This window comes from Cibotium barometz, chromosome 13 (assembly GCF_041138505.1).
Source record: "Cibotium barometz isolate CiBa-2024 chromosome 13, ASM4113850v1, whole genome shotgun sequence".
In the NCBI taxonomy this organism is placed as follows: Eukaryota; Viridiplantae; Streptophyta; class Polypodiopsida; order Cyatheales; family Cibotiaceae; genus Cibotium; species Cibotium barometz.
This window is the reverse complement of record NC_141058.1, coordinates 52,596,615-52,666,614: the sequence shown is the minus strand read 5'-3', so window position 1 is coordinate 52,666,614 and position 70,000 is coordinate 52,596,615. Positions and strand designations below refer to the sequence as shown.

The window sequence follows — 70,000 nt, the reverse complement described above, 5'->3', positions numbered from 1 at the left end:
GAAAAATCTATATACATACATACACCACTCCTATTAGTAGGGATTTGCCTAATGCTCCTCTTACTAGAACCATTCAGTAAAGATTTGGACAGTTGTCCAAATCTATATACAATTCATAGCTCACTCATATTAGTAGCTAATGCTCTTCTCACCAGATTTAACTAACCATTTAATACACAGATTTGGACAATTGTCCAAATTTATCTATAGTTCATAGCTCACTCCTAATGGGGATTGTCCTAATGCTAACCCTAACCATGGACATAACTAATGCTCCTCTCACTCCTAACGGCCTAATTATTTGGACAATTATCCAAATCTATCTATAGTTCATAGCTCACTCCTAATGGGGATTAGCCTAATGCTAACCCTAACCATGGACATGACTAATTCTTCTCTCACTAGATTTAGCCAACTGCTCAATGTAGATTTGGACAATTGCCCAAATCTATATTTAATTCATAGTTCACTCCTATTAGGTACTTGCATACCTAATGTTCTTCTCACCACATTTGGCTAAACAATTAAATGTAGATTTGTCCAACCATTAAATTTGTCTTAATCTACCTACAATCCAAACCTTAACCCTATTGGGGGCTTTCATAGTTCTCCTCTTAGTAGACCTCAACCATATTGAACACCTTGCCTAAGGCCAACCCTTAATGCGGATTTGTCTAATTCTCTTCTCATTGGATATAGATTTGGACAAATTTATATACATACATACACCACTCCTATTGGGGATTTGCCTAATGCTCCTCTTACTAGAACCATTTAGTATAGATTTGGACAGTTGTACAAATCTATATACAATTCATAGCTCACTCATATTAGTAGCTAATGCTCTTCTCACAAGATTTGACTAACCATTCAATATATAGATTTGGAAAATTGACCAAATCTATCTATAGTTCATAGAGCTCACTCCTAATGGGTATTGGCCTAATGCTAACCCTAGTCATGGACATGACTAATTCTCCTCTCACTAGATTTGGCTAACTAATCAGTGTAAATTTCGACAATTGCCCAAATCTATATCTAATTCATAGTTCACTCCTATTAGGGACTTGCCTACCTAATTCTCTTCTCACCACATTTGGCTAGCCAATTAAATGTGGATTTGTCCAACCAATTAAATGTAGATTTGTCCAACCATGAAATATAGATTTTGATAATTGTCTTAATCTACCTACAATCCATACCTCAATCCTATTGGGGACTTCCATAATTCTCCTCTCAGTAGACCTCAACCCTATTGGAGACCTTGCCTAAGGCCAACCCTTAATATAGATTTGTCTAATGCTCTTCTCGTTGGATTTAGCCAATTATTCATTGATATAGATTTCGACAAATTTATATACATACATACACCACTCCTATTAGGGATTTGCCTAATGCTCCTCTTACTAGAACCATTCAGTATAGATTTGGATAGTTGTCCAAATCTATATACAATGCATAGCTCACTCATATTAGTAACTAATGCTCTTCTCACAAGATTTGGCTAGCCATTCAATATATGGATTTGGACAATTGTCCAAATCTATCTATAGTTCATAGCTCACTCCTAATGGGTATTGGCCTAATGCTAACCCTAACCATGGACATAACTGTTATATGTACATTATGTGTGCTATGTTATATACACATTATGTGTGCATATACTAGGAGGCTAACCCACATTAGGCTTGTGAGCATGGGAGCATGGGAACAAGCTCTAGTGGAGCATGGGTTAGGACTAACCTTAAGGGTTAAGGGTCAGGCATCCAAGGGTCACACATGAGGAATGGAAAGTCAAGAGTCACTTGAGGGCCCTCCTATATAATAGGGACATGGGGCACACTCAAGGGAGGCTCATGGTCAAGCGAGCTAAAGCATCGGATTTTAAATCTATTTCTTCCAGAGTCATGGGACATAACACTTCTACAATTATACCCCTTGCTAAAGGCAACACTTTAGTAGAGAAAAATTTCACGAATTTCATGAAAGCACTCCAAGAGGGAATGAAGGCCAATAGAGCCCCCAAAAATGTACATATGTACCCAAGGAGAGAGCTTCAATGGTGCTCAATTTTTCAACAAGGACATTTGACCAATGAGTGTCCAGTCCTAAGGGCACGCTATAATGGTAATTTTACTTTTTATGGACGTTATGGTCATGAGGCTTCATAGTGCTGTGCACATTTGTAAACCCTACTTATTCTTCAAGGCCTCAACAGTTGGCTTTATTGATCCCATTAGAGCCACAAGCCATAATGCCTACATCAATATCTCAACCCAATGTTGATCAAATGACACAACAACCTATTGTAAGGGGGATTTACAATACACAGAATGTGGTGTTACCTCCATTAGTTTTGAGACCTCAACCTCCACCCTTGAGGATCACACCATTAAATTCAATAGGTTTCAAGGAAGCTTTTGAGTGTCCAAACTATAAGGTTGACTTGGAGAGTGCTTCACATGTCACTGAGGACTCCACAGAGCTTCATCCAGACTATTATGTAGTGGATGGGAGAGAGAGAGAGAGTCAAGCTAGTTTACCAACTTGCTGCGATGGGCATGGGCCGAGACATTAATGCCACAGCTAGAAGAATGCCTCTTAAAAGGTCCCCATCGAGTTTTGGAATTCCCTTTGAAGTTTCCTCAAACATGCCACTAGCAACTTGTAACCATTGTGGCATAGATCATTGGATTAAGGACTACCCCAACAAGATTGTGGTAACAAGCCCACAAACAAGACCCATCATCACACCCCTAAACATGATTAGGGTAAGTAATCAAACTCAAAGGCAGATCTTAAAAAATCTAGATCACATAACATTGAATGCTATCACCCGATTACAAACCCAAAACCAACATGTTCTTGAGCAACGATATGTCGGTAGAGGAATCTAAGAAGAAGAAGAAAAATAGAAGAAAACAGTCGGTTAAGAATGGGAAAATAAAAGAAACCAAAAAGAAAAATCTTGGGATGCCTCAAGAACCAGTATTCACATTAGGGACCTAGATGAGGACTCGGACTACTTGGACACAAGGGCTAATTCTGAATAGGGTAGGGAAATACCCTCCAAAACCAAGAGCATGGGGAAGGAGACCCCATGGGAACATGCAATTCCTGAAACTAGATCACACATGAAAAAACTTGGCTCTTATCCTGACCCTCAGAAGGAGATTGAGCAACTCCAAGAATTTGGTGATTCAGTTTACAAAAACATAAGAGGAGCTTGAACCAAGACCCAAGCAAGTGAGAGTCTCAGATACTCTACACCCTAATACCTAACACCTACTACTAAGATTTGCAAACCCCTAGATGTGCCAAGTGTCATCATGGAAGAAACTAAGGCCTTCACCTCATCCTAAACTCCTCACAGTCTATCGTATGCTCATGGATATATTGTGGAGTATCTCTAACCTCATATATGTAATAGATGAATACTAAAGATCCTCTAGTCGATCCTCCTCACTATGATCTCTAGAGCAGTAGGTAAACATATCATCATCTATGATACTCGATGTGCTCAATGCCATCCCTGTCCTTGAGATCTTGCCCACATGATCCAACTTACACACAACACTATCACATATATCATCATCACATGCATGTGTAGTATCAATACTATCATGTGCACGTGTATCAATATCATCATATGTGTGTGTGTGCAATACATCATCATGTGTATGTATATGAGATACATCATCATCATCATTTATGTCAATGTTGATGCAGATGTCTGAAAAAAACTGCTAGACAAACTGCCCTGGTAGAACTACAAGAAGAATTTAAGAAAATTGACAAGGCACTAGGTAGGCCAGGCATATGCAAATATGGACAGGCAAAAGGCAAAACTCATACAACTTGAAGAGCAGGTGACATAGAAAAAGATTTCTCCCAAAACAAGGTCCAGGAAGAAAAAGATTTCTCCCAAAACAAGGTCCAGGAAAAAGATTTCTCCCAAAACAAGGTCCAGGAAGAAGACTAACGCAACAGAAGAGCACCAAGAGACCATCACGGCCAAACAGTTATAACAACTGCATAGTCTGAAAGAAGAAAACTCCAAGCTAACCTCCCAGGCTAAAAACTTAATAGGAGTTAAAAACTGTCAAGGAAGAAATCAGCAAACCACAGGAAAAACAAGAGGAGCTGATAGAGGCAATAAAGAAAAACTGAACTCCATATTAAGAAATTCGAAAAAATCCCAATTTCAATTTCATATGTTTAAGACAAATTAGCCAATAAGAGGTCAATAAAATGTATTAACTTTTTTTTCTCCAAAGTGCATATTTGTGTTAGTGAGACTTACAATACTCAAAGTATATTATATTTAAGAACAATCTTATAGGAAATCTTTATTTAAAATGCACATTGTATACCACAAATTTTGTGACCACATTCATCATGTTGCCTCAACAATACATTGAAAAATATAGAAAGTGACTTTTTTGATTAATTCATCAAAGTCATTAATTAATGACAAACCCTTTACAAGGATAACATGTCCTACTCCAAACTCAAAGTTCACAAATATCTTCATTTCCATGAACTCAACATTACATCCACAAGCATTACTCAATCATTGAGTGTGTCAACTTGATGACATCTTTATGTTTATTCATATAGCTATCAATATCCTTAGTTTACAAATATCTTCACTTCCATGAACTCAACATTACATCCACAAACATTACTCATCATTGAGTGTGTCAACTTGATGACATCCTTAAGTCCATTTATATAACTACCAATATGGTATCAATTATCATATTTATATAACTACAAATATAATAATAATGGAGATAGAAAAAATGATGTTTGCAAATCTAGGAAAAATGCAGCTATAGATAGATCGATCATTAAAGATACGGCCTTAACAATGATACTTACAAATTTCCATGACTATAAAGTACCAATGCTCATAAACATACATTTATAGATAGATCAATCATTAAAGATAATGCCTTAACAATGACACTTACAAATTACCATAACTATAAAGGACCAATGCTCATTTTACAAATTACCATAACTATAAAGGACCAATGCTCATTTTACAAAATAGATGAATGAAACATAATGACAAATGATGGAAACTTAATATTGATAACACATTGTAATCAAAACTCATAGTTGGCAAAGAGTTTATCTCCTACCTTGAGGTTATATATAGATTCAACATAAACATATCCATATTCAAGGTTATTGATTGATATGTGAGTTTGTTTATACCAAGGTGGCAAAGATGGAGAAAATACATATCTCACATTTCCTTTCTCATTGAAACACCTACAACTATTTATGTAACCCTCCACATTTCTATCTCGAACATCACTCACTATATAGACTTGATCCTCTTCGATGTCAACTATTGGGTCCTTAAGAATGGAGTGCCTCCTTGATTTGGGGTGCATGGAACACAACAAATTCTAGTCATCTCATGAATAAATTTAGATCCACAATAGTGCAACAAATCTCGGCCAAGAGGAACACTTGATTGGATGAATAGCCCTTGACTAACACCCACAATTGTTGAGTTCTTAACCACCATGAAGCCAATCTCATTAATGTAAAAGACTTCACTATTTTGAACTGGCCAATGAGATGGTTGTAAATGGTCTCCATTGCTATCATAAAGGCAAAGTGGAGAAACTTCAAATATCCTTACCCGTTGAAAACAACAAAAATTCATGATCATTAGTGTTTACACTAGGCTAAACAATATAAAAGAACCCAATTAGTGTTTGCACTTGTTGTATTATTGGAGTTTTGATATGAAACCCTTAGTTGTAGCTCTTGTGGTGAATCTTTTCTTATAACCTAGATGTTCGGCATAGTGCATTGCAACCATTTCATTTAGTTTTGACACTGGTGGTATTTTTTTCAATATCTTTAGTTGTGTAGTACTTAGAGTCGATGGAGGAGAGTGTATTGTTTTTGAAAATGTAACTTCAGAATCACATGTTGCATGTTTAATAACACCTTGGCATGAACTGAATACATCATTTTCATCACATGTTGAGGCTGCATATTCCTTGGATTCATCCTTGTACATCTCCTCCCACTCTGTAATCACACGTCGAAAGTATTCATACAAGGTATGTCCTTGTTAGATTAACAACTATCCAAATCTATCAAAATAAATCATGTAAACCTTTCGGAATAAAGTAGGAAAGCATGGCATTAAAACAGCAGAAACCACGGATTCATCGGCGCCCCGACATACCCACATCTGCATATGGAATAAACGACGTCTCGAGTTACCCATATCAACATAGAGAGTCATCAACGTCTTGATGAGTTACATATGTCCATCCGTAAACAATCAGGTTGACTATATAAATCACCTAAAGTACAGAACTAGAGAAAGAAATGCCAACAAAGGAAGAATCCAAATTTCCTTATCCGAACACAACAAGATAAACTTGTTTGAACTCTAAAGAAAGAGATTTCAACAAGTGAAAATGCTGATGAGATTACCCTCATCAAAACATGTAGGCTATAGATAAAAGATGTTTATCTAGAGAATGCCCACACTATAACTTCTAGTGAATTTAGAAAATAAGATTGTCTTTGAATGTTGAGGTCAACATGCTAAGTGATGTAAGCAAAGCAACAATCTTGAGCCCAAATTATCCCATAAGATAATATATGTGAGGGATCACTAGCGTCCCCATACCACCATGATATCACCCATACATACCTTAACAATTTGAAACTCCCTAGTATGCCGTCTAGGAAAATATGAATAAAATCTTGTATAAAAGGAATAAGATGGCCTTATCCAGACTTTCACATACTAAACGTGTCTCTATATACTTGAGACTACATCAAAGAATAACTCCTTCTGAGTACATCATTAGAAAAGAAATTGAATTATTGGCGCCTTTTTAATGATAACTACCCAAAATACAAGAAAGTTAGGTAGAAAAATAACTCACCTAGATATATAAGCAACTAGGTATCCAAGTTGGAATATATACAAGAGTATAAGAAATATACTCCAAAATTATGTGCAAAAAACGAAGGCAAATGCTACCTTCAAAAGCACATGTAATTATTCAAAAGATCAAAAGATCCTTATAAAACCATGGATAAAAGCATAGAAGCTCCTCGAATCCATAAAGACCATAGTTGATCATAAAAATCAATACATACCATCTAATGGACATTAATCATGCCAAAAGAAGCATTAAAATTGGTGGCCAACTCATCAATTCCCGAAGTATATGAACATTATGTTGTTCAAATAAAACTCCAAAGTAAGAAAGTGAAACACATGTGTGTAGCACTCAATAAGAAAACCCTAGACACAAGTGATCTAGGCAGAACTTGATAAGTCCATAAAAAACTTGGAAAACATCCAATAAAAATCCACCAAAACAAACCGATCAACTAACCCATGACAGAGGCTTAAGAAATTAAGCACAAACCACACTTAAATAAGTGCAAAATAACATATCATGGAAAAGTGTCAAAGGTGAAACACACTTTGAACGTAAATTATAGCCATCAAAAGAAATTAAGGAACATGTCCAAAAAGAATGGCTAAAAATGGTAAAAAATCATGAATACTTCGTTTAGAATTAATCCAAACATAAATATCCATTAATACGAGGTATAATCGTATTAATAATATGCGAATAACCCGCATCTATCTAATGTCAGCACGAGAAAACGTACTTCAACATTAAATAACCCTCGAAAATATTAAATTCTCGAGAAAAAGAGTTATCATGATTTTTTTTTCTAATTTTTTCTAATTTTCTAGGGCCTCAAAATATGATAATTTTGAATTCCACCAAACCTATCTTATGGCATTCCAAAGCTATATTTTTCCAAAAAAAATTTAGCAATCAATTTTGCAAAATATCATTGATATTTTAAAAAATATCAATTTTTAGGATTTCTAAAAATAATATCTAGAATATTCCTAATTTTTCTCGAGAATCCCATCGTTCACGAAATTTCCAATTCTGCCTGACAATTCTCAAATCCAATGAAAATTTTTAATTTTAATGGATTTTTTAATTTTCTGTCAAAAAATATATTTTTAAAGGAATTTGAATGGTCACGGGTGCCCAAATGGACACACCACATGCCAAACACTAACCCCACATTTTTTCGAAATTTAAAATAACCTTTGTCTAATTTTTCACTAATTTTTAAGAATTTTTTAAAAATTTTAAATTACCCGAAACGCATTTAGAATACGAACGGTAAAAAATTTTTGGAATTCCAATGGTTTTCCTGGAATACGGAAAGCCAAAAGTTTTGGGAAAATGACAAGACAGGTCAAAAGTTTTTCCGGAATTCAGAAAGCTAAAAGGTTTGAAGAAAACGGAAAGCCAAAGGTTTTTCGGAAGACGAAAAGCCAAGAAATTTCAAGAAGAAATTTTCAGAGAATTTTTTTTCTCAAATCTCCTATTTTTCAGTATTTTCCAGGCTTTTTTCAAGCTTTTTTCTAAAATATTATCAAAAAGCTTTTTTTAAATTAAAAACTTTTTTTTAAAAAATAAAAAAAATAAATAAAAGCTTTAATAAGCTTTTGAGCCTTTTGATTTTTTCTAAGGGGGGGCGATTTTTTTCGCTCGGCTGAGCGTAGCCCCCCTCCCCTCCCGTCGCCTGCGCATAGAGATGTGAGAGAGAGAGAGATGAGTCTCTTCTCTCCACCCTCTCCATTATCTTTCCTCTCCAATTCATTCTCCTCCCATCTCTTCTCTGTCTCTGTTAATCAGAGAGATTAACTTAATCCATGATTAAGTTTTTAATTAAACTTTTTTAAATCATAATTATCACTAATTATGATTAATGTTTAAAAAAATCATTTTAAAGAGATTTTCTCATGGAAAAAAGAAGAAAATATCAGATTTGAGAGGTGGAGAGAGTCCCACGCACACAAGAGAGCATCTCATGCATCAACACGCTGTCCCCTACTGAATTTCAATAGAAATTGACAGAAATTTGATCGCATTCTCGCGGAAAAAACCCGCAAAAAATGTATAAAAATACATTTTAAATCAAAAAAATGCTCAAAAAATTCCTAAAACATTAGGAAAAATTTCTAAAAACTCTAGAAATTCAGGGAATTCATTCTACAAAAATATCCACCATAAACTTTATGGTATTTTTGTAAAAATTCCATTAATGCTTGATTTTAACCATAAAAAATAGCATTAACTCATGGAATTTCCCCGCAACGTCGATTCGTCCATTGAATTGTAGTAACACACGTTCCAATCACCAAATCGATGATCCACGTGCAATTCATCAACACAAATCAATAAAAAATAACATTTTATTAGTAAATATTAAAATTTACTTTAAAAAATCAACAACAATTAAATAGAGATTGCTCTGATACCACTATTAAAACCCTAAGATCTCTCTAGATAATTGTTATGCATAAACATGTATAAATCAGGCATAAACTCAACCACCCAACCACCCCCGAGCCCAAGGGATGCACACATGAATAATAAATGAAATACATCATACCTCTACCTTGATGTCCCATACCATCAAGAGGTATAACTCCAATCCAATAGCATGTAGCTAAAGTGTGAAATGGTAGATGAGTAGATATGGACCTCTACACAAGAGACTATAGCATAAGCCCTCAAGCCTAGTTGGATGGCATTTGTTGTGACTTCATCCCATGTTGTGATCCCTTTAATGACTAAGCCACTATAGATTGCTTCAAGGTTAAGCCCATGGATGAATCTATCCAACAATTGATTATTCGAAGAGTGTTCATGCGAAAGGCAACGAGAGTTCAAATGCTTGAGATGGCTAATGAAATCTTTGACTGACTCCTCTTCTTCCCTCTTGGCTTTATGTAGTTGTGAAGCTACACCCCATAAGACTCCTTCACGCACAAATTGCTTCAAGAACAATCTCCTAAGAGCGGTGAAGTTCAAGCATTTCTCAACCTTGAGAGTTCTATACCAATCTCCAGCCTTACCATCTAATGTTAGACTAAAGGCTTTGGTCTTGGAAACCTCATTTTGTTCTCCTAGGGCCTCACACACTTAATCAAATACTTCCAAATGTCTCTGGGGATCACCATCCCAAAATGAATTTATGAGTTAGCTTGGCTATTTGGGAAGCCTTTCCATATGGCTCTATCGAGCGACCAACCATCTCTCACAATAGGCAGCACTATGCCTTCTGCTACCACTCTTCCTAGAGGCTATGCAAAAGAAAATGGGTATGTGGGTAGAGCTGGCGTCGACATAAGGGAGAAACGATAGGAGTAGGTGGAGGTGCAACACATGGCACTACATGAGGATGCAATGGTCTAGACCGTAGTGGGGGTAGATGTGCCTTATAAGGTATGTGTCCTATACTGGAGCCCCAATAGGTGCTTTAGTCATATGGGCATTAGGTGCAGCCAGTCTCGCCAGGAGTTGGTAGCACACTCACTCTAGGGAAGGGATGTTTCATGGGGGTGCACTAGAATGAGATGTGGCACCTCTAGGAATGGTAATACTAGATATGCCAGGCACATGAATTTCTGTGAGCTTTCCTTTGGCTTGATGGTTTGAGGGATCTACTCTTGTTTGCAACAAGAGTGGCCACCAATTCTTTTGAAGAGGAAAAGGTCAAACACACCTTGCCCATGCAATTGTGAGCTAGGTCATGGAAGATTGGCTTCTCGGTTGAGCTGTTTTATGCTCTTGAGTGTGGGTGGGTAAAGCCCCATGACATTGGTTTATTCTTGGGGCCCTTCTAGGAATGAGATGTGGCCCCTCTAGGAATGATAATACTAGATATGCCAGGCACAGGGGGCTTCATGTGTGAAGTGGGGTTGGGACTATTGTGGTAACCATGGGCATGTGGCTTAAAGGTAATTCTACATCAGTCACATAGGTGCCATAGTTGGTGGTGTGGTGCTTGCCACTAAATGAGGTAGCGTACTAGTATTGTCTTGGGTGGGGGCAGCTCTAGGATCTAAGAAGGTGAAGCTCATGCTAGTATGCTCTTAAATCCCTGTAGCATGGCCTTGTGGATTAGAAGATGTGGGTTGGTCCATTTTATAGCTGGGTGATACTACAAAAGTAGGATCCGCTGGGCTCACAGGAGGTGTTATGATTTCGCTCATTGTGGGCATTCTTGCTCTTTGGATGTCCCAAATTGTGCCATAGGTCTTTGGATCCTTTCATGTTCAATGACCCTATATATGCAATCATAGATACCCTGTAATCGTTCCTCCTATGTTGTGGCCCCATATATGGATTGGATAATCCCTTCCCAACTAACACTATATGCTTGGCCTGTGGTAAAATCCACAAAAGTCTTTGTTGATGCATCATACTCCCAATCATTTCACAAGAAGACATTGATCCATGATTTGCAAGACTAGCTCTTTCCTCGAGGTAGTAGACGTAATGTTATGACTTGTGTCGAGACTATCGAGAACTACCTTCGCGGTCCTGCTTTGGGACTTGTTTTGGGTGTATTAGGTTGCTAATCATTGTTGTGCCAATTGTAAAGTCTCTTATTCCTTTTTGCTCTAGTAGCCTGGATCAATTCCTCTATTTCTTGCACTTCTTTTAATGTCCTAGCATTGGGCATAAACACTTGTGTAGGGGGTGGTTCGAAGGTCACAGTTGTAATAGGTGCAACACGTGTTGTATGGACAAGGATATCAACGTGAACGCTCCTTGCTTGAACGATGACAGTACACCAAGGTAGCTATCTACACGGTTAAGGCCGAAGCTCCAAGGTAGCTATCTACACGGTCCAAAAGACTGGTAAGCTGGCTTGAATGGTGAGACCTAGTTAGGGTTCTCATTTCTTGGGACTGGGGATCCTTCCATTGACTCAAAATCTGATGAAGTATCACTGGCCCCTAGTCCAAGCCCTTGTACAATGCTAAACTGGGTTTCGACTAAAGGTCCTGAGCCCAATGTAGGCTAGTACGTACCTAGCTTGATAGATGCACTATCGTCTAAATAGGCCTCTAATACACACCCATATCATAGATGCACTATCGTCTAAATAGGCCTCTAATACACACCCATATCGTCTAAATAGGCCTCTAATACACACCCATATCATAGATGCACTATCGTCTAAATAGGCCTCTAATACACACCCATATCATAGATGCACTATCGTCTAAATAGGCCTCTAATACACACCCATATCATAGATGCACTATCGTCTAAATAGGCCTCTAATACACACCCATATCATAGGTGCATGTGAATATATGGGGTGTTAGAAGGTCCTACAGATTCCCTAGACAAGTTTGAGAATTTCAAGAATTTTTTTGCATTTTTCATATTTTTTTGGAAAAGTTTTGGATTGTCCAAAGTTTTTAAAACATGTCTTTTGTGTTTCTTAACCCATATAGCACCAGAAATAGTATTATTTTTTTGGGTTAGTCAAGCACTACAGACACTGGCTTTCATAGTTAAGGAAGCTCCTCAACTATGTAAAAATGCAAATTTTTTAGTTGTCACACAAGCTGCGCGCATTAACACGATCACAAATAGCCTAAAACATATATTGGGCAAGTTTGTGCGTGCACTTTTCGAAAAATTTCTATAGTCTTTTTTTTAAAATCCTCAGACCTTTTACCTTTTCCCTTTTATCATTTCACTTTTCACTTTTGATTATTTTTTATTTATTAGTTTTTACTCTTTTTTTACATTTTAGATTTACTGTTTACAATTTCAATTTTTGGTTTTATCGAAAAGGGGTTTTCCTAGAATCTTTGACTTGGGGCCTGCACGCATTAAATGCATCCAGCCACTCAAAATAGACTTTTGGACTTTTTAGGCTAGTGGCCTAAAAGCCTGCATTAAATGCGGCCAACTAATCAAAATGCCCAAATTAAAGAGAAGGTTAAGCATAATTAACTAGCATTAATTACACTAATGCAAAAATGCAAAATGTGCAGAAAACATAAAAAATTCTCTGTGTTGTAAATTCTCCTTTAATTTATGTTTTTATCCCGATTTCTCCACGTAAGGAGTCAAAATTGAGATAAACACTATGCTAGGAAATTGATTTTGTGGTCTATTCAACTTAATTCTTTCAATGTAATGTTCAATTGACTATTTTTAATAAGAAATTAAAAAATATAGAAAACAAGAAATGCAGAAAACCAGAAATTGAACTTGTAAATGGTAAGTGGAAGAAGAATTAACCTAAATGCACAAATTGTAGCACTCACAAAAAATGCAAAACATACAAAAATGCAAAACATGTAGAAATTGGAAAACATGAAGAAATTATAAAAATTGAATAAATTGCAGATTTCAACAATGCCACAAAATGGGAGATTTTCAGTAATTCATTTCTATCATTCGTGAAAAAACAAAAAATAGAAATATAACAAAATTAATTCATACATACACACATTGCAGCTATGCGGTAGGGCTATTCCTCGACTACAATGGTGCTATTTATGGGAAACCCATGCACCATAGAAAGAGTGTAGGAACTAACGAAGGTTGTGGAGCTTTGCCCAACCGCACTCGAGAGCATCAAACAGCTCAAACCGAGAAGCTAATCTTCCATAACCTAGCTCACAATTGCATGGGTAAGGTGTGTCACTCACCTCGTGAATGCTTGTGCTTGCATTCTCGTTAGAAGACGATGTTGCCGTGCAGCCACACTTGAAAGCTACACTCCAATGCCACCACCACACTACAGTGGAAGCTCGACCCTCCTCTCACTCAATCTCCCTCTCTCACATACACTCACACATGCACAATGAGCATATAGTAGCTCTAATTGAATTAGGTAAGCACGCAAGACACACAAGAGAGCAAGAGATTAGAGAAGAGCACTCTATTAGTTGCATAAAAGAATGGATGGTGAGAATGCAATTTGACCCTTATCTTGGCCTCTCCATTCACACCTTGGCCGGCCATAAATAAAATATAGGTCCATGGCTTTCTAAGGCTTCCTAGGCTTGTGCAAACACTTAATCTAAGCATGCAATCTCCATAATTAATCCCATGGTGTGCCTTTCATAGACAAGCGACGATCACACATGTAAAATATACAATATTAGCATTTTTAATGTCAACGACCAAATGAAGTGATGGTTGCCAATGGATGGCGTCGACGCTAGAAAGGTGTCGAGGATTAACAATTAGCCAAAGGAGAGAAATAATACTACCAAAATGGAGTGAAGGTTAAGTGGCTAGATCAATTGTAGTATCCATGGTGGCACATGGATCTTTATTGGAGTGAACTATGTGAGGATCATGCCAAGCAAGGGATGAGAATTTTGTCTATGGTGCTTTAGATATCAGCTAGTTGGGACCTATCACACATAAAAGGAGTAAAAGGTGTAAGATATGCTCTTTTTTTACTATTGGATTTCTTGAATCATTATAGGTCCTTGTGTCATGTGGTGGTAGGCAAAGAAGTATCTAGATGCAGAGGAAATGGATGTTATCTAATACCTTATGGTTCATTGACTTTTTTCCATATGAACGTGTTAAGATATGTGGACTAAACGCAGAGGGGAGTTGTGAGCTTGATCACCCTTTGTATGGTGGGCTTGGTCTTGAAAGTGTGTACCTTTTTTGTTTGCATAGGTGGATTCTTTTATGATATATACATTGTGTAAGAAATGGTGTAGCTACACTCCCAATCTTCATTTGAAAGCAAGAACTAGTTTTTGATGATCATGGGATTAAATTTCCTATCTTCATTTGGTAGAAAGCAAGAAGTGGTTTGATAAGATCATGGGATTTAGTTCACCATCACCCACTACTTGCCGCACACACTAGTATGTGCATGGGGTCATCCCCTTCACTATCTTTTGTTTTTAAAGCCAAGAAAATGGGCATGAGTAGTGGCAAACAATGATATAGATGATGATGATTTTATGGTTAGACCCATGGGAAACTTTATTGACTAGTAGTGCTCATGTACCTCTTGAGTATGTGTGCTAGACGTTACTATTTTGGGGGATTAGGTAAACCTTATTACCCTCTATACTACTCTATTTGATTGTAATATTTTTTATTTTGTATAGTTTGGATTTCCCTTCCCTTCTATGTGGAATCGATGTCTAGGATGATTATATGATGATGGATAGCCATAATAAACACATTAGGAAGGATTAATAACACTATATGTGCCCTAATAATAGATGATAAGTGTGAGGAGGACTAAGTTCTTATATAGATATCCATTCATATAAGATGCATTCAAAGAATTGTGTGGAATTTTTAGATATTTTGAAGAAGGTTATTCATAATGTGTTTGTTTGATTTATTATGTTTCAATTCAATGTTTCATGAATGGCATTCAAAAAGGAAGATGGTTTCATAGATGCCTTATGAGTTGTAAATGACATTGAAGTGTGTTTGTTCTTAAATACCATGACACATACACTTACACATATGCTTAAGAGGCATTGTGGTTGAGGTGCTTCTTAGAGAATATGGAAACAATGTAGGACCAATGGTGTTGTAATGCTTACAACCACAACTAGATGGTAATTTCAAAGAATATAATTTTCCATGCCCACACCCATCAAATTAGTGCATATCCTAAGTGCTTCCAATGGGATTTACAAAAGCTTAATTTTTCATTAAAGATTAGGCAATCTCCTAAGTGTTAGGACCCAATGACAACAAAGGGATAGAGATGACTGACCTTGGAACATAGACATGTGCTGCCATTGTATTCCAATCTTGAACTCTATGGTTATGATCGGACATTACCCAAGCATATTTGAGGTCTCCATTGCCATCTCGATGCATTTTATTATCCAAATCTACACCCGAAAAGAGAAGCCCTTGGTTGACATTTTGAATAAGAAGCACCTCTCATCATCCTGTCCTTGGCCAGGAAATACTACCGTGGATAAAAGGGTAAACTATCTGTACTTGGAGGAACATTATTCCATCAAAGCCACTTCGTGCAGCAACATGCATCACTTACTTTTTAGACTTGGAAAATATTTTTGTGAATTTGCAATTTGTTGGATAAAATTCAAAAATACCACCAAATAGTGAATAGCAATAAAAGTAAAAAGGAATATGCTAGTGTTATTGTACCTTTGTTCTTGGACAAGTGGAACCATAGAATCAAAGAAAGTAGACAAACCTTTCTCTCCCACCATGTTTGAGTCTTTAACATTCGCATCCCTAAAGAATGCCTATAACAACCTTTCCTTTGCACAATAGTCATCTGGATTTTCCATGGACCTGCCTGCTTATCCATCTTCACCACATCATTGACCCATTCCTCTATCTCGTTCAAAGAAGACTTTAAAAGACTTGGTTGAACAAGATGCTTGTGCTCTCCAACAAGTACCATCAGCCTCTGTAATGTCTATCTCAGGCTCACATAGTACACAAAGCAATCATAAGTGTCCATGTAGTACACTCTCTCCTTGCATAGTGAGTACATGTGATCTTGTAGTTTCTCTCTACAACTTTGGTTCCTCTTGCACCCTCTTAGTCAGAAATCCCTTAAAGTAAGCTGAGTTGAAGTGACCATGAGTCAGACAATAAGAGCAGGCAACCTATGATAGTCCATGTATCTTATGCAATGACTCAATCTAACTGCTGTGATGTTTGGTAGATAGCCATGTTTGTTGTGTGTATGAGGTTTTGTCCACACATGACCATCGTACTTGTGCTCCATGGCCTCCATCTTGTTGTCCCTTCCTTCTGTAAAAGGTGGAAACTCCATAACAAGGTTTCCATCATAAAACCTTGGCAACTCTGTTGTGCTCTCTCTCTCTCTCTCTCTCTCTCTATTAGGAAAACTTATTATATATTGGCTCAATTGGAAAGATGGCTTCTATTATAGGGCAGGAGGGGGATAATGCTCTTCTCAGTAGCCATGTGGCTGAGAGTTTTCTTGCCTTTGTTAAACATAGCTCCTGGGGAGTCCAAAGGCACTGTGAGGTCAATGATATCCTCGGAACTATTATCACTAATAGTCTTTTGTAGAGAAGAAGGCCTAGCCCTATTGTGGCTTCCATATCCACACTTGTGCTATCATTGAGTTCCAAGGCTACCATTGAGCCACTCAGTGTTTTCATGCTTACCCCACAAGACTACATATTCCAAGGACAAAGAGCATGTAATACATTTTCCTCGTCACATCCATATGCCCAGTCATTGGCTCTAACACTATGTCAGCATGTAATACATTTTCCTCGTCACATCCATATGCCCAGTATTGGCTCTCCTTGTAAATTCTGGAAGTAGTACTTTGGGGAAACCTACTATTCAGGGAACTCCTGTGACCAATATTTTGCCTAAGTCTAGTGGTATTTCAACCTTGTGTAACACATCTCCACATTTCCAGCTTACTTTGGCAGAGGACCCCATGGGAAATGCAGAATTATAGAAAGTTGTAACTAGGAAATGAATAGGGCAAGAAGGTGGGGATGTAGAAAAGGGTGAAGTGGTGATGTAGAGAAGGTGTAGTGGCAACAATAGGGCAAGAAGGTGGTGATATTTAAAAGGGTGTAGTGGAGGTTCAGTCTTAGAACTTAATACCGTTATGTCCTTTTTTTAAATTTAAGAAACCCAAAAAAAATATCTTTTAAATGTAGTTAAAATGTAGGAACTTTATTAATGCCAATTTCTAAATAGGATTTGTAAAGTATAAATAAATTATTATATTTGTAAATTATTTAAACTATTCCATGCATGTCATAACAACTAATTAGTACCATTGGATATTGCGAATCTTCAGTTATACGAGAGTTTGTTACCAGAGTTTGTTGGTAGCTTGTATTGATTCTCCCTCACATTCTCTTACACTCTGTGTCTTCTGATTCATCACATATTCCTCACAGAACTCGGTCATCACAGCCATCGACTATCACCACATCACCCCTCAGGTAAGCTCTATTCCCTTTATTTCTTTGTGTTCAAATCCTTAGCATGTGGGAAATGCCTAATGGAAGCCCCATATACTTGGGTGAACTTGGGCGGTGCTACTCTTTCTGATGCCACAAAGGATCCTACGTGCATGCAAGATCCTGTTAGAATTGTGCATCTCAGTGTTCTAGGGCTTTTACCATTTATCTGGCATTTTATTGTACTTCTCCTATTTATTTTTCCTGTGAGCAGTCGGCCAGCCTTAGAGGTAGTCGGCCAGCTCACTCATGCACTATATAACGAGTTCCCCATTATTCACTCCTTTATCTGTTTCCCTTGCATGTAGTTCAACACTCAGTTTGCTGGCAATTTCCATTGTAAAGCTTTACTGTTTTATAAAAGGTGATCTTGTCCAACTCTCTCAATCTCCTTTGCACTCTCTCATTTGTTTATTGTTTATGCTTCCGCATGTGCTATCTCCTTCATGGTATCATACGCTTAGGTCTAGGCTGCTCCAAACACTCTGCAAATCTGCCCACCTTGCTATGCGTTTTGCTTCCATCACTTCTCTGGGCTACAGATCAGTCCATATACAGTAGCTGTGTTTTCAGTACCTTGCTGCGTTTCTGGTCCAGCCCTCTTTTGGTTGCTGTGTGTCAGCCAACCCTACAGGATGTGTTTTTCTCTTCAGAGGCAGATTTTGAAGTGTTTTGGCTGCGTTTTCTACTACAACATCTGTTGGCACTTGGTTTTATCCTTCTCATAGAATTTCTCCCTCAAAAAGTAGTCATCAAGTTGGCTAAGACATCCAAGTATAGTGCAAGAATCTTTCTTTCCATCAAAATTAGATTTGTATCTAATCTTACTCCCTTTCTTTGATTCCTTGGTAGGAATAATAGCTTGGACCATTTTGTGAATATAGTTATCTTAAGAATCTTTAGTATCAAAAATTGGGGATCCCCTTTTCTACTACTTTATGAACCATCTTTCTTTCTAGTACTTCATGGTGTCTCCTTTCAGTAAGAAGTTATGCTTGTAGTGCATCTAACTGCTCTTAAACAATGGGAGGTTGCGTATTATCACCCATAGTAAGAGAAAAATGAAAGAAAGAAATAATTTTTGCAAACATAGAATGTAGTAAATAAAGTAACCAAGATAAGTTTCTTATTTATCAATCCAACTTGTCTCGAGTTGATGCTTCTATATTTAAGGTAGTTAATTGGCCCCTTATGTAATTGAAGAGATGATTTTGAAAATCTTCATGCTCCAAGATCCAAGTGACAACCACACGAGTCGATCAAGCCCAAAATAATTGGCATTCGATAAAAACAACTTGCCTTTTTGCTGAAATTTAAAGGCAAAGCAAAGATGATGTAAACCAAGATTAATTTTTAGATTTTTCTAAATTTTTGAGCTCTGCACAAGAACATCCTCTTACTCTTGGCCAAAAGATGTAAAAGGGGCCAAATTTAATAAGGTTTGAAGAAACCCTAAATAATCTAAGAGGATAGAATAAAATTTTAAAAAAGCTTAAAATACATTCTCGTAATCCTTACCATGAGCCTCATCCATCTGGCTTTGGCTCATCAACCTCAATAGATGTAAATGTAAGGACAGGGGAGGACGAACTTCAAAGGAGCTTGGGAAATTGCAACGTCTAGTGGGTTTTCTAAAAATCACTTTCTATGATGCCCAATGGAAATAACACTTCCAATTGCATCTCTGCCCTCCTCATAATCACATATAGTTCTTGATTCTCTCAATGAGACCTATGATGATAGGTATCCTAGTCATGTGCCATCAATACAGTTGTTCCACCTATCTCCAATTGCATCTCTGCCCTCCTCATAATCACATATAGTTCTTGATTCTCTCAATGGGACCTATGATGATAGGTATCCTAGTCATGTGCCATCAATACAGTTGTTCCACCTATCTCCAATTGCATCTCTGCCCTCCTCATAATCACATATAGTTCTTGATTCTCTCAATGGGACCTATGATGATAGGTATCCTAGTCATGTGCCATCAATACAGTTGTTCCACCTATTTCCAATGGGGAACACACTTATGCACATTCTTTGGTGAGAAGTATGCCTATGATATCAACAATGGTAAACCACTTTTCTATGGGACCCATGTACACTACCAGAAGTCCAAATTTGATGGTAGTATGGTTACATCATTCAGTTACCACCTACACTCCTCCAAGGGTGCATGCAATCTAGTAGAAGGAGGAGGGGCTATCGGAGTATGCAAAGACATGGATTTCAGAAAGCTGCTAACTTTTATGGCTTCATGGCTATTGAGGCTCAAACAAATTAGCTTGCAGTTAGAGAAATCTTCAATAATGGAAACACGAAGACTCTACTGGAAGGACGGGAGAGATCTTGCCTCTTCCATTGGAAGTAGAGCTTGAACGATCATACAAAGAATTACATTGTACCACAACATAGGTAGGATCACAAAGCAATGTGCGACAAATGGAGGGTGTGTGCAGCAATAAAGAGGAGGCTTCAGAGATCAGCGAGACGAGGAGCTTCACAAGGCATATAGAAATGGTATGTTCTTAAAAGAGCATGTTCTTGCATTGGACTCCTGGCTATCCTGGTGGGAGGTGTGCATTTCCCACTAGGGAAATCTCATGAGTGAGGTAAGTCTCTTATAAATTGACCATTACTATCATGCAAAAAAATTGGTCTTCTGATCGGTTATTTTGGTATAGGTGGTGTGGAGCAAAGAGGAGGAGGTCATGAAACCTAGTACGAACCTAGCAAAGAGGAGGAGGAGGAGGTCATGAAACCTAGTACGAACCTAGCAAAGAGTGAATTTTCCTTGTATAATGCATGTGTTTCATACATGGCAAATGAAGTATTGCAAAGTTTGAAGGAGCATGCCATGCAGCTGGCCAGCACGTTGGGTCAAGACCAAGCTTTGCAACATTGGTGATAAACAGGAAACATCACATCATCCCCTACTAATGTAGTTCGTATAGTTTGAAAGGTGGTGTCCAATACACCATTGTACTTTGCTTTAGGGCCTCTACATGGGAATTGAGACACTGTATAGAGGAAGAAGAGGAAATCAACCACTGCCATTGATCTAGAGGCTAATGGGTCTCATTGACCTGAATATGTAATGGTTAACAAAGCAAAGGAAGTAGCGGGGGAGGCCTCATAAGTTGACTTTCTTTGCACCAGACAACCAGCATAGGGGCGCTAGGCACAGATGTGAATAACACACCAACAAACAACCAAAATGGGGGGGCATCCACAAAAGCCCCACCAACAAGAGAGAGAACACCCAATGTGGAAGCACATGACTCCTTGGTGGTTGAGCGTGACGTGCTGTGGAAGCATAGGCAATAAGGAGAACACATATTGGGTGTAAAATAACATGCATGGGAATGTGTGGTCCAAGGACAAGGTGCAAGCAATTCTTACCTACTTGTGGTGATGGTGTGCCAGCTCTATGTTTCTGGGGGTAGAGGAAGCACCAGGGTCCAGGTGGAGTATGTGACCAGTGTGGATGTGGTTCTGTAATGACAAGCTTGACCACACAAGCAACATGGATCCCAACATAGTGAGACTTACACCACCAGTCCTCTTTATTTGGCCAGTGCAAATAGGAACAAAATTGACAGTGGATGAGATCTACAAACTAGAGTCTGCAAATTTCAGATTGGAGAAAGCTACCCAAACCACAGCACGCCATAGCTAGGGGGTCATGGAAGCAATGGGCAACGGACTGACGTAGAAGAGAGAGCCTCAAGTCAACGAAAAGCTAAGTGGAGACATGGAATATCAAAGGCAATGATGCAAAAAATTCAAGATGCTACTACACAACAGGTTGGGGTCATAGGGAAGACAATGGTCGGGGTGGCACATTCCACATTTAGAGTAATGTCTTTTGTAATTGATAAGCATGGGAGACTTACACCACCAGTCCTCTTTATTTGGCCAGTGCAAATAGGAACAAAATTGACAGTGGATGAGATCTACAAACTAGAGTCTGCAAATTTCAGATTGGGGAAAGCTACCCAAACCACAGCACGCCATAGCTAGGGGGTCATGGAAGCAAGAAAAGCTAAGTGGAGACATGGAATATCAAAGGCAATGATGCAAAAAATTCAAGATGCTACTACACAACAGGTTGGGGTCATAGGGAAGACAATGGTCGGGGTGGCACATTCCACATTTAGAGTAATGTCTTTTGTAATTGACAAGCATGGGAGGGAGTACAAGGTGTACATCAAGACAGACCCCGAGTGCAATTTCTAGGAGTTCCAACAAAGAGTTCATGGAAGGAAGTCGTATCTTACTTGCAAGCACATCTACTATGTGTTCTTGCAAGTGCTATGTCTGCACTAGAATGAGAACATGTTTATCCACCATCAACTTGTTATACTAGAAGCAGAAATCATTGTTGCGTTAAGCAAGACTTTCAGATTCTAGGAAGATGGCATAGCACTTTTTGTTCCATGACATTACGTACTTCTTAGGATTTTCTTTCTTATGTTCTATTTAGGGTTTTATTTCTTATGTTCTATCAGCTGTGCTGTTATTTATCATACCATATGAAACCATGTATTTTTTTAGTTTCTTAATTAACAGTAAGCTATTTAAAGATAAACAATGCTACTTTAATAACTCAAGGGGTGACCATGATCCGAGAGATAGAAGGTAGATGAGATTTGGAGAGAGAGGAGGTGAGCTCAAGTTACAATTGAAAAACATAAACATGCTTACCTAACCATAATCTGAGAGAGAGGAGGTAGCTTACTCTAATGTCCAGGTCAATTATGTCTTGTAAAAAAGAGTGATTGTCCTTACCGTTACATTAATATGCCTCGTTGTACAAAAGAGAGATTGGCTTCAAAAAAGCTCATCAGAAAAGTAAATATGCTCATATAGTAGTATAAATAAAATATTGGCTTTGGAAAAGCTCACTAAAACAGGAAAAAAGCTCACCAAAAAATATTCCCCACAAATTGTCATCTTTCATCTACTCCAAAACCAGTGAGCCCCTACCCACCTACGACAAACCTCATCCCTATCCACCTCCTCAAGATCTTCAATCAACAACAAATCAACAACTTTTCCATTTCTCATCATGACATAATGAATCTCGATGATGAGCCTCATCCTCTCCTCAACACGAACTCTCGCACCACTTTTGATGAAGCCAATGGTTTTAATTCAAATTCACGGCTCCCTAACCCTTCTTTCGAGCAATGGTGCTTTCTACTCGAACGAGAATTTGAAGCTAAAAAGCATCATTCGCAAAGCTACTGAATATCTCCTTCCTTGGGAAAAGCATCCTCTCGTGGGCTTGAACTGGAGGACATTCGCTTTGTATGTGCATAGATTATCGTGCCTTGAACAAAGTGATCATATAGAACCGTTATCCTATTCCTAGACTTGACGATTTGCTTGAAAAATTAAAAGGTATAAGTCTATTTATTTTTAGTAAAATATATCTCAAGTCTAGTTATCACCAAGTTCGTATGGACTTAGCTGATATCTATTCAAAATAGGGTTGCAGGAATGCACACACACACACGGTGGAGAAGCTCAAGGGAGCACACAATGAGATGATACATAGATAATGAATGTGTGCTACACAATGACGATAAGTATACCCCAAGATGGGTGTATACTAGCACAAGGGAAAAAACCTTCTAAAGAGAGAAAAAGTGTCCCAGATGGTCCTAGTGTGTTCACACACGAGGGAAAAAACCTCCTAAAGAGAGAAAAAGTGCCCTGGATGGTCCTAGTGTGTTCACACACATCACTATCAAATACGGCTACAAATCCTCCCTGGAGTAATGATGCAAACAAGGGTTGAGCTGGCACTACAAGTACAAAGATGTGCCAGGCTCTTTCGACTGTGAGATAGGGAGCCTAAAGGGAAATAAGTTTAAAGCTTCGCGAAAAGCTTCAAACTTCTCTCGTGGTGGGGGAGAGCCTTTGTGAACAAATCTGCCAAGTTGTCCTGGGTTGGCACATAAGCCAACCTGATTTCCCCTGCAAATCATCTTTGATAATGCACGTGAATGGGCTTTGTGTTGGCATGAAAAACTAGATTCCTCACAACTGCCCATAGCACTCTGACTATCGTAGAAGATGGTAGTGGTTGAGGACTCACCAATACCCAAATTTGCAAGGCACCTAAGCCAAACACACTCAACCATAGCTATAAATGTTGCCCTATACTTAGCTTCACAGCTAGAGTGACCACAACAGGTTGCTTCTTACTAAGCCAAACACACTCAACCATAGCTATAAATGTTACCCTATACTTAGCTTCACAGCTAGAAGTGACCACAGCAGGTTGCTTCTTACTAAGCCATGATATACATGAGTCACCAAGGTGAAAGAAAAAACCACTCGTGAACACTCGTGTGTCATAACATCCAGCCCATTTTAAGTCTGTAAATGCATGCAGTTGTGGTTTGCCCCCCTTGGGATAAAATAACCCAAAGTTCTTGGTGCCCTTTAGGTAATAGAACACCTATTTGAGAGACTGCCAATGCTTTGTGCCTGGGCTATGCATAAATGTGCTCAATATTGAGACCAGATATACTGAATGTCAAGCCTAGTGGTACACAAAAAAAAGGCATCCAACAGCTTCTTAATATACAAGGAAGAATCAAACGGGTCACCTGCATCTTCAAGACTTAGTCGTAAACCCAACTCCATCAATGTAGCCACCACAGGTTTACAATATTCAAGACTAAACCTCTTCAACAATGCATCTATGTATTTCCTCTATAGCATAACAATGCCATCATTACACTGCCAAATCTCAATGCCCAAATAATAGTCCAATGGTTCAAGATCTGACATCTCAAAAGATTTCTCTAAATTAACCCATAAAAGCTATAATATGATCATCATTAGGGTCTGTGAAGAGCAGCACGTCATCAACATATAACACGATGACCAATAAAACATCCTTAGTCCTCTTAATATAGAGGGTAATATCAATGGGACTATTGCAAAAAACCCTATGCAACCAAGTATGCATGTATCTTTTCGTACCATGCTATGGGAGCCTACCTAAAACCATATAAAGCTTTCTTCTGAGATACATAGACCTCCTTATGAAAATCTCCATTCAAGAAACCAATTTTGATATCCAATTGACGTACATTCTAACCTTTATGTGCTGCTAATGCAATGATACTCCGCATGGTAGTCATATGACATGTGGGTGTAAAGATTTCACCATAGTCAATGCCTTTCTCTTGTGCATACCCCTTGTAAAACAAGCCTAGCTTTGTATCAGTCTCAACACTGTCGTCTGCTCTACGTTTGTGCTTGTAAACCCATTTCGTACCAATGGCCTTCTTGCCAAGAGGCAAGTCTACCAAATCCCATGTATCATTTTTTAGTGTCAAATCATACTCAAATTGCATAGCACTCATCCAATTTTCAGATTCCTTTGCTTCATTAAAGGAGGCAGGCTCCTCTTCATTACATAACATGGCAATAAGAGCATGACCTATGTCAACATGAGATGTGTGATGAGAACCTGCACATGTCCTACTAAGCAAAGCAGTGGCCAATTTGTTATGTAGTGTTTTCACCAGCCATTTTGGCATACTTTTTGACTCCTCAATTTCCCTTCTTTCCTCACCAACTACATCATCAACATTTTTCTCATTAATAGACTAATCTATGATGGGCTGAAAAACATGTTGATTTATAACCTGTGTGGACTGATTTTTAGCATTTCTTTGAGCACCCAAATGCTCTACATCAATGTGTCTTGCATTGAACAATGGATGGAGGGTGGCGACCTATATGAACATAAATTTTGTAGGTTTTTACACCAAAGCAAGGGCTGGTAGTAGGATGATAGAGACCGTAACCTTTACTTTCCAATATGTACCCACAAAAATACATTTAACACCCTTATTGTCAATTTTCTCAAACACAAGTATATAAGCAAGACAACCAAAAATGTGTAAGTGAACCATGGAGGTCTTTATTCCATTCCAAGCTTCAAAAGGCATTATTGTATGCAAAGCCTTTGTAGGACACTTGTTCAAAACATATGTTGCACACATGACTACTTCTAGTTAGAACCACGAGAGGTAACTCCTGACTTTTGACCATACAATGTGCCATGTCCATGAGAGACCTATTTTTTCATTCAGCTAAACCATTTTTCTAAGGTGTATAAGGCACAATACATTGGTTTTTTATCCCATGATCAACCATGTAAGCATGAAACTCCTTAGACACATACTCCTTCCCTCGATCCATACACAGGGTACCAAAATCATTTTCAACCATAGTAGCAAAGTACTTGAAGCACATAAAACCCTCTAATTTCTATTTCAATGGATATACCCAAGTATGTCTAGAATAATCATCAATGAATGTGACAAAATAGAGGTAGCCCCCAATAGATAATGTCATCATGGAACCACATACATCACTTATGTATAAGATGCAATTTTTGGAAAGCTCTAATTGAACCATCTTTGGGAAATGATGCGCGCTGCATTTTTCCAAGAATACAACCCTCACAAACATGTTTTGATAGGGGCTTCAAGATGTGGCAACTCAGACACCATGTCATGCTTATGCAAATGTAGCAAATTGCCAAAGATCAAGTAACCAAAGCGTACATTCCACAACTTAGCATCACCCATTACCTTTGTGGGACAGAGACTGTACATATAGCATGCTTTTGTCTTTCATATGCATATAGCCTGTAAAGGCTATGAGACAAAGTACCAAAAGCAACAATTGTATTGCCAGCACTGCAATCATGAACAATACATTTGTCATCCACAAACTGAACCACTAAGCTAGCCTTAGTAATGGCCGAGATAGATAACAAGTTCTTCTTCATCCCTAGTACATATAATACATTTAAGAGCATGATCGTCCCACATTTACAAAGTGAGAACAATTTTACCAACTCCTTTTACATGATATGAGGAGTTGTTTGCACATGTAACAGTATGTTCCTATGGAGCAGATTCAAGTAATGAGAACAAACTACAATGAGAAGTAATGTGCTTACTAGCACCACTGTCAAAATACTAGACATGTACATATATAACAGCCATGCATACATCCTTATGCAAAGGGTCAAAACTACAAGTCTGCACAATGAAATCCCAATCATCATGTGCATAGTTTGTAAATTCTTTATTTTCCACATTGGAAGCTGACGCATTAGCTAACAACCATTCGTGAGTCTTTCTTTTTCTCCTTCTCTAGCTGTTTCCTGCACTTATTAATGTAGTGATGACCAGTTTTCCTTGCAATAGTTTCATTTGCCCTTTCTCTTTGGCTTGTCACCTTCCTTGTTTTGCAGGCTTACCCAATGAGTTTGCTTTCGGCTTGTAACTACCCTGAGGAAAGGATTTACCTTTTCCTCTTTGTTGATGACTGGCACAGTAAAAGCGTAATCTCTTGTATACATGAAATATCTGCTTTGCCTAGATTGCTCTTCTTTACAAGAGCACAAAAACCAACTCCTCAAACTTCAAGGTATTTGGATTTCCTTTCATCTCATGAGTCTGATGGTAGAAGCAAAACCTTGATACGATTCTGGCAACGCATTCAAGATAGTAGGCATCAATGAATTGTCAAGATATGCTTCATCAACACTAGCCAACTGCTTCTTAAAATCCTTAATTTTTAGCAGTCATGCATGATCGAATGTGAGGAGTGATTGTCCTGCATGACTGAATGTGAGGAGTGATTGTCCTCTTGACTGACAAAGCAAGCAATGCATGTGCCTGCACATCTCTTCCATCCCACTTTGTTTGTTCCTGCATAGGAGGTATGCTCTGATGTGGTAATGCACCATGTAAAACTGAGTCTGTGTCTACAAACATGCCTCTTCTACATCATGTTCATTAGAGGAACCAGAACGTTTCTCAATACCAAACACAACATTCCATAGCCCTTTGGCTACCAATCAATGCCACATCATATAGGACCATAACGAGTAGTGAGTCCCGTCAAGCTTATCCTAACATCCGAAATGTAACATTGTTTACCATTTTTTATAATACCCAAGCAAGTAATCATGCAACCTGCAAGTGCGTGGCTGCTAATAAGGCCACAATGGAGACCTGCAAGGTGTATGAAAGAAATGCAGAGTAAAGTGAGTAGAAATTTTACTTGTACGATGTAGATATCGATGTCATGAAGTGCGTAGACAAGATCCAGTGATGTGAGTGTCTGATGATGCTTTCACGTGTATCTACACACCCGTCTATAGTAGATCTGACAATACTACTCCAGAATCTGCTGAAGAATAGTGCAAATCTGGTCCTTGTGAAGATGTTTACAAAAAAAACTAAAAACTACACAAACGGCTCCCAAAACGCGCCTAGACTTAAAATTTGATGCACACATCATAGTTCTCTTTCTTTTCCCAAAAGGGATCCTTGATCTGATTAAAAAGAGAGGCGACTTGGGATGAAGGGTAGCAGCAGCACTAACAAGGGCAAGGAGCGTATGCTTTGATACCAAATGTTGGAAATAGGGTTGCACGAATGCGCGCACGCGAACACACACACACACACACACACATAGTGGAGAAGCTCAAGGGAGAACACAATGAGATGATAGATATATAATGAATGTGTGTGTACAATGATGATAAGTATGCCCCAAGATGATGGATGTACGCTAGCATGGGGAAATGAGCTAATGCTTTGATACCAAATGTTGGAAATAGGGTTGCACGAATGCGCGCACGCGCACACACACACACACACATAGTGGAGAAGCTCAAGGGAGAACACAATGAGATGATAGATAATGAATGTGTGTGTACAATGATGATAAGTATGCCCCAAGATGATGGATGTATGCTAGGACGGGGAAACAAAACTTTGATAAGATGTGTGATACATAGCATGATGATCTTGATTTTTCCACTTCCTGGACTACTTTGATGCATAATAATTGGTTTCCTTTGAATGGTTATTCTTACACTGATGGTTTCCCATATCATGGCACTCAATTATGAATAACTATACCATTTAGGCTAATAGCTTGGCAAGAAATGCATGCACCTTCATACATGGGACATCGTGGCATTGCATTCATGCTAGTTGCTTATCAAGAGCACTTCTTTTGGCCCACACTTCGAAAGGATGTCACATACTTTGTTTCCACTTACATTGTATATCAGTGCATTAAACGTCAGCATAGTAATCCACAAGGTTTATTGATACTCTTGCCAATTCCAAATGGTCCTTGGGAGGATATCTCAATGGATTTCATCAAGAGATTACCCACTGCCTCATCCATAATGACATGATTTGGACAATTGTGGATAGATTTAACAAACAAGCATACTTTGCTGCATGTAAGAAGACCTTGAATGCTCCTTTGGCTCTATCAAATGATTTATAAAAATTGTTTTCACTCACCACGGCTTTCCAAAAGTTCTCATTTCTATAGAGACTCTCACTTTTGTAATCACTTTTGGGGTAGCATTATTTTCAAATCTTGGTTTGGACTTTAGTTTTGCATTTCACCCGTGAGACCAATGGCCAAATAGAGGCTACCAACAATAGCACTACCATGGATCTTTTAAGATCTTACACTATGGACAGACCTTCAAATTGGGATGAGCATTTGCATATTTTACAATTTGCTTGCATCATCAACACTCCTCATTCCGCCACAGGCAAAGCTCCATTCGAGATTTCCTACCCCTGCCTCTAGAATTGGTAGTGAATTCCTAGCCGTCTCGTTGATGCCTTAGCTCGAAACCACACACAAATACTCACTAAAGTAACTATTGCTATTCAACAAGCTCAAGAAAGATACACAAAGTAAGCCAACAAAAACCTATTAAGAGTTGAAAAATACAGACTAAAGAATGTTAAAAAACACCCCAACATCCAGCTTGCTCCACTCTTTTATGGGCCTTTCAAGATAGTATATAAGATCAATGATAATGCCTTTAGATTAGACCTACTTGCGCATTGGCGAATCCATAATTTTCTCCACATCAGTTTCTTACGCCCCTTCAAGGGTACCCCCCTTCTTCACCTATTATAGATGACCCTCCTCTTCTTGAGGAAGACTCCAAAATTTTAAATTCGGAAACAATTATTGACCATGACCCGCCGACCACCACTCGTCGGCGGCGGCGAGGACATGTTTAACATCAATATTTATTCAAGTACAAGAATTAGTTGAAGAATCACAGTGGATGCATGAGTCATTGGCTAGCTAACTACATGAGCTAATATATGGTGTGTAGATACACCACTTTGAGGCAACACACAATCCTAACTATGGTGTAGATTCTCCGCTTAAGACAACACCTGAATAGTTTGTGCTTATCGCTCCTTGAGGCAACACACTTCTACTTCGTGTCGATTCTCCACATGAGGCAACATGATTTCTTATATCATTAGTATGTGTGCTTGAGGTAGCACACTTCTGCCGCTTGAGGCATTACGATTACTTATATCATTAGTGTTGCTTGAGGCAGCACATTGCTACTTTGTGTCGATTCAGCGCTTGAGGCTACACAATCTTTGAAATTTATGAACAAGTGAAAGTAGTTTCTCCCCAACCCGAGGGCATGTTATGGAAATATATTTTAAATGATTATTTGGATTTATTTTTATGTGGTGAACACTGTGCATATAATACATGTGATTGTTTTTAATAAGCAGATCAGTGGGCTGGGCTAGCACGGGTGCTCGGTGACTCTCCTCGAATTTTCGCGTGATGGCCGCGCCCATTTTAGCACTACGGGTAGCTATCAACTATTTAGACTATTCACTTGGACACCCTTTTATCTAATTTAGTTGCACTTCCTTAGTGTAGTCAATTTATTTGATTCATTGTAATACCTTAATCTAGTAAATATAAGGTCAATAATTGAATGCATGCATGAAGCATGCAACTTTCCTATTCTTAAGAGAAAGGGAATGGCTTTCCTATTTTTATGGAAAAGGGAATGGTTAAGGCCCAAAGTGGAATGTACGTTCATGGCTCATGCAAGCTATTCTTCAATATATATATATAAATACACTTGTTTGAGGAGAGAGCCATCAAACAAGTGGAGGAGATTTAACCCATTGTGGTGTTGTGCATCTCTCTCTATTTTTTACTCTCTATTTGTTATGGATGAAAGCTACACAGTATTTTACGCTATGTTCTATGCTTAGTCTATGTGTTTAATCTTACAAAGAAAGAGAGTGATGGTGATGGCAATCATTTGCTTGTAAGAGGTTGTCACCATCTTGATAGCCCTCCTTACAACAATGTCATCACTTACAAGATGTAAGTGTGAATGCTAGTCTAAGGGGAACATTTATTCTTTACAAAAATTGGATTATTAAGAAGATTGACTTGATATATGTTTATTTGTTGTATATGTTTTTCTTAATATGAATCGTACTTTACTCAGACCTCCCCTCCCTTTTTTTAAATTTAAAGATTATTAGCTTCGTGATTTGATAGCTTGAGGGACAAACACATTCTATAAATATTTTGAGATACACATTTGCAAGCAATCCAATCCATTGCCTACTTAGAGGGTTCATTTAGGACTATGTAAGATAACACATAAGTTCAAATAGAAGAAGTCTTGTTTTTATGGACTTACAAAAAAAGTTACACATATCAAGAGGTTTTCAATTGAAAAAAAAAATATTTAAAATAATGCAAAAAGGGACAAATTTAATACCTCCAAATTTAGACATATGATGTTTGAGAGATGTAATCGTGGTGGTGATATGTGTATGTGGGAAAGCACCCTAGAGATGCAAGATATTGTGACAAGATAAGAATGCCACATGTAATATTGAATGGTGTGTGTGTTGACCAAAAGAGTGGAAAAGGAGTTCCACATGGATGATGATGTGTAAAGTGGGATAAGGCTACAAAGCCTATATCATTGTATGGTTCATTTGAGATATGCAATAGAATTGAGTGTTGAGTGTGCAATCTCTCTCTCTCTCTCTAGTTATGGAGTTCTTAGTGTGGTTTAATCCACCTTAATTATGTTGCTCAATCTATATCTATCACCATGATCAATCCCATTTTAGGAGGATTAACATGGTATCAGAGCTTGGGTGGGCTCTTGGTCATGGTGAATATCTATATATAGTTTTTTTCTTGGTTATGAGTTCTTTGATTAAGCATTATTTTCAATTTATTATGAAAAAGAATTAGCACACTCATATTATCATTTGGATTTACATTTGTGAGGATTTGAGAGAGATTTGGAGCTGCCATTCTCAAGTTTGAGAGAAGATTTGCAACGAGGTTGCATAGAAGCTACCCAAGAGAGTTGCAAATGGGAGTTTTACAACATGGAGAGCCTGCTCATCATCAAAGAAGCTGAAAATGGAGATTTCAGCAAGTATGAAGGCTATGAAGTCTTCGGTGTCATCAAGGAGAAGCTGCCAAGGAGATTTGTAAAGGTATTGTGGTGTTTTTGCCTCTAATTTGGTGTTTGAGCATAGAAGAATGCTCGTATTTGAAAAGGGTTGCCATGTTGGGATTTGTGAATCCTATGGTTCTTTGCACTTGGGCAAAGAGCATGTGTGGAGGTGCATGCTTGTCAAGATAATGGCAAGTGAGATGGTGGACTCAAAGGATGCACTTGTTGATGTTGCTCAAGGAGATGAGCAAAGTTGTGAACGCTATAGGAACTTTCACAATGGTTTATGCACCTTGGTTTCTTGTGAGAAACCATTTTGAAGAAGAACCCTTGAAGATGGTGTGTGGGGATGAAGCATACACATCATGGAGCTCATAGAGGCCATGTCAATGGCTATGTGGAAAAACTCAACTTGGACATTAAGGAGGCAAACTTTATTGCGACAAGGAGAGCTACGATTTGGAGCTCAATCAAGTGGTTGCAGTGGAAGAAAATGGCAACAACTTAAAGATGAAGGTGTGAGAATAGAGAAGGCTTTACAAAATGGTTATTGTGATGTGTGCATGAGCGATGCACGTGAGGTGCATGCGCATGGGTTGGTTCCCACCCAAACTTATATGTTCAAATTGGACTTAGTGGTTCCTCTATATGAGCGAGCCGGCTCAAAATGGACTAGGCGTCTAAGATGGTAGACACTCACACACATGTTCGTTTGATGGACACTCTAATGTATCATTGAGGGGGAGTGTTGAGAGGTAGCGATTGCGGTTGTGCAATGCTACATTGATGGGTGATGGATGATTTGTGGAACACCTTGATTAAGAGGGGGTGTTGAGAGATGTAATCGCGGTGATGTGTGTATGAGGGAAAGCACCCTAAAGGTGCAAGATATTGTGGTAAGATAAGAATGCCACATGTAATATTGAATGGTGTGTAAGTGTTGACCAAAAGAGTGAGTTGCCACATGGATGATGATGTGTAAAGTGGGATAAGGCTAGAAAGCCTATATCATTGTATGGATCATTTGAGATATGCAATAGAATTGAGTGTTGAGTGTGCAATCTCTCTCTCTCTCTCTCTCTCTCTCTCTCTAGTTATGGAGTTCTTAGTGTGGTTTAATCCACCTTAATTATGTTGCTTAATCTATATCTATCACCATGATCAATCCCATTTTAGGATTGTTAACATCTGACACATGAAAATTCACATATCAAGAGGTTGAAAAAAAATCATTGAATATCCTCCCCCCCCCCCCCGCCCCCCCCCCAAGAAAACACTACCCCTCCAAAGTAAAGTAGAGTATCCAAGTAGATTCACTTTTGAACCAATGTAATACTAGCAATATTATGAAATTCCATACTATATTAAAATGATAAAACGGGAGAGTGAAGCATTTTCTGATAGATCTAACTTGCATTGTTCTAGTCTATATTCTCTTTGTCTTATATTTTGCTACATGAAAATCCCAAGTGAATGCTTGATGGGTTTGGTATTAAAAACTCTTCAATGAGAGCTCTTCCATCATGGAATACTACTCAATTGCCTTTGTAACCAGACTTTAGTGGACTCTACACCCTTATGTTTCATTTGAATAGAATGTGCAATCCATAGTTTTATACATTTGAGTATCTTTGATTTGCTTAAAAACTCCAATCTTGTTAGGTTTAGTTATGGAAGTGATCAAAGCATATGATTATCTCTTCACTCAAGCATTGTTGCAATTGTCATTTTTCCACTCATTGTTGGTGTGGCATTGGCTATATTATTGCTTGTTTCTATATATTAACCCATGTTTCAAAGTATATGTTCGCCCACATGATTGTTGGTGACACGTGGTATTGGCTATGTACTCGATTGGATGTGTCCATGGCTATATATTATCCCATGTTTCAAAGTACTTGCCTGCCTCAAACCAACTTGCAAGCAATCCACCCACGGGGATTTGAAGGGCAGTTACCTCCCTTGGACATTTTCCTCAACTTCGGCTGCCTTGAGGTGCCCCACTATATCTTGCAAATCTTTTCCATTACCTAAGTGAAGATTTCCTCCTCCATGTGCTAGGTCTCGTAACTCTAGTCATAGGTAGACATGGAAACGCACCTTTCTTGAGTTTAGTGTTCAACCATGTGAACTGACTCTTAAATACAGTGAGAGAAGGTTAAAGATGTCGATGCCGCTCATCATCTGCACTTCTGAAAGCTTGGGCTGATCGAGATGGACGCTGATGAAAGATGGAGCTATGCAAATGGGCGTTGCCATTGCTTGAATGGTGCCTGCCGTGCTGGGCCTGGCTGGACCAGACACCTGAGCTTGACTAGCCAAACTAGGCTAGAGCCCCCAAAAGCAAGGTGTTAAGCCCCCTGCACGGGCGTTGGAATACGCCAAGCAGGGAGCGGAGGAGACAGAGAAAGAGAGAAGGAAGGGCAGTTGATTGGTTGGTTGGTTTGACACGTGCACTTCATTAACTTGAGCGCACATGAGCTTCTGTTTTAAAAAACAAGTGGCCATATGTCAGTTGAAGGCAAGTGGTTTGGTTTCTCTAATGTCTGTGCTGCTAACGTACATGTCCTTTTTCCGCAATGCCTTTCCATGGGAGCTCCACTACAGAATGTAGATGGAGGTTCTACCATCTACTTGACCTCTTGGGATCACAGAATTGTCCCATGTTTGAAGCTCATTTGTGGATTGCATGCAGGGTATGAAGAATCTTAAAAATACTGTTTAGAAATACTGTGCACACCACTGGGACTATATGGTCGAAAGGCGAAGAAGATCAACCAAGGTGGACAACAGGCACATTGGGCAAACTTAGACTCTCTTCATGAAAAGAACACACCATTCAAGGCTAAAAAGCTTTAGACAAATTCGGCATTGGAATGGAAACTGCTTACGTACCTCACAAAATCATGATATTCATAAACCGATTTCACAATTTCGATTGAGGGGGTTACATAGCTTCTACTAGTATTGACCACAGATACAGTCTACGTTATTAAACATTCTAGAATATCAATAACGTGTTAATGGGTCAAAAGCAGTGTACAAAGCCACAAAAAGACAAATTTGCTTCACCCATGTCTAGAACACTTTGCATGCCTCAGGTTGTTAGGTTTCAAATAGGGTGTGCTCCATGAATTGTGATTTTTCTCCCTTCAAATTAAATTAAATCGTTGTCCGCAAGGCAAACATACCTGGTGGAACGCATGGAAATGGACAGCAAGAGGTCTGGCATGAAGCAAAAAGCGAAGAAACTGGGCTGGAAGGAACCAACTGCATTTCCCAGATGAGAATCGTAACTGTTGGTGGAATCGAGAATGATGGGGCAGAACAAATATATTCTAATCAGCTGAAACCAAAAGCTTTAGAAGTAAAGGATAATGACGATCTAATTAAAGAAAAATAAGGTTCAGGTGTCCAGAATCTATGAAAAACAAGGTTCAGATGAAACAGCTGCATTGCAACTTCCATATTCAGGTCATTACATGAAATGATTTACATAACTAATATTCCAAGGTGCAAAACACAACCAACGGCTACATATAGAAAGAGAGCCCAAAAAAGTTGTCCCTCTCACGATCATTTCTAGCTCTTCAAAACACCAGGTAATTGCGTTAAAAGGGGCATATATCCTGATGCTGAAAAGCCACACATGATGCTGGATCCTTAAAATGTACTGTATCCAAAGCATATCTGGCCCAGTATTAGTGGGTTTTTTGCAACCATCTACTCCCAACTCCTGTACAAGCCAGAAACAGCACCGTAGATCGAGAACAGCCACAAGATTGGCTCAGCTCCTCGCCAACTTGTAGTTGCTGCAGTCTGGATTTAAAAAGCACCGAAGATCAAGAACAGCCACAAGATCTGCTGAGCTCCTCACCAACTTGTAGTTGCTGCAGTCTGGATTTAAAAAGAGTAATCCTCAAATCATGAGGATGAAAATCGATGTGAGTTTGCAATCCCCCTCCTCCATGGAGGTGCTACACCACTGCTAGTTATAAGGAAGAGATATATTACAAGTATAGACAACCCAACCATCCAAGTGACAGCTGCAGACTCCGACAGTCGTCAAAGTGAGATACCGCTTGAAAAAACTAGGGTATCAAATCAATGAAGGTAGTAAGGCTATACATAGCCGCCTTGTGGAAAGAAGGGTAAGCAATGCTGAAACAAATTTGAAAAAGCAAGAAAGTGACTGTAACAACCAGGTCCTGCCCTCCCTTCAACTCCAGGAAAAAAGGGAGACGAGGAAAAGAGGACTGCCTCTACAGCTAAATCTCACTGTAAATAAGAGCTCAGGTAAAGCCGCACGGCTATATCCAGTGGTCGACTGTCCCCTCCAACGGCAAATACATGCACAGGAACTGGAGCTAAGAGGCGTAGAGTCAAAGGCAGCACAGCAGCTTCTGGCTTCTTGTCAGCATCAGTGCCTTCTTTGAATTCTGGCACTGATTCATCACCCAAGTTAGCATTGACCTGCTGCCTTTCCTGGATTGAAGAGACTGCATCTTTCAAAACCTGAGTGTCATCACAGATGTAAGCGGGATTCACTAGGTAGGCCACATCAGTGAAGGCTCTACCTCTTCCCTGTTTTTCTTTTTTCTGCGGCACCAAATCTAGGATTACAGTACCCGTCATGTTGAACCACTCTACTGTGAGTCCTTCTGTGTCCTCGTAGTAAACACGTCGCTCCATCTGCGAAAAAAATAAATAAATCGATTAAATGATTGGCACAAAATTAAGTTGAGAATAGGGTTTCAAATATTTATAGTGATAATATACTTACAGCAATCCCATAAACATAGAGAGAGACAAATTTGGGCCCAACTGCCAGTACCCGTGCTTCTGACAGAATACCCTGCAAAATCCAATATTCCACATGGAAATAATTATGAGTAGACAATAGAGAAGCCAAACTCTTAACATATAAAGCTTCAAAATTATGTGTGGTTTTACCTCTTTCTTCTTAAGCATAGCCCAAAGGTAAAGCTTGTCACTAGCATCTCTCACATTCCTGCTTGCAAGTTTCCGTCTGTTGCAATGCTCAGCTAACATAGCCAGCTCCTGGTTTCCTGGGACTTTGTGCTTGCTCGCAGCAGTGAGCAAAGCCTGTTGGCCTTCAGAAGATTCTACTTTATTCTTGTCCAGGCATGCGCCAGTGAAGTATCTGTTTATGATTGGAGAACCTACACTTTCTGTCTTCCTTTCTTTCACTAAACAACCCAATGACCCCAAGAGAAGATCTTCAGCCTCTAATGCTGCTGCCAATGTTCGATGGACGACAATATCAGGATACCTGCGAATTGGAGAGGTAAAGTGGGTGTAAAACGGTGTTGCTAATGCATAATGAGCCCACTCTTCCTCGTTTTTCAGTTCCCCAGTGGAAAAGTATTTAGCTAGCTGCATTGGTTTAGTTGCATACAGCATCAAAATGCTACACAGAGCAGAATCCCCCTTGTGACTTTCACAAAGCTTTCTTAAAGACTCGTGTAAGGCACCAGAGGAGGAGGCATCCAATTCAAGCCCAGTCTTGTTGCAAAACTCCTCCAGCTCTTTCATTTTGCGGAGATTAGGCTCAGGATGGCGTCTCAACAAAGCACAGTCAGGAAATGCACCAGCTATGACTTTAGCAGCGGTCATATTGGCCAAAAGCATGAACTCCTCCACTAAAAAATTGGAGTCCTGATGCTCATAGAGGCTACTGTTGTTAGGTATCCCATCCTCATCTAAGGCAAAAACAAGCCTTGAATTTTGAAGCCTGAGAGCACCAGCCTCAAACCTTGCATCACGCCTATGTTTTGCAAGATAATGCAGAGCTTTTATGTCATCAAAGATCTCTCCCCATTTGAAGTTCCCATGGAGTTCAGGCAACCCGAAATCCTCTGTACAATTTTCTAGGTCACAATTGCTGTTGACAAAGACATTCCCATCAATAATATCCTGCGCATGAGCATAAGAAAGCTTACAGCAAGAATTTATGATGGTATGGCCAATCCAATGATCCACAATCTGCCCAGAGTTATCAACATCCCATATTATAGAGAAGGCAAGCCGATCAACCCCAGGGTTCAGGGAGCACAACTCCTCACAAAGCAGACGAGGTAACATAGGCAGAACACGTTGGATAAGGTACACACTGGTGGAGCGATTTTGAGCCTCCTTATCTAGAGCCGTTTCTGGACGAACAAAATAGGAAACATCTGCAATGTGTACACCAATCCTAACAAACCCATTTTCCAACCTGTCAATAGACAATGCATCATCCAAGTCTCTAGCTGTAGGTGGGTCAATTGTGAAGATCCTACATCTTGTGAGGTCTCTCCTCCTTTCCAACTCCTGAGTAGGTATATTCCAAGGTACCTCTGGAAGACATTTCAACACAGCTGAAGGAAATTCTGCGCTGTGGACTGCATGTTCAAACAATATGGCAGCCAATTGAGCCTCTATCTCCCCACCTTGACCAAGACTATGACTGATGACTGCATAAGGAGCAAAACTATCCGGTCTCCAGTCATTCACAAAAGCAGCCACCAGCTCACTTTCAAGTTTTGCATCCCCTGCATGATATTTCTTTTTCAGCTCAGGAGGTAATGCATTGACAGAGATCACCATCTTTGGAAACCTACTGTCAGAAGGCACAAGCATTAGTGTCAAAGCATTGTTCTGAGGCAATCTCCTTGGCGGGTCTTCCCTGCACTTATTCCCAGCTTTCTGATGGATTTCCAGAAATCCTACCACTGTTTCACGGCGATCCGACTTTTCTAGAATGGCAACCACTTCGCCAGTGGGCCGCTTGTCAGGATATGAAGCCACAAGAGCCACAAAATCCTGTAAAGCTTTACTTGCATTGCTTAATAGGGAAACATCTGTCGACTCTGATTGCAGGAGGCTATGCTGTTGCTGCACATTCCTGTGATTTTTTGATGAATCATTCTGTATACTGGAGTCATCCAAGAGCTGGCAATTTACCCTATCATTCATCATTTTCCCTCTAATTGTCGATTGGACATCTGAGAAAACATTTGGATCTGCTTCCACACTGGATTTACTACTGAACCCTCCGCTAGTTGCCGCCTCCATCTGTTCTAAACTGACATATTGACCTTCACCACTAGAAAATTCTGGAACTTCAGTGTTTACTGACTCATTGTTGCAAGCCAGAATTTCAGTCAACCCAGCACTGAGGTCACTACTGTTCTGCTTGGCAACAGAGCCCCTTAATTTGGTCCAAGCAGCTACAGGGTTGAGGACAATGGCCACAACATCCCCATCAATCTGCACAAGAAAACACCAACCAGAAAATCCTGAGACTCTACCAAAAAAACTACAGAGGACTTGAGATTTCAAGTATTTATTTCATCAGCTTAAGTTGCATTCAAATGGTTTACTGCTCGGTTTTGAGCTCGAGTTCCATCAATAAGTACATCTATCGCAACACCATCTATGCTTACGTAAGCCTGAAATTAAAATAAAACAGCACGTGAGGATGTTTTCTTGAGCAAAGTGTCAGAGCACTCAGCTAAGAACAATAAATATCATAATTTGAATTAAAAAAGAACCCCCACCCCTGGCCCCCAAACCAAAAAAAAAAACTTGAAGCAGATACTGCAGCTAAAAAGAAATAATACTATAAAAGCAGAAACAAAGATCAAGCACATAAAGCGGATACTGATAGTCGAAATCTCTCTCTCTCTCTCATATTTAGCTCTTGACTGAGGTCATCTTCATGAGATGTGTTCACGGTTCACCCCATACCCCACCCACTGAACCTGCCATTTTTTAAATTTTCCAGCACCCGTGTGCATTGATTGCCTGGTTAGGTTAGAGCCCAGGCTACTCATCATGGATTCACAGATCACTGATTTCCTCCTTAGCATGAAGGTGACCATGGAGGAACAAAAGGTGTCCATGGTAGAACAGAAGGCTCTTTTGGCAGATATGTCCTCCCATTTGGATAGAGTGGAATGTACCCCTCGAGCACCTAGTGTTCCAGATTTGGATTCTATGATGGCCCATGCTTCAAGGCAAGTGTTCAGAAATTCTAAGGACAAAGTGGGAACACCCTGATTCAAAGGATGATGGCACGTCTTCCAAGAAGCGAGGTTTTACTCATTTGGAAGAAAGACAAGATGTGCTGGACAAGGTTCGCTCCCGGTCCAGCAGTCACAATTCAGCCCCTTCTAGGGGTAGACAAGAGAGTTGCCATTCACGACACCAACAGTCTCCTTTGCAAAGTCCCTCTCCACCAGGCTCTCCTGACAGTTCCCGTCACCTTCACCGACTCGAAAACGAGGGACTACCAGATGTTATTGTCCTTGGCAAACCTCCGATGGGGTACCAATGTCGGATGAACAGGTGAGCAATGCCTTCGTCTGTGGCCGTTTGTTTGCATGGGATCAAAAGTTTTTCCTCCATGCCTTGTGAGAAACGAACTCTATGTTATTGAAGCTTTTAAAGCCTCCCGAGTTCAGCAAGATGATGGATATAGAAATCGTCACCAACCAGACTCACCAGATGGCTCCCACATTGGCAACAGCAAGTGGTTCATATGTTTTTCAGCTCCATTTGGTGTTTACCGCTTTGACAAGTGCCACCTTTTTGTGGTGGGAAGACCACCTTTAGCACCGCTCCGTTACTTGTTGCGATGATTGCCAAGGCGGTCTTGAAGCAATTCATTCCTGTGGACTATTACCATGAGCTAAAGCGGCAATGGGAGCACTTGTGCCCAAAAGCAGCCGAGCACAAAACGACTACTTGGCACGTTTCTGAGAGCTTATGCTCGTGCTCCTAGCCCTCGAGACACAGGAGAGTCCGAAAGTTGGGACTCAACAAAAAGTCCAACAACAACAACAAAAGAGCAAGGAGATTCCTAAAGGAGCCATGGAGGTATAACAACAGTTCTAGTGGGGGAGTGTCACGAACACGACTCTATTAGGAGGAGTTCGGAGCCAAGCAACTGGCCGATCAATATACCTTTCACAAATGCCAATGCACCTTGAAGGAAGAGAGCATAGTTAATGACAAAACTCCCTAGGACAAATCTGTATCCATTTTTAATGCTTGGCACCTCCATGTCTAGACCACCATCTTGGGGAGTATACTCCAAATAATATGTTTGCTGATACACTGAAGCAAAAACTTCGTTTGTTGTTGGTAATCTCCAAAAAAGTTGTGCATTGTGAAGACACCCGCATTGGCATATCCTCCCAAGGTGAAGACATGCAGTGACGTGTTCTTTGGTGCCTCCATAGCACCAAACGCTGAAGAAACTCCACCCAATTCAAACGATAGGTGAGAAGAGCCTGTACTATCCGAAATGGAAGCAACCGCCACTGAGGCCAACAACAGTTGAAGCAACTCCACCCAATGCAACTAAAGTTGAGAAGAGTTTGTACTAGCTGAAACTGAAGCAACTGTCGAAATGCACAACGGAAAAATAAGACAAGTGCTGTAGAGAACAAAACGCAAAAGTGTAAAGAGAGAGGCTGTATAAACTCTGCTATATACACAAGATCCGGTACAACCTGGAGTGGGGGACCAAGGGTGGTACTTATACCACCCTCAAGTGCTGGTCAGCCAGGACTAAAACAACCGAAAGGGTATTGGTGATGTCCACGACTGAAAACAAGCACTCGGCCAGCATATATACAGTCGGCCAGCACAGGACGTCAGGTCGGCCAGTACAGTAGGAGTCGGCCAGCACAGGACTGCCCCACGACCAGAGAAAAATAGAGAAAACATGGAAAAATGGGATAAAATATGAGAAACTCTGGCCGGGCACACCCACAACAATGGCCCTCACTGTACAAACACGAGATGCCTACTAACACCCCCTCTTAGCTCCTGGATATGGAACCAACTTCAGTGAGCTGGTGTGCTGCCGAAGCATAGCCTGAGGTAGAGACTTCGTGAAGCGGTCCGCCACATTGTTCTCCGTCGAACAATAAACAAGTAAGATGTCACCAACCAAAATCTTCTCACGAACAAAGTGATATTGTATCTCTATATGCTTGGTCCGGGCATGGAAGACCAGGTTCCAAGCAATAGCTATACAACTCTAGTTATCGCATTGGATGACCGTGGGTTCCTTCTGTGGAAACCCAATCTCGCCAAGTAACCTCCGCAACCACACAACCTCGCAAGCAACACCACAAGCAGCCCGGTACTCTACCTCTATAGACGACAAGGCAATAGTTGGCTGCCTCTTGCTGCTCCATGAAATAGCTCCTGAGCCAAGGGTAAATCCGTAGCCTGATGTAGATCTCCTCGTGTCTGGATCTCCTCCCCAATCTGAGTCACTCCAACCTTGGGAGTCTAACTCCATCCATCGTTCCCCCTCTAGTCTCATAGAAGAGTCCAAGATCCTTCATACCCTGCAGATACCGCAAGCTCCGCAATCCTACGTCCCAATGAGTCTTCAAAGGCATCTGCATGAATGACCTCAACAGCCCCACAGAAAAGCTCAAGTCCAACCTGGTGTTCAACAAGCAAATCAATGAACCAACGAGCTTCCAATATAGAGAACCATCAACCTGCTCACAAGGATCATTCACTATAAGTTTGGTGTTCGGGTCCATCGGTGAAGTAATAGGCTTGCAGTTCTCCATCCCAAAGGTCTCCAACAACTCATGAACATACCATTGCTAAGAAACAAAAAACCCCCTATGGGACTGCCAAATCTCCAATCCCAAGAAGAAATGAAGCCAGCCTATGTTAGTCATCTCAAACTCCTTTGACAAGGCAACCTTCGTCATTGCTATTGTTGGGTTTTATTATGCACCCAGAGGAGTGCTAGTGATCATCAGTAGGTTACTGGGGCACTTTTTACTTCAGTTAGTGGAGGTTTTTTCCCTAGTTTTAGCTTAGTTTCACTTATAATAGTTTATAAGTGATTTGGTCCACCTAGCACACTTTATGGCCGGACCATGTGAACACGTCTTTTAGGTCACTTCTTTATGTGGCTATTGTATTTCATTTTATCACTACTGAATACATGAGCAGTCGTGTTCCTCTCTCTGCCTCTTACATTTGTTGCTGAAGTACCTTCCAAACCCTAACCCTAACCCTAACAGCTGAGCTCCTTCATTTGGTATCAGAGCTCCCAGGTTGGCCTGCCTTGCCCGTACTGCTCCACGTGGCCTGCCGTACTGTTCCACGCCATCAGAGTCCGTACATTGTTCCGTACATTGCCCTGCCCGTACTCTGCTCCGTACTCTATCCGTACTGGTCCCCGCCACCAGCTGCACCAAACGTACAGGCTCTTCGCCTATTCTGTACTGTACCCGTCAGCTGCACGCACAGTCGCCCAGCCCCCCGTACAGTACCTGCAGACGACCTACACTCGCCGTCAGCTACTCGCCCAGCTCCGTACAGTACTAGTCGACTCCATACAGTACGTCCCCCGTACAGTACCTGCTGTCGTGTACCTGCTCGCCCAGCTCCATACAGTACCTGTCGACTGCATACAGTACCTGTTTTCGTACAGTACCTGTTGTGTGTACTTGCTCCATACAGTCGCTGTACAGCCGACCTGCTTCCGTACAACTGTTCCGTACAGCGTGCAATCGACCTGTACCGTACACTAGTTCCGTACACTCTACAGCCGCTTGTGCCTGCAAAATCACATTTGTGGTGAGCTTTACAAGTTCTGAAATTTGGGCATTTTCTCTGTGAAAATTTTCTGGCAGATACAGGCAAATTTTCTTGCAAAGAAATCTCTACAGGTTTTTTGCAAGGTTTTGGGTGCATTAACTTTGGGCATTTTTGGGCAATTTGGCACTGTGTTAGCCATTTTTGCTGCTCTACTCAGTCAGTGGTGCATTGTGTTGCACATTCAGAGGATTGAGAGTGCATGCATATTTGGGTTAGCTGTATTCAGTGGAGTACAGTTGCTTTCAGGGTTGTTGCTATTGGGTTTTTTGATACACATGTACAACATTGTGCATTGGCATAATGGCAAATCAACAGCAGAGTGATGTATTCACGTATTTGTCTAAGGAAGACAAGTTGGACGGCATGAACTACTCCTTGTGGAGTTTTATGCTAAGAAATGTGCTCGTGGCAAAAGGTCTTTGGGATTTTGTTAGTGGTGATGAACCACATCCAGGTCCATTGGCTCCAGAGACTCCTCCCCAAGGGGGTGCTCGTGGACGAGGACAACAGGTACAGGCACCAGGTCAACCATTGCCTGTTCAAAGAATAAATGCTCAGAAGACATGGGATGCCAGAGAGGCCTTGTCACTTATTGCATTGTCAGTACAGAGGTCTATTATACCTCATATTCGTTCAACTGGCTCTTCACGGAATGCATGGGTGACTTTGGAGCAAATGTATGCTGCTCGTAATGAGGCTCGGATCTCGTTTTTGAAAAGAGAGCTGGAAAATCAGAAAATGCATGAAGGAGATGATATGTCTAGTCACTTGAACAAGCTGCAGGATTTGAGAGAGCAACTCATCAATGTGGATGAGATTATTCCTGAGACACAGCTTGTGTCCACCATCTTGAACTCTTTGCCAAGATCTTACTTGGCTTTTCATACCTCTCTAAACCTCAACATGAGGAATGCTGTTGAACACCTTAAGTATCAAGAACTTGTTGCTCTCTTGCTACAAGAAGAGCAAATCAGGAAGAACATGAATATGAACACAAGTGCTGAACAAGCATTTACTACAAGTCAAAAAGGGAAAGGCAAATCTCAGCCAAAGAGTTCAAATCAGAATTCAGGTGATGGTGGTTCATCTCAGGATACCAAGAAAGGTGATGGACAGCCCAAGAAGAAGGGCAAATGCCATTACTGTAAGAAGCCAAGTCACTACATCACAGAGTGTGGGAAGAGGATTGCCAAAGAGAAGGCAAAGGAATCTGGGAAGTCTGTAAATGATGCCTCTAAAGCTCCTCCGGAGACTGCTTCTTTTGTTGAGGACAGGGATTACTGTTTCTACACATGCAGCTATGATGCCTCTTGGTCTTCACAGGCACTCAGTGTGACAGAGCATGCATGTACTTGGTATTTTGATAGTGGTGCTTCAAAGCATATTACATCTCGCAGGGATTTGTTTTGTCATGTAGGCCTTGCCCCTGTTGGCAAAACCGTTCAGTGTGCCAATAATGCTTCATATCCAGTTCGTGGCATCGGGGAGATTCAACTCACAGCCATTGATGGCTCTATTCTTATGAAATCAGCCAAGTCATAAGACTCCAAGACAGACTTCATCATTACCTTTCAGATGCCATAGTGGGTCCCGTCCAACTGTCGATCCACCGGGAATGTGGGGAGAGTAGGGATCTTCACGTGCTTCTCAACCATCTCAAGCAAATATGCCATCTCAAGGGTTCACAAGGTCTTGTGAAGGGAGGGTAGGTGGAAAAAAAATGAAGAAGAGGCTGCAAATAATATGCAAGGTGGATGTCCAACGGTGATGGCCGCCTTCCACCCGATCTCCAAGTCCCGAACAGCCCAAGAAATCCCCAATCACCACCAAAAAACAACAAACCCTCAAGCTCCCACTGTCTACAAGCTTCAAGCCACCTGGGACTCTGATACCATATCGGAATGTACAGCGAGAAAATAAGACTAGTGCTATAGATAACAAAACGCAAAAGTGTGGAGAGAGAGGCTGTATAAACTCTGCTATATACACAAGATCCAGTACAACCTGGAGTGAGGAACCAAGGGTGGTATTTATACCACCCTCAAGTGCTAGTCGACCAAGACTAAAACAACTGACAGGGTACTCGTGATGTCCACGACTAAAAACAAGCAATCAGCCAACATATATCCAGTCAGCCAACACAGGACATCAGATCGGCTAGTATAGTAGGAGTCGGCCAGCACAGGACTACCCCACAACCAGAGAAAAATAGAAAAAACATGAGAAAATGGAGAAAAAATGAGAAAAACTCTAGGCAAACACACCCACAACAATGGCCCTCACTGTACAGACAGGAGATGACTGCTAACAGCAACCGCCTTTGAGGCCAAAGATTCTCCATCTCGTGCAAATCGCAATTTTGAAGACTCGCGCAGAGACGTGATCGGAAACTTTCTTTGCTCCATCCACATCAATGCATTAGTGGTTGGGGAGTAGATAGCAAAGTTTTGCTACATCTTTTCCTGGAGTGTTTCTTCTCGTGGGTTACTGGAGGACTTGTAGTGTTTCTTCATGGACAGTTGAACCAACGGAAAGTATTGGATATGTTAGGGTCCGGGATGCTGCGAGGCACAACAATGTGGACACACACAAACAGAGTCATGGAGATGTAGAGAAGCGTGAGGAAAGAGAATGAAACGTGTACCAAGTACAAAAGATAAGCACACCCTAAAATGTGGATAAGAGTGTTCACACGATTGAGAGTAAAAACCTCCAAGAGGGGAAAAAAAAAAAGCCCCGGCTTGATCCTAGATGAGTTCACATATCACTACCATGACATACAATCTACAAATCTCCCTGAGTGATGATGTGAATATGTATAGAAATATGATTGACCGATCCCCAAAAGGTAATAAGACAAAAGCTTTGCAAAAAGCTTCCAACTTTTCACGAGAAAGAGCCTTCTTGAACAAATCTGCCATGTTGTCATGTGTAGGCACATAAACCGAGCTTCTCTCTCCTACGGAGAGTCTCTCCCTAGCATATTGATAATGCACTTCAATGTGCTTAGTGCGAGCATGGAACACAGGGTTCCTCGCGACTGCCAATGCGCTTTGATTGTCAATGAATATGGTAGTGGAGGATAATTGTCCAACACCCACATTAGCCATAAGGCCTTTGAGCCAAAAACACTCACCTGTAGCTTTAAAAACTACTATGTACTCATCTTCATAGCTCAAAGTGGCCACTAGCTTCTTCCTGAGCCATGAAATACATGAATCACCAAGACGGAAGCAAAAGCCACTAGTGGACACACTAGTGTCGTACATTCAACCCAATATCACTGAAGGCATGTCGCTATGACTAGCCCCCTCAAGATAAAACAATCCAACGTACTAAGTGCCCTGAAGTAGCAGAAAACCTGCTTGACAACCTGCCAATGCTTAGTACCTAGGCTATGCATAAATCTGCTCAATTGAGAGACCCCAAACTGAATGCCTGACCTCGTATTGCATAAGTAAATCAGACATCCAACAACTTGCTAATACATGTCATCCAAAGGGTCACTTGGATCGTGGAGGCTAAGCTTGGCACCTGTCTCTATTTTAAGGCAAATGCAAACTTATGGTAGTGTTACGTGTGAATAGGACCTAACCAAGGGCACTTTTTCCCATGTGGTTTTTCCCCTTGGATATCCAATGTGAAAGAACAATCTATCTATTGCTTTGTACTTTCAAATTATTATGGATGTGATATACATGCAAGGTTGACTCTACCACCTCCATTGATTCTCAATCTCAATCTCTTTGTGTACTGTCCATCTCCATCTCCTTCTCTATGTGACTTTGTCAGCTAAAACCCTCTCTCTATGTGGGAGTAAAGCTTTCCAACATTTGGTATCATAGCTTGTCTCTCCTGGAGCTGCCCACTGCTCACCCACAAGCTGTGCAGGTTCGAGCTGCTGCCTACTCCTGGAGTGCAATCACAAGAGTAGGTGTGGGCAACAAGGGCCGGATGTGGACGAAAGGTAGCATGGGCCGGAAGGACGACGAGTCACGACGGTCGATGATTGTATGAAGCGCAAGGACGGATGTGTTTGAAAATTGCAAGAAAAAGGCCCTTGTCAAGTAAGGCATATAGTGGGCTGATCACTGCCCCACCAAGAAGCAAGCACTGCCTAGTGGTTGGGCAGCGGCAGCAGCTCTCCACCGCCCACTTAGGTGGCAAAAAGGAGCTAACGTGGTTCTCCCCGCATTAGTGCCACCCAGAGTGGTCAAGCGGAGCGCAAGAGGGGTTGGAAAGCAACGATAGGTCCAATGCATAACTTCTCTATCCACTAGAGCCTATTGTCGACGACTGTACCTGTGTACTTAGCCTGTGCATCTGCTATTTATTAAGAAGGGTCAACTTGCAGGTTTTTCCAAAAATCTACAAGTCTGCATCATTTTAAAACTATTTGAATCTCTGAAATTTTTGGGGCTTTTAGCTTGCCAGTACAACATAACATTGCAGAGCAGCAAATTTTAGGACTTTTCTAAAATTCATGCAATTCAGTACAAATTGGGACCAAAATTGTATACAAATTTTGGGGCTTTTTTGAAATTCATGCAATTCAATACAAACTGGGACCAAATTTGTACGAAAAATTTGGGGCTTTTTTGTTTGGAGCATGTATCAAGGTTATAGAGCAGAGATTTGATACATATGTACACACATTGAGTGTTTTTGGACACTACAGAGAATCTAGTGCAAGAATACTTTGGCTTGAGGTTGCATTTTTGCACAAAGAAAGTTTGCACAAGAACATTGGCTTGCCTAGCAGTGCACGTAAGTGTTTCTTGGTTTGCCTACAGGTGAGAGATGTGCTGTGTGTTCAATGTATTATATGGTACAAAAAGATGATGATGTCTGTACAACTTCTCAAGCCTTTAGCCTTCCCAAAAGATGGACTTACAACCTTCTAATGACTGACTTTCTATCTTCAACTGACTGACTATGGACCTGCCCCTGAAGGGGGATCAAATGCCTATGAATGGATTACCTTTATATAGGCTCTGTTTTGTGCCCTGGACCGGCCCGACTTGCCGTTGGCTAGTCCGACCCAAATAAATCATGTATATATGCTGAAGATGCTGATCATCCAGCCCGAATGATCCCCACAACTAATGTAATGCTGTCGGCCTTCTATAGGGGGCATAGAACCACCCAAATGATGGCCAAAACTGAAAACATGTGGGACGATGCACGATTGAGCCATTGCGTATACTTGTGGACCTTCTGCTTGAACTGTATGAGCCTGCAGGTGTCCTACTAGACCGTATGAACATGCTAGCGCCTAAAGCAAGGAGCGTTGCCTGATGCCTGACCCGCTCCATGATGTGAAGTTTGGCAGCGGAAGAGGTCCAAACAAAAGCGCAGAGAGAGAGAGAGAGAGAGAGAGAGAGAGAGATGTGAACTCAAGAATCAATGCTGAAAATGTTGAAGCATACAAGAGAGGCCTCGCGAGGGACAACCCGTGAGTGAGACTCTGCAAAACTGAACTGAATGGAAATGACAAGAGGACTCTCCTTTAAATAGGCAAAGTTCTTGCGAGTCGGTTAGTAGGCCAAAAAACCCACGACCTCAAAATGACCTGAATAAATCAAATGACCAGAGGAAAAATAATAAGCAAACTCTGGGTGGCCAGCCCACAACCAAGGGCCAGACCTGACACATCTGGACATGACTCTACCGCTAACACCCCCTCTCAGATCCAGGAAGTGGAAGTAATCCATGTGATCTGGAGTGTGTCCGCACCAAACTCTGCCGAAGAGCCTTTGTGAAGAGATCCGCCACACTGTCCTCCGTCTTGCAATACTCCAATGTAATAGTCCCGTCCAAGAGCTTTTCCCGTACAAAGTGATACTGAATCACGATCTCACAAGTGCCGGAACAGGCCGCTCTGTATTCAGCTTCGGTGGACGACAAAGCAACTGTAGGCTGCTTCTTACTACTCCACAAAATCGCTCCTGATCCAAGGGTAAAGCAGTAGCCTGTAGTAGACCTCCTGGAATCAATGTCCCCTGCCTAGTCTGAATCTGTCCATCCTCTCAGGATCAAGTCATCATCTCCAGTCCTCTCGGCTGCATAGAATATGCCACGAACCGGGGTGGCCTTCAGGTACCGCAAAATCCGCAATCCTGCTTGCCAATGAGTTTTCTTGGGCTGACTCATAAACCCTGTAAGGAGTCCTACCAGAAAGCAAATATTTAACCTGGTGTTCTACAACCAGATCAAAGAACCGACCAGCTTCCGGTACAAAGAAGCATCTATCAACTCAGAATCATCATGAGCTAAAAGCTTTAGGTTAGGATCCATAGGAGTTGAGATAGGCCGACTCGCCTGCATATCAAAGGCTGCCAAAAGCTCCTGCACATACTGCTTTTGGGATATGAAATCCCCCTCTGATCCTGCCATATCTCCAAGCCAAGGAAGAAATGTAGAAGGCCCATATCTGTCATCTCAAACTCCGCTTGCAAGGACTCCTTAGTCCTCTTGATGTGATCAGCATTACCCCCTGTGATAATAAGATCATCCACATAGAGCACAATGACCGTCGAAAGGCCATGCTCACGGTGAATGTACAAATTCGGATCTGCAGCAGATCGGTGAAAGCCTTTGCGCCAAAAGAAAGCGTCGATCTTCTCATTCCATGCCCGCGGGGCTTACTTAAGACCATAAAGAGCTTTCTTGAGCCTGTACACCATACCTTTGGACCGACCCTGTTGTTGGGTTTTATGCTGTGTATGCACCCAGAGGAGTGCTAGTGATCATCAGTAGGTTACTGGGGCACTTTTTACTTCAGTTAGTGGAGGTTTTTTCCCCCAGTTTAGTTCAGTTTCACTTATATGCAGTTTATAAGTGTTTTGGTCCACCCGGCACATTTATGGCCGGACATGTGAACACTTATCCTTTAGGGGTCACTATCATGTGGCTTGTACTTGATTTTTTCCATCATTGAGATATACAGCAGTCGTGTTCATTCCCTCTCTTTGGTTTCCACGCCTGATTGCTTTCTGTAAACCCTAACCCTAACCCTGTTTGTCTTCAATTGGTATCAGAGCCATTGAAGCTTTGCTCAGCACTACCCGTACACTTGTTGCTGCATCTGCCCGTACATCATACGTACACAGCCTGCGCCGCCTTCAGCAGAGCATTGAAGCTCTGTATTGCTGCTGCCCGTACAAAAGTACCTGCCCGTACAGTAAGCTTAGCCAACGCCGCCTGCAGCAGTGCGCCGCCTTCAGTAACGTGGTCGCCTTCAGTCGGGTACTGCATTAGTCAGTCGTCGCCTACAACTATTGTAAGCGCCGCCTTCAGCCCGTGTACCTGTGCGCCACCTGTAAGACGCCGCCTGCAGCCCCAGACAGCGCCGACTGTACGTGTACCTGTGCGCCACCTGTAAGACGCCGCCTGCAGCCCCAGACAGCGCCGACTGTCACCTGCGCAGCCATACGCCTTTAGCGCCGACTGTACCTGCACAGTACTGTGGTCGCCTCAGTATCCGTACTGTACCTGCTTGCTTACAGAGGACTGCTTTCGTACAGTACCTGCACAGTACAACAGTCTACGAGTACAACAATCAACTCATACGTATTGCAATCTCAGCTGGTAAGCATTACAGGTTTTGAGTTTTGGGCATTCTTATTTTTCTCTGTGAAAAATATACAGGCACAACAGGCAGTTTTTCTAGCAAGAAAATATACAGGTTTTTTGCACAGTTTGGGTGCACCAAATTTGGGCATTTTTGGGGCATTTTGGCATTGTGTACGCCATTTGCTGCTCTACTCAGTCATTGGTGCATTGAGCTGCACATTCAGAGGATTGAGAGTGCAGGCAGATTTGGGTGAACTGTATTCAGTGGAGTACAGTTGTTATCAGGGTTTTTGCTATTGGGTTTTTTTTGGTAAACAGGTACAACATTGTGCGTAAAGCATAATGGCAAATCAACAGCAAAGTGATGTATTCACATATTTGTCTAAGGAAGACAAATTGGATGGCACGAACTACTCCTTGTGGAGTTTTATGCTGAAAAATGTGCTTGTGGCAAAAGGTCTTTGGGATTTTGTTAGTGGTGATGAACCACGTCCAGGTCCATTGGCTCCAGAGACTCCTCCCCAAGGGGGTGCTCGTGGACGAGGACAACAGGTACAGGCTCCAGGACAGCCATTGCCTGTTCAGAGAACAAATGCTCAAAAGACATGGGATGCCAGGGATGCACAAGCTTTGTCACTCATTGCATTGTCAGTTCAGAGGTCCATTATACCTCATATTCGTTCAGCTGGCTCTTCACAGAATGCATGGGTGACTTTGGAGCAAATGTATGCGGCTCGTAATGAGGCTAGGATCTCATTTTTGAAAAGAGAGCTGGAAAATCAGAAAATGAATGAAGGAGATGATATGTCTAGCCACTTAAACAAGCTGCAGGATTTGAGAGAGCAACTCATCAATGTGGATGAGATTATTCCTGAGACACAGCTTGTGTCCACCATCTTGCACTCTTTGCCAAGATCCTACTTGGCTTTCCATACCTCTTTGAACCTCAGCATGAGGAATGCTGTTGAACCCCTCAAGTATCAGGAACTTGTTGCTCTCTTACTACAAGAGGAGCAAATGAGGAAGAATATGAATATGAACACAAATGCTGAACAAGCATTTACTACAGGTCAAAAGGGGAAAGGGAAATCTCAGCCAAAGAGTGCAAATCAAAATTCAGGTGATGGTGGTTCTTCACAGGATACCAAGAAAGGTGATGGACAGCCCAAGAAGAAGGGCAAATGTCATTACTGTAAGAAGCCAGGTCACTACATCACGGAATGTAGGAAGAGGATTGCCAAAGAGAAGGCAAAGGAAGCTGGGATGTCTGTTAATGATGCTCCTAAAGCTCCTCCAGAGACTGCTTCTTTTGTTGAGGACAGGGATTACTGTTTTTTTACATGCAGCTATGATGCCTCTTGGTCTTCACAGGCACTCAGTTTGACAGAGCATGCATGTACTTGGTATTTTGATAGTGGTGCCTCAAAGCATATCACATCTCGCAGGGATTTGTTTAGTCATGTTGGCCCTGCCCCTGTTGGCAAAACTGTTCAGTGTGCCAACAATGCTTCATATCCAGTGTGTGGCATTGGGGAGATTCAGCTTACAGCCATTGATGGCTCCATTCTCCGCCTTACAGATGCCTTATATGTACCAGGGATAAAGAAGAATTTGTTGTCCATTTCTTCTTTAGCACATTGTGGAATGCAAGTCCACTTTGATGATGATAAATGCATGGTCAGAGACAAAGCAAATGCCTTGACCTTGATGCTTACTGGTACATTATGTCATGGACTTTATGAGTTGGATGCATTTCAGCCAGTGGATCAGTCTGCTTATCATGCATTCACTCTTACTCCAGCTATGGTTGATGCGGAGTTATGGCATGCTCGCATGGGGCATGTAAATTTTGGTAGTCTTATGCTTATGCAGCGACATAATATGTTTACAGATCTACCTCTCATGGAGAAGCCTCCAGATCACATTTGTGAAGGATGTATTTTGGGAAAAATGCACAAGTTTTCCTTCCCACGTGATCAGGCTCTAAGAGCAACTGCAAAGTTGCAACTTATACACAGTGATCTTTGTGGTCCCATGGAGACGAAGTCATTAGGTGGTTGCTTTTATTTTGCAACATTTATTGATGACTTCTCTCGTATATGCTGGGTCTATCCTTTGACACAGAAATCACAGGTATATGATGCATTTTTGGCCTTTGTAGCACTTGCTGAGACAGAGTCAGGATGCAAGGTGAAGACTCTCCGTTCTGACCGAGGGGGGGAATATATGTCACATGTGCTGAATTCCTTTCTTGGGAGTAGAGGTATAAAACATCAGTATACTACTCCTTACACTCCACAGCAGAATGGGGTTGCAGAAAGGAAAAATCGGTCACTCATGGAGATGGCCAGATGTATGCTAAAGGCAAAAAGACTACCACATATCTTTTGGGTGGAAGCAGTAATGTGTGCTTGTCATATTTTAAATCGATGTCCCACAAAGGCATTGGTTTCTGTTACTCCTTTTGAGGCTTGGCATGGCCGCAAGCCTTCTATGTCGCATTTTCGTATCTTTGGGTGTCTTGCATATGCACACATACCCAAAGAGTTGAGGAGGAAGCTTGATGATAAAGCCACAAAATGCATTTTTGTTGGGTATAGCCGTGAGAGCAAGGGCTACAGGTTATATAACCCACTATCCAGGAAGATATTCATCAGTCGGGATGTGATTTTTGATGAAAAATCAGAATTATCCATGGCTGGTTATGAGGCAAATCAGGCTGAAAATGATGTGTTTGAAGGTCTACTACCCATGGAGTTTCATTCCACAGTTGGTGATCCAACTCATGAGGGTACTGGACAGCCAGCAAATGATGTAGGTGGTGCAGAAATTCAGCAGCCAAATGAGCCAGAAGCTGAACCAAATATGGGACAGCAGGCACCACAGGTCAGACATATACCTAGATGGTATTTGAGGACATTACAGGACAGCCATTTAGAGGGTCCTCTTGCTGGTCGTACTCAAGGACCAATGAGCATGCACACATCATGGATTTGAATCTGGTTATGGCAGCCAGTTTACAGGATGATGATGAGCCTGATTCATTTGTGGATGCACGAGGTAATGTGCATTGGAACAAAGCCATGCAGGATGAGATTGATTCTATTAAAAAGAATCAAACATGGGATTTGGTTGATCTGCCCAAAGGCAAGAAAGCCATTGGTACTAAATGGGTCTATAAGTTGAAAAGACATGCAGATGGATCCATTGACAGGTACAAAGCCCGTCTAGTTGCAAAGGGCTATGCACAGAAGAAGGGCATTGATTATGAGGAGACATTTGCTCCTACATCCCGTATGTCGACACTTAGGTGTGTCATTGCATTGGCTGCACATCGTGGTTGGGTTGTTCACCAGTTGGACATAAAGACTGCATTCCTACATGGGGACCTCGAGGAGGAAGTTTATGTATTTCAGCCCATGGGATTTGCAGAACATGGTCATGAGGGGAAAGTATGCAGGCTGAAAAAGGCCTTGTATGGTTTGAAACAAGCTCCACGAGCTTGGTATGCAAAAATAGATGCTTTTCTACTCACTCAGGGATTTGTGAACAGTCCATCAGAGGCCACTTTGTATGTGAAGAAAGAAGAGACAGATCTGCTGGTCATCAGTCTTTATGTGGATGATCTCTTGCTCATGGGATCAAATGATGACAAAATTGCAGCTTTTAAAGAGATACTGCAACAGACATTTGACATGTCTGACTTGGGCCTTGTACATTACTATTTGGGCATACAGTTTGTAAAGGATAACAGAGGCATTGGGTTGTTGCAATCACGTTATGTTGCTAAACTTCTGGAGAAGTTTAAATTTCAGGATTGCAAACCTATTAGTACTCCTATGGAGCCTGGGATGAAACTGTCACTACAAGATGACAGTGTTTCCTTTGATGCCACTACATATGCTCAGGCTGTTGGGTGCCTCATATACTTGTGTAATACAAGGCCAGATATTCAGTATGCAGTCTCTCAGTTGAGCAGATTCATGCACAGCCCACGGTTGTCACATTGGCAAGCTGTGAAGCGTGTATTCCGTTATTTGCAAGGTACCTCGACTCTTGGTTTGCTTTATCCTGAGGGGGGTGACATGCAGTTACACGCTTACAGTGATTCAGATTGGGCTGGTGATTTTGATACCAGACATTCCACTAGTGGGAATTGTTTCTTCCTTGGCGCTTCATGCATTTCTTGGCTAAGCAAGAAACAGACCACAGTGGCCACTTCGTCTTGTGAGGCAGAGTACAGAGCAGCCTACACTACTACTGTTGAGTGTGTTTGGCTGCGTCGTCTTATGACTGATATGGATATTTCAGTGGAGGAGCCTACACCTATCTATACAGATAGTCAGAGTGCCATTGCTGTGGCCAGGAATCCTATGTTTCATGCTCGCACGAAACACATTGAGATTCACTATCATTTTGTTCGGGAGAGACTCCAGGCAGGAGATATCAGTCTGATCTACTGTCCTACAGATCAGAATGTGGCAGACATCTTCACCAAGGCATTACCACGTCCGAAATTTGAAGCATTCCGCAATGCTTTGAATTTGTTTCCTTTTGGTGGATGATGTACAGTGATCACATATCACTCCAGGGGGGTTTGTTGGGTTTTATGCTGTGTATGCACCCAGAGGAGTGCTAGTGATCATCAGTAGGTTACTGGGGCACTTTTTACTTCAGTTAGTGGAGGTTTTTTCCCCCAGTTTAGTTCAGTTTCACTTATATGCAGTTTATAAGTGTTTTGGTTCACCCGGCACATTTATGGCCGGACATGTGAACACTTATCCTTTGGGGGTCACTATCATGTGGCTTGTACTTGATTTTTTCCATCATTGAGATATACAGCAGTCGTGTTCATTCCCTCTCTTTGGTTTCCACGCCTGATTGCTTTCTGTAAACCCTAACCCTAACCCTGTTTGTCTTCACCTGTTGAAACCTGGGAGGTTGTTCAACATACACCTCCTCTTTGAGATCCCCATTTAGGAAAGCAAATTGGTCATAGAGGTATCATGCCTACTACACGCATGATTGAGAGAGATTTCTTTTGGCCAAGCATGCGTAAAGACATTGAGGCTTATCTACATGCATGTATTACTTGCCAAAAGGTGAAATTTGACAGGCAAAACCTCCAGGTTTGCTTCAGCCATTGCCTATTCCCTCGCAACCTTGGGAAAGTATTACTATGGATTTACCTAGATCCCAGCATGGGAATGATGCCATTTGGACCATTGTGGACAGGTTTAGCAAGCAAGCTCATTTTTTGCCCGTCAAGAAAACCATTAAAGTTGATCATATGGTAAAGCTTTTTCTTGCTAACATTTTCAAGCATCATGGTATGCCTAAATCCAGTGTGGGGGATAGAGATCCCGGGACTACAAGCCTCTTTTGGAGGGCTTTATTTGATAACTTGGGTACTAAACTTGAGTTTTCATCATCTTATCATCCCCAAACGGATGGCCAAAGTGAAGCTGCAAATTCAGCCGTGTTGGATTTATTGAACTGTTATGTGGCAAATCAAAAGTCTGCAGGGGAGAAGTATCTTCCACTTGTTGAGTTTGCCTAGAACAATACAATCCATGCCTCCACGGGAAAGGCTCCGTTTGAGATTATTTATGGCAGAGTGGTATTGCCACCCATTCTTCGTACAAAGGATGAGATTTTTACAGCTGATGAATTTGTTCGCGACTTGGATGTAGCCTTTGGTCAGGTGCGGACAGCCATTGCAAGGTCACAAGATAAGCATAAAATGGCTGCTGACAAGCATAGAAGGAACATGCAAGTCAAAGAAGGTGATTGGGTTTTACTGAAATTTGAGAAGGCTAGGCTTCGGAAGAGACCAGGACGAGAAGGATCCTATCCTAAGCTTTCTCCTCGCTATTATGGACCCTTCAAGGTGATTCAAAAGATCAATGAAGTGTCATACAGGCTTGCTTTACCTAGTCACTGGAAGATTCACAATGCATTTCATGTGAGTCTATTTCGGAAATATGTGGGGCCAGATCCTGACGAGCCTGTCACAGAAGATCCGCCAGAGATTGATGAGCTGAAGGAGATCCTCTAGCCAGAACAGATTGTTTTTCACACGGAGCGAAAGCTACCTGCAAGAAAGCTTTCCAGGAGATACCTTGTGAAGTTTAAAAATTATTTGCCTATTGATGCAAAATGGGTAAATGAGAACTATTTTGTTGACTACCCACAGTTGTTGCAGGCATATCTTCAGTTGAGGACAACTCTTTAGAAGCCCGGGGGGATGTCACCAATTGGCCGACCATTTGGTCCATCTCCAGTTTTTGTGTCTCGTTCACTTGAGGCCAGGCCGGTGTCTCATGTGAAGAGGCCAGTATTTTTGCTTGACATGGACGGGAGCCAGACTAGTGCCACCCGTGTGTTAGCAAGATGGTGTCGTATGGACGGGAGCCAGACTGGTGCCACCCGTGTATGACCTGGACTGTTCTATCCATGGGATTGTCACGCCATGGAAGAGCCAGTATTCGTGCCGTGTCTCGCCTATGGGATTGTCACTCCATAGGGAGGCTCGTGCCTGGAATTGTGTCTTACCTATGGGACTATCACTCCATAGGAAGACCAGGATTTATGTTTTACGTCGTGCCATTTTTGTGCCCGACAGATATTTTGTACTTGTTCCATGAACCGGAGATATGTCCATGATACTATTTGCACATGCACTCATGTTTTGCATGTTTGAAATTGTTTTCACATGACTTGTATTTTTGTGTTTTCCTACTTGACGTGTTACTTACTGAGCGGGGACGCCTGCCAGTGAGTCGTGAAGTTTGCTCCGTCTTCTAACGAGTTTTGTTGCGTGTGAACAGGTGGTAAGTGTATTGCACATGTTGGTTTAATACTTTATTCTCTAACCTTTCACTTTATAAGGTTATATGTTCACATTCACTTAAAAGTGGGCACCCACTTTGGGCACCCACTTAGGGGCCAAGGTGGGGAGCCACACTTAACTTGTGTGTGTGTGGGGGTGGGTGCATGGCCACCTACCCACACCACCTGGAGCTGGCCGCCCACATGCAAACATGGGAAGCCAACCAAAACTCTAATCGTTAACTGCCCTCCAACATTTATAAATCAGAGGCGACCACCCTTCTAGGAAGCAACCGGCGAACGTTTCCACCATCTATCATCCGGCGACCATCTCTTGCGCATATTCTCCCAAGCGACTGCTGAACTGGCTACGCTTCTGCTCCCAGGCGGCTACTGAACTGCCTATGCGCTTCATCCCTAGGCGGCTGTGTGTGTGCGCCTCCACACAGGCAGCCAAACAGGCTGCGCTACCCACCACAGCAGACAACTGCGCCTACTCCACTTCCTCACCTGCAGGTGACTGTGCCATCTCACAGGCTCCTGCAGCCAAGTGTTACATCTTTCAACAAGGCGGCTGCTCCTTCTGTCCAGCAGGCTGCAGGTGACTGTGCGCCTCCATCTCCTCCTCCAGGCCGCTTCTTCTCCCTCAGGCGGTTGTACTTTCTGTACGTGGCTGCTGTTCCTTCAGTTGGCGATTGTGCTCCTTCAGCCAGGCGACGACTCCTCCACAAAAGGTGGCTGTGTCCTGCACAGCGGGTGGTTGTTTCCCTTTGTAAGCGGTTGTGCCTCCTTTCCATAGGCGGCATCTCCCTTCTTCAAGTGGCTACACCTTCAACACACGCAGCTCCTCCTCCTTCTCTTCGACAGGCTGCTATGTCTTTGTGTCCCTCTCAAGTAGCTGCACACAGACACCATGGGTATTGGTCTTTCAATCTACGAGCTACAAGTAACTGAATTTCAGATTTAAGTAAAGAACTTTGTGATAAATCTCATAAGGAATTCTCTCTACGGCAACACCCGTTCGGTGCTGGGTAGTCCAAGCTCCTGGAGAACCACGGTCCAAAGGTGCTGAGATCGGGAGAGCCAGGCGTTAGTACGGGAGCGCCTCTTTGTGCGTGGTCCTGGGACACCAGTGGGGCGCTCTCCGGGGAGTCCAGGGAAGGCATAGGACCGTAGACACTGGACCACTCAAGTGGTCGCTCTACTTCGAACGTCGACTTCGAGCCTTTTGTTTGGTACTGTATTCATTTGTACATGGACATCATCAGGTTCTTGGAACCCATGGAGCATTGTATTTGTTAAATACTCCCAATAATATATTATATATTGAGGGGGGGTCGGCCCATTCCGGCCCCCAATGCTGGTGTCCGTTTATCTCATTCCATTTCATTTCAATTTCAAGTTGTTATTAAGTTGTCCATTTTCAAATTGTGATATTAAGTTGTGCTATTACGCGTGTGGGTGTCCAACGGAGTCTATTCCCACTTGACGGGATCGGTTTCATTGACCATTGGTCCATCTCCAGTTTTTGTGTCTCGTTCACTTGAGGCCACGCCGGTGTCTCATGTGAAGAGGCCAGTATTTTTGCTTGACATGGACGGGAGCCAGACTAGTGCCTCCCGTGTGTTAGCAGGATGGTGTCGTATGGACGGGAGCCAGACTGGTGCCACCCGTGTATGACCTGGACTGTGTTCTATCTATGGGATTGTCATGCCATGGAAGAGCCGGTATTCGTGCCGTGTCTTGCCTATGGGACTGTCACTCCATAGGGAGGCTCATGCCTGGAACTCTGTCTTACCTATGGGACTGTCACTCCATAGAAAGACCAGGATTTATGTTTTACGTCGTGCCATTTTTGTGCCCGACAGATATTTTGTACTTGTTCCATGAACGGGAGATATGTCCATGATACTGTTTGCACATGCACTCATGTTTTGCATGTTTGAAACTGTTTTCGCATGACTTGTATTTTTGTGTTTGCCTGCTTGAGGTGTTACTTACTGAGCCGGGACACCTGCCAATGAGTCGTGAAGTTTGCTCTGTCTTCTGACGAGTTTTGTTACGTGTGAACAGGTGGTAAGTGTATTGCACATGTTTGTTTAATACTTTATTCTCTAACCTTTCATTTTATAAGGTTATATGTTCACACTTAAAAGTGGGCACCCACTTAGGGGCCAAGGTGGGGAGCCACACTTAACTTGTGGGTGTGTGGGGGTGGGTGCATGGCCACCTACCCACACCACCCTGGAGCTGGCCGCCCACATGCAAACATGGGGAGCCAGCCAAAACTCTAATCGTTAACTCCCCTCCCAACATTTATAAATCAGAGGCGACCACCCTTCGTGGGGAGCAACCGGCGAACGTTTCCACCATCTATCATCCGGCAACCATCTCTTGCACATATTCTCCCAGGCGGCTGCTGAACTGGCTACGCTTCTGCTCCCAGGCGGCTACTGAACTGCCTATGCGCTTCATCCCTAGGCGGCTCTGTGTGTGCGCCTCCACACAGGCAGCCAAACAAGCTGCGCTGCCCACCACAACAGACAGCTGCGCCTACTCCACTTCCTCACCTGCAGGCAACTGTGCCATCTCACATGCTCCTGCAGCCAGGTGTTACATCTTTCAACAAGGCGGCTGCTCCTCCTGTCCAGCAGGCTGCAGGTGACTGTGCGCCTCCATCTCCTCCTTCAGGCCGCTTGTTCTCCCTCACGCGGTTGTACTTTCTGTATGTGGCTGTTGTTCCTTCGGTTGCCGGTTGTGCTCCTTCAGCCAAGCGACTCATCCTCCACAAAAGGTGGCTATGTCCTGCACAGCGGGTGGTTGTTTCCCTTTGTAAGCGATTGTGCCTCGTTTCCATAGGCGGCATCCCCCTTCTTCAAGTGGCTACACCTTCAACACAGGCAGCTCCTCCTCCTCCTCTTCGACAGGCTGCTGTGTTTTGGTGTCCCTCTCAAGTAGCTGCACACAGACACCATGGGTATTGGTCTTTCAATCTACGAGCTACAAGTAAGTGAATTTCAGATTTAAGTAAAGAACTTTGTGATAAATCTCATAAGGAATTCTCTCTACGGCAACACCCGTTCGGTGCCGGGTAGTCCAAGCTCCTGGAGAACCACGGTCCAAAGGTACTGAGATCGGGAGAGCCAGGCGTTAGTACGGGAGCGCCTGTTTGTGCGTGGTCCTGGAACACCACTGGGGCGCTCTCCGCGGAGTCCAGTGAAGGCACAAGACCGTAGACACTGGACCACTCAAGTGGTCGCTCTACTTCGAACGTCGACTTCGAGCCTTTTGTTTGGTACTGTATTCATTTGTACATGGACATCATCTGGTTCTTGGAACCCATGGAGCATTGTATTTGTTAAATACTCCCAATAATATATTATATATTGAGGAGGGGGTCAGCCCGTTCCGGCCCCAGTGCTGGTGTCCATTTATCATTTCAATTTCAAGTTGTTATTAAGTTGTCCATTTTCAAATTGTGATATTAAGTTGTGCTATTACGCGTGTGGGTGTCCAACGGAGTCTATTCCCACTTGACGGGATCGGTTTCACCTACTAAGTTCTATCCCCTCATGAACTCTCATTTGATGTGCCTTTGTCAACTTCGTCTGCTATAGCCAACCATGTTTCTTAAGCTTGAATCTATCCCTGAATCTTTGCAAGCTCATTCTCCAAGCCATTTCTATCATGGCCATCCAACCAGATCCCTTGTGTATACATTATTTCTAGAAACAAATTTGATCCATGAGGATCTGCTTGTTAAGTCTAAGAAATTTCAGGCTGTCCATGAGGAAGAACACAAATTTGCCTTGTTAAAGAAAACTCAAATCAGCTAGCTGCCTATCTAGACCTAACTATGCAAATCTATGCAAGATTTACACAGACACTCTATGCAAAACCAACCCACAGGGCTGTAGGAAGAATCTGATGCAATTCTCTATGCAAGACACCTCAAAACATGCCTAATGCAGCAAGAGCTTGCTATAGGTTGGCCTATGCTCTTACCAGTGTAGCACAAGTACTACAGAAGCATAATGATATAATGCTAATCTAAGACATAATCCTGCAAACACACATGTAGGCCCGAGGAACGTTCACTTTATCTACTGTATATTATAAAAGATGAGATATACAATGCTGTAAACTCAGATCTGGACTGAGACTAGGACTTCCTTCCATGCTAGCATTAAGTTATAATGCATGACCAAAAGGTTGTACTAATGTACTAAAGATTGATCGAGAGTTGTGCAGACAGAAATATACACATTGGCACCACTCCTTCCTCAATTTAGGAACTTGCATTGCTGGCTCTGCAATCTAGCATTGAAAGGTTGAGACTGACCCTGGCCTATCCTTAATGCAAGTAAATGTTGGTTGGTCAGTCACACATTTCCGTAAAGGTACCTCTAGCTTCCAGCCAACTCCACACTTGGGCACCTAGTTTTGACTCTTCTAGGTGGCTCCTTGGAACGCTTGATCTGTTCCGATTTTGCTCCTATGCTGAGATCCATGTCCTTGGACACTCGTGCACATGGTAATCAACCTTTTTAGAATGCCCACCCTCACATCTTTAAGGGATGTGTAGCATCCATACTTTTCTTTCGCAAGAGGGAAAGGTTATTGCTACCCTTGCCTCTATCAAAGAGGTGTTGCATCACCGAGAAGTACTCAATAGATTGTATATATATCCTTGCTTCTATCAAAGAGCATTGCATCACCTTTGCATGTACGCGAGTTTAGGTATGTATATATGAACACACACACACACATGTTCTGAAGGCATCTACACATAGCTAGATGCTCGTATTTATCTAGCATTTACTCTTTATGTAGACATGTACTTGCATGATGGGGCCTCAAAAGACAAGAAAATATTTATCTAGCTATCTATATGCCAAAATTTTAATAATTTAGACCTTTCATTCTTCAAGCCATGATATACTACTTTGGGATTGCTTTTAGCCAACAACAGACCATAGGCCATCTCAACTTGCCACATGGCAAAGTAAGAATGCAAACGAATATGCATCCTTCTCAGCCAGCTCACCATAGATCTAACTTAGGTGAACAAACTCACCTCGGTCCTGCTATGTGCATTCATTCTTATCTTGCAGCGAAAAGCTTCCCCCTCCTGCAAACATAATTTTTTATTGAATCAGCCCAAGAGTTTGATGAAAGATACCACCATATTCTGTATCAAGCCTAATCCATGAAGACACCAGCATACCCTACCTCAAGAGCTTTTTCCACTTTTGCAGATGACCAGTGGGGCAAAAAATAACTTCTTTGAGCAGGACCTTTGTCATTTTTCTGTCTCTGAATGTAGCAGCTCTTAGGGGAGCAAAATTGTGACATCGGGGATCCATAAATTTTAGACTCCTGCCACAAATTACCAGACCCACACTCATCCCCAAAAAGCCTGGAATTGGAATCACTGTATAAATTGCTTGTGCTGACCTCCTCGAGCGAGGAACTTGATCCAAACAACCCATCCTCTGCACAGCTACAGTCTTGTGTAGACCTTGAAAGAGGAGGAATGTCAGTTTTGACTTTAGGGCTGTACTTCATCCTGTCAGGCTTCAAATACTGACAATCCCCACTAGGCAGTGTTGGGGTTTTGTTGGCCTCTTTCCACTTTGGCTTTGGGATGGGAATGGCTTGAGACTCTCTAGATCTGGCTTTGTTAGGTGTGCACATGCCAGAAGCCGAACTCAATAGACCATCACCAAGAGCGCAAGATGATGGAATAGAAACACCTTGTTCGTAAGCTGTGCCTACTGTTGATGCCTTCACAGTTTCACAGCCTTTGCTATTGAAGCCAGGGTTGGGCATGCAGCTTGGGCTTGGACTTCGAAAGGAAGAAGCAGACTCCTGTGAGTCAGTGGCAGATGATGGAGTTCCTCTACGTCTAGAGATCGCGCCCTCCTTGGTCCCTGAAACTCGCAAAAACCACAAATTGACAACACACTAGCCATCAAGCAGAATGCTCGGGCAAAGAAACATGCTACTATAGTACTATTCATGCAAATGCATCAGAAGTACTGACCATGACAGTGCAAATCTAGCATGAAAGGTATATAGACGGGAAATGAAAGGCTATGGATGAAGAAACTACATAAAGGGCCCTACTATTCAAACAAATGCATCAGAAGTAATGATCATAACAGTGCAAAATAGATGCAGAAACAGCCCCAAATTGCATACACAAAACCTGATGCCCTGCATCTTGACAATCAATGATATCTCTGAATCAACTCTCTACACACAGATGAAGTCCGAGGCCGATCTTCTTGTTTCAAGAAAATCAAACATCAACAAAAAGCATGAGGAAAGGCCGCACACGTTTACAAGAATGTAGGTCACCAGATGGTAAGAACATGTGCAGACGGTGGAAAACAACCTCCTTTCACAAAATTACTCAAGCGCCACAGCCAAACCAGTTGGGAAAAAACTCAAAAGCCGATAAAAAACGAACCGTTTGAACAGGAGGAGCTGGCACCATCATTGACTTCTGTGGTGAGCTCTTGAGAGCGGCGAGCTCTGCGTCGACGAGGCTTCTTATCGGAATCTCCGTCGCTATGGTTAGGGTTAGGGTTAGGGTTAGGGCTAGTGCAAATTTTAGGGTTAGGGTTAGGACGCGACATGGCGGAGACGGTATAGAGGAAGGGGGGCGGGGGCACTGCGTTGTAAGCCTTGATGGCCGCTTGCTGCTGCTCGATTTTGTGCTGCATCTCTCTGAGAAACGGAAAGAGAGAAAGAGAGGGCGGAAGAAAAGTAGTTGTTTTGTTGAGGACGACGACGATATGAAGAAGAAAGCAAAGCTATTAATTGGGCGGGCGGCGGAACTACACTTGGGCGGCGCCGCCCATCACGGCCAAGAAAAAGCCGGACCCGGAAAGCTTATTAAGTACGGTTAACTCTACCCAGCGTGAAGTCAGAAGCCTGGATTTGCCCTTTAACCTTAGATCTCGTTCTTGTCCTTTCGGCCGGTAAACCACTCTCTGTAAACCGCTTATCATTCTTTTGATTTTCCTTTTTTCTTCTTTTCTTGGGTACTCCTAGTAGGCTATAGCCCATGTAGTTCAAATTGGTCCCACCTAGGGACCTTATTGTGATAACTAATTAATGAATATACATGTTCTACTCACTTTGGTCCCCTATAAAGCTACATGGTCAAGTGTCGATTTCTAGGGATAGAAAATAGTCGGGCAGATAAGGTGACGACCTTTCTCCTACCGGACGTAGGTTTGATTTTGGCCCACCCCTCCCCCAAGGGATGAAATAAAAAGAGTGTGTTTCTCCTCGCCCAAAAAAAAGTGTCAATTTCCAAGATTTTTGGCAATGTTTATATTGTTTCGTAAACATGAAAAAATTGTTTGGATCTTTATTTTCTAGAATCGTTCTCCTACCTGCCTTGCATATTGGAGTCTCTCTCTCTCTCTCTCTCTCTCTCTCTCTCTCTCTCTCTCTCTCTCTCTCTCTCTCTCTCTCTCTCTCTGGATGCACATGTATGTGCATGTGTTTATTGATCTTCTGTATATGCACAAACATGTATGTGCATGTGTTTATTGATCTTCTGTATATGCACAAACACACACGTTCATTTTTTACAAGCAAGCTTGCTTGGTGAAAGAACAAGACCCCTTGATATAAACATGATTTTATCTTCTTTATTGAGATGTTAACTAGAAATCACATGTATTTTACTTGTGAACAGCGCAATTTCACATATATGTCCTAGCTCGCATTCTCTGTGCAAGGTGGAAGAAGATAAGTGCTCCACACATCCTTGCATTGGGTTAGTGAGGAACATAAAAATTTGCATAGCGCTTAGCTAGAGAAAAACAAGAAAATGCTATTCTCACTAATTTGCACAAGGCATATGCATCTTGAAATAGTTTAATTCAAGCTACTAATTTGGTCATTAGTGAGGGAAGCTAATATATTTGAAACCCGTACTAGTAGAAGTGATTCTCTCACTATTGACGGGAGATTGATCGCTCTCCATCCGATTCTAAATAGGAGCCTTTTCAAAAACCAAAATTGAGGGGAGATAAATTGCCCTCCATCTAATTTCAAATAAGAGCCTTTTCAAAAACCAAAAGATTAATTACCCTTCATACGATTCCAAATAGGAGTCTTTTCAAAAACTAAAAGATGAATTTCTCTCCATCTAATTCCAAATAGGAGCCTTTCATCCCTATTAGGAATCCTTTAAAACAATTAGAATCACTTTTAAGGAGGGATAAATAACTCTCCTCCATCCCACTTATGGGGATTTTAACATATAAGAATCTTTTATTTTCTTTATTCTATTTACATTTGCACATCTTCAAAAAAAGCTCACATCTTTTATTTTCTTTATTCTATTTACATTTGCACATCTTCAAAAGAAGCTCACAACAATTGTATTGCTTGGTCACATGGAAATAACAAGCTTTCATTGGTGTTTGTGTGTGTGTGTGTGTGTGTATGTGCGCGCGCGCGCACGCGCGCGCGCAAATGCGTAAAAAGATACAATTTATCAAATTTTCTACATAGACTTTTTACTTCAAATAACTATGCAAATGTGTGTGTGTGTGTGTGTGTGTGTGTGTGTGTGTGTGCAAATGCGTAAAAAGATACAATTTATAAAAATTTCTACATAGACTTTTTACTTCAAATAACTATGATTGTTAACATGCACGCTAATTTCCAAAGATACCTCATGACTAGGTTATTGTTTTCCCTTGTTTAAATCCTTGTTCAAAAATACCATGAATTTGTTTCAATCAACCTCTTTTTTTTACTATAATAAAGTTGGCATAAAATAGTAGCTTGGAAAGAGACATGTCATAAAAGAGAGTGACACATATCAAAGTCCTTTATTCACCTAACACTGATTGCCCACCTTCTCAAAGAGGGGTCTCTCAAAAGTTTGAAAAAGAAATAAAAGGTGGACACCTTGGAATCATAACAAAGTACGGATGGTTATGGAACATGACTCTCTCTCTCTCTCTCTCTCTCTCTCTCTCTCTCTCTCTCTCTCTCTCTCTCTCTCTCTCTCTCTCTCTCTCTCTCTCTCTCTCTCTCTCTCTCTCTCTCTCTCTCTCTCTCTCTCTCTCTCTCTCTCTCTATCTATCTATCTATCTATCTATCTATATATATATTCTTACATCTAATTTTGACTAAATTAATTTGTCAATCTATATCGCTTAAGCATTATTAAGGTTATTTAGTAATTTAAAGAGTATTACTACATTTCTTTTTAAGTTTAGAGAGTAGTTCCTATACTATCTTGACTTGCATTCACAAGTGCAAGCAAAACACTACCCTGTTATTGAAAAGCATATGCTCAATGCTCCACCCTCATGTTGTTACTTCGGATGATGGATAAGGCTCCCTATATAAGAAGTAGTCGTCTTTGTGGTGAGCACTCGTGCACCTTGCAGTTCCAAGTTAAGACACCGGGGGATGGTGGCCAAATAGTTAGGAGATGGCTTATGTAGCTTTGGCACTCTACCAAGTAGGATGCATGCTTGTGCGGGCTATATGATTGCAATAGCAAACCGAGGACACATTGTTCTCGAGTTGTGGGGCATGTATGTGGGTCCAAATGGTCTCAGATGGCCATGAGAACTACGCCAAGTCTCTACTAGACTATGTTATAGTCTAATATGGTCCTAGTCGAATGATATGGTTGGTTGGTCATTTTGGACCAAGTCGATTGACCTATGTCCATGCCTACCCCATAGACTAGTTTGTGGCAACCTTTTGTTTAACATCAAGCTCATTTCCATCGCTCTTTTAAGCAAGACATCCTCCTTCGAGAGAATGTCTAGATCGCCATCAAAGCTCCTTACCCAGAATACATAGGGCGGGCAGATAGCCATCAGTTTCTAATCAAAGTTGTAAGCAATTATATTGTTTACTCTCCACTTCTTTCCGAAATTTAGTGCTTTGTATTGTGAAGATTCTACTTTTGCTATTATTTTTTCTTACATACCCAACTATGCAAAACCACTGGAGCCAATGAAGATAAATCGCCTCAACTCTTTCATTTCATAGTGGAAAGAAGGTGCCTTGAGGAGGGAAGTAAGCTATTTTGAAAGCATTGGGTTGTTAAGCCTTTCCCTCCTTTCACACTTTCTTCCCCATGAATTCAATAAACATCATAAATGTTTTTTTATAATTACGAAAAACCTTTGTGCTTTGTTAAATTCATAGAAGAAACTATTATATATAGACAAAAACTCTCTTAACACACTATGTTTCTCTTTTTCTTAAGTTTAGCTCTCTTAACACCCTATGTTTCTCTTCTTCTTAAGTTTAATTAATTTATTATCAAGGTTTATTCTATATAAACCTTATTCTAGATAAACTAGAGGCATACTTTTATTTTTCATTAACTTAAAAAAATCCACACCTTCTACTTAAGATGGTTACATAATACCTCACATCATATGCCCATAAAAGGTCTTTGACTTAAATTGGTTACATAATGCTTTACATCTTAGGCCGAAAATTTTATACAACACCTTTGACCTAATTTATACTTTACATATTTTTACAAACTTGTTCCCCCCATTCTCTCTCTCTCTCTCTCTCTCTCTCTCTCTCTCTCTCTCTCTCTCTCTCTCTCTCTCTCTCTCACACACACACACACACACACACACACACACATATAAATATGAATAAAAACATTCTTCTTTCACTTTAATCTTGATAACAAGAGTACTTGACTTTTTTTCCCACCATGAATAACATCACACTGAACTAGCATAATAACCATCCCATGGTAATGAAACACTTTAATCTTGATTACAAGAGTGCTTCACTTTTTTTCCCATAATGAATAACATCACACTTGACTAGCATAATAGCCATCCCATGGTGATGAAACATGTCTTACCCCCACAGTTGCTAAAATCTCTTTGGTTGTCTTGGATGGTGTTAGGTATTAGCCATGACACGAGTTATATTTAATAACTTCCTTAGAATCATATTATTCAATTTATTAGAGTCACTATTGTATTTGTTTAATTTACTACATATACATCACACTAGGTACATTTTTGTCACCTTGTTGAAAGGTATGTTGCTTTGATATCATAACTTCACATTGAGTTTCTATCTTCATCTCATAAAGTTGAAAGGTTTCTTGCTTTGTTACATTTCTTCACATTGAGTTTCTATTTTCTTAGATTGGCTTTCAAAAAAAATCTAGAAATAAACATGTTTTCATTTTTAAATGCACTTATTTAATATGGCAATGTCAAACTCAACCCTTTCTTTTATTTTCTACACTATTTGGGGTTTAATCTATTTTAAAGTACATGAGGATTGTTAAGCTTTCAAGAACTTGCCCAATTTCCTTTCACTTTTTCATGATGTGATATAGGGAAAAAGAAAGAGGTGGAATTCTCTTTTTTCCACTTTAGGGATTACTATTTTATAGTACATGATTGTCTCTACATGCTTTACAAAAATACAATGATATGTGAGTGGCATCTTTAAAAAACAACCTTTAAGCACACGGGCTACAAGTTTACACACTTAAGGGGTTCATCTCACAAGTGTAGTTTTACGTGTTATAAAAAAATTGGTCCTATTTATAGGCAACACTATACTCGTATATAAAGATTGGGAAATTTTTTAAAGACTTGCTATCCTTGTGAAAGTATAGGTGCCATGAATATTGCATGCCATAAAGTGTGTGTGCATGGTTTTAACAAAATACAACCCCAAACAAC

The 70,000-nt window shown here is 41.3% G+C and overlaps 1 protein-coding gene across 2 annotated transcripts; it reads right to left on the bottom strand.

Annotated features, from left to right (window-relative positions):
* Positions 1–35,573: 35,573 nt before the first annotated feature.
* LOC147632822 (Ribonuclease II/R family protein) lies at positions 35,574–65,144 on the bottom strand. Of its 2 annotated transcripts, XM_086807706.1 has the most exons (8): positions 64,744–65,064; positions 63,726–64,201; positions 63,501–63,647; positions 63,346–63,399; positions 39,599–39,667; positions 37,167–39,485; positions 36,997–37,068; positions 35,574–36,905 (listed from the first exon to the last, which is right to left on the bottom strand). In XM_086807706.1, the coding sequence occupies exons 1-8, from the start codon at positions 64,997–64,999 to the stop codon at positions 36,489–36,491; spliced, it is 3,810 nt and encodes a 1,269-aa protein (XP_086663832.1). In that variant the 5' UTR covers positions 65,000–65,064; the 3' UTR covers positions 35,574–36,488. The 2 variants fall into 2 exon arrangements, with proteins under 2 accessions (XP_086663832.1, XP_086663831.1); XM_086807705.1 differs by having other exon boundaries at positions 63,501–64,201; positions 64,744–65,144.
* Between the last annotated feature and the right edge of the window lie 4,856 nt (positions 65,145–70,000).

Excerpts from the sequence above, each read along its gene's own strand:
- LOC147632822 (XM_086807705.1), bottom strand. The coding sequence starts at position 64,999 with ATGCAGCACAAAATCGAGCAGCAGCAAGCGGCCATCAAGGCTTACAAC. Across the intron at positions 63,400-63,500 it reads AAGTGGAAAAAGCTCTTGAG|GAGGGGGAAGCTTTTCGCTG; the intron begins GTAGGGTATGCT and ends TTATGTTTGCAG. Across the intron at positions 39,668-63,345 it reads ATGCACATAGCAGGACCGAG|GCTTACGTAAGCATAGATGG; the intron begins GTGAGTTTGTTC and ends TTTTAATTTCAG.